The 70,639-nt window shown below is 46.9% G+C and overlaps 1 protein-coding gene across 1 annotated transcript; it reads left to right on the forward strand.

The window, feature by feature from the left end:
- Positions 1–26,141: 26,141 nt before the first annotated feature.
- Positions 26,142–58,922, forward strand: PYROXD1 (pyridine nucleotide-disulphide oxidoreductase domain 1). Its single transcript, XM_038765414.1, has 12 exons — positions 26,142–26,234; positions 31,242–31,322; positions 32,119–32,238; positions 37,593–37,721; positions 38,109–38,182; positions 39,080–39,240; positions 44,013–44,113; positions 48,655–48,784; positions 52,491–52,603; positions 53,997–54,119; positions 57,144–57,281; positions 58,327–58,922. Exons 1-12 carry the CDS (start codon positions 26,142–26,144, stop codon positions 58,573–58,575), a joined length of 1,512 nt encoding a protein of 503 aa, XP_038621342.1. The 3' UTR covers positions 58,576–58,922.
- Positions 58,923–70,639: the final 11,717 nt, after the last annotated feature.

Consider the following 70,639-nt stretch of genomic DNA (forward strand, 5'->3'; position numbering starts at 1 on the left):
ACTGTACTAAGCACTTGGGAGAGTACACTATAACAATAAACAGATACATTCATTGCCCACAACAAGCTTACAGTCTAGACTGACCCTTCTCCTCATCCCCCTCAAGACTGTAAGCTCATTATGGGCAGGGAACATGTCCGCTAATGCTGTTGAATTGTACTCTCCCAAGTGCTTAGTACAGTGCTCTGCATGTAGTAAGTGATCAATAAATAATGATCATTGATTGACTCTCTCCTCACTCTGCTATCAAGAGGAATTTTTTAAACCAATTTGGAGAAACTTCCTGTATCCTAAACAAGTGTTCACTGGAGAAATGTTCTCTTTCTCTCACTCTGTCTCACTCACTCTTCCTCCTCTCTCCCTCATGCTATCTCTCCCACCCTGTCTCTCTCTTACTCTTCCTCTCTGTCTCTCCCTCTGTCTCTGCTTCCCTTACACTTCATCCTCTCTTTCTCTCCATCTCTATCCCTCTCACTTTCAGTCTTTCTGTCTCTCATATACTTAGACACTATTATCTCTGGCACAGTGTCTCTCTCTGTCTCACTCTCTCCTTCCCTATCACTCACTGCAGCTTTCACTCTGTTTGACTCACAATTTCTCTATCTTTCTTATTCTCTAATTCTCTCTGTTTTTTCCATTTATCTCTCACTCTTCCTCCTCTCTCACTTCATTTCTCTCTCACTCTGTCTTTCTGCCTCTCATATATCTTGTCTGTCTATTTTTCATTCACTGTCACTTTCTCTCTCATCCTTTATTTCTTTGTCAGCCACTCACTGTATCTCTTTGTCTCTCACTATTTCCTCTCTCTATTTCTCTTACTCTCTCATTCACTTTGTTTCTCCCATTTATTCTCTCTCCTCTCTTCCTCTTCTCTCTCTCACTCGACCTCTTTTTCTCACTTACTCTGACTTTCTATTTCTCACTCTGACTATGACTCTCACTAGGTCTCTATCTCTATCTTATTCACTCTGCTTCTCCCATTTATTCTCTCTCACTGTCTCCCTCACTCTCTTCCTCCTCTTTTACATTCTTCCTCCTCTCTCTCTCATTCCACCTCTGCTTTTCTCATTTACTCTGCCTCACTCTGTCTTTCTGTCTCTCACATATTTTGTCTGTGGCTTTCTCTCACTAACTGCCTCTCACTCTGTCTTTCTCATTCCATCCCTCTCTCTCTCTAGCATTCACTCACTGAATCTCTGACTTTATTTCTCTATCTCTCTTATGATCTTATTCACTCTATTTTTCCCATTTACTCTCTCCCTGTGTCTCTATCTCTCTCTTGCTCCTATCTCACTCTTCCTCCTATCTCACTCTTCCTCCTCTCTCTCTCTCTCACTCCACCTCTGTTTCTCACTCTGTCTCACTGTCTTTCTGTCTCTCACATATTTTGTCTCTCTCTATCTCTCACTCACTGTATCTACTCTATCTCTTTCACTCTGGCCTTCTCTGTTTATGAATCATTTCCTGTAGCTTTCACTCTGTCTTTCTGACTCACTATTTCCCTCTCTATCTCTCTCTAGCTCTCTCTTTTTCACTCTATTTCTCCCATTTACTCTGTCTCTCTCACTCTGTCTCTGTCCAAGCTAATTACCTTGCTTCTAGCCCAGAGTTTAGTACAATATTTGGCACAGAGTAAGCACTTAAATTATGATTCTAATCCCAGCTCTGCCACTTGTCTGCTGTGTGACCTTGGGCAAGTCACTTCACTTCTCTGTGCCTCAGTTACCTTATCTGTAAAATGGGGATGAAGACAATGAGCTCCACATGGGACAGGGACTGTGTCCAATCCAATTTGCTTGTATCCACCTCTGTGTTTAATACAGTGCCTGGCATTTAGTCAGTGCTTAACAAATGTCGTAATTAGTGTTATTATTATTAGATACCACAACTATCATAATAGTAGTGTTGATTGAATTTCCGTTTGGTGGGCCTGGGAAAAAACAACATAAAGACAAGACACTTTTCCCATTCACAAAGAGCTTGCACTTTAATGGGGGAGACATACAAAAAGATATTCACCACTAGAGAGGTCAAAATAAATAACTAATAACTAATAAATAAATAACTAATAAATAACTCGAAAATATATACACCAAGTGCTTAGGTCAGAGTAAATATGTGGAAAAGTGCAATGTCTGACTCTCCCTGTAGACTGTAAGGTCCTTGTGGATAGTGGAGTATTTCTAGCAACTCTACTGTATTGTACTTTCCCAAGCACTTAGTACAATGCTCTGCACACTGTAGGCACTCAATAAATACCACTGATTGATGGCTTGATTGAACAGAGCTTGATAAGGGGGATATAGCTTTATCTACCCCAGCTCTTAGAATGTAATCAGTACTCAATAAATGTCATGATAATTATTATTATTTTCTAATCCCAGCTCTGCCAGCTGTCTTCTGTGTGACCTGGGACAAGTCACTTAACCTCTCTGTGCTTGTTACCTCATCTGTAAAATGGGGATTATTAAAAATAATAATAAGCTCTTACTATGTGCCAGGCACTCTACTAAGCTTTGTGGTAGATACGAGTTTATCAGGTTGGACACAGTCCCTGTCCCACATGGGGCTCCTGGTCTTAATCCCCATTTTACAGATGAGGGAACTGAGGCAAAGAAGAAATGAAGTGACTTCCCCAAGGTCACACAGCAGACAAGTGGCGAAGTCGGAATTAGAAACTAGATCCTTCCTATCCATTAGGCCACACTGCTTCTTTATCAAGACTTAACAAGACTGTGCTGTGCTGGGAAAGAGTCAAAGGAGGATGATCAAGTGATCAAAGTATGGATCAAAGACAACAGCAGCGACTCCAGTTTTTACTGTGTGGAAGAAGGCGATGGTAAACCACTTCCATATCTCTACCAAGAAAATTCTATGAAGACACATATCAGAAAGACTTTATGGCAGAAGATGGGACATTCTGGAGAGGGTGTGTCCATGGAGTCGCTATGGGATGGCATTTGAAGAAGAAGACTTAATAAGATTAAGACTGCCAGCCCTTGAGGACAGAGACTGTGTCCAACCCAATTATCCTGTACCTGCCCTAGTGCTTAGCAAAGTGTCTGGTACATAGTATGTGCTTAACAAATACCATAAGAAAATAATAATAATAATGGTGAGAAACTGTATTTGTGGGCCATCACCTCATTCCCCTACATAGAAACATCTCCTATTCTGATGTTAACATTTTAAGAGATGAAAAGCCAACTTGAAAAGCTATTTCTCTCCAGGGTAAGAATCTGAACTGCAGAACTGAAAGCAATCAGCCAAGGGTGGCATCTCATTGTGACCCAGGGTGCCAAAGTGGGCGGCGGAGGAGAGATCCAAGGGAAACCAAGGCCAGAAGATTGGAAGACACTCGAGGACTATTTGGAGATCTCGGGCGTCAGCAGTTCACTGGCCCTGGGGCCTCCAGCCCAAACCCCTTCTCCTCCACCCCTTCTCCACCAGCCCAACGCTCTCCGTCCAACCGTCCTCCTGGAGACAGGGAAACCAATTGGCATCGGGGTCTGTCAGACCCTGCGACATTCCCCCAGCAGAACTAATTTGGGCTGAGCCAGCCAGGGTTATTAACATGAACTGACACCAGGGTCAGATAATGAGGGAACGAAATCAAACTGTCAGAATGGTACTTGCTGCCATGATGGATGGCGCCAGATGCAGGCAAACCGTAGCTGATGAAAGCGGGGGTGCAGCCTCGTCAATCAGGCTGGATGGAGACAACCGCGGTGGCTTATCCAAGACCAAAACCACCGGCCGATTCCTGCTTCCCTGGGAGTGCCGGTCACCACCGGAGAAGGTGGGCATTCACGTCCTCTCCATCAGTCAGTCAACGGTATTTATTGAGTGCTTACTATGTGCAGAGAACTGTGCTAAGCACTTGGAACTTTGCCGAGCACCTAGTTTCAAGCACTGAGTGGTGGGGAGGGAGGTTCGCCCTCTAGACTGAAGAAAGCTCCTTGAGGGCAGGAATCTACTGTTTCTGTTTTTGTATTATTATTATTATTGTGGTGTTTGTTAAGCACTTACTATGTGCCAAGCACTGTTCTAAGCACTTGGATAGATACAAGGTAATCAGTTTGTCCCACAAGGGGCTCACAGTCCTAATGCCCATTTTACAAATGAGGGAACTGAGGCACAGAGAAGCAAAGTGACTTGCCCAAGGTCACACAGCAGACAAGTGGCAGAGCCAGGATTAGAACCCACAACCTCTGACACCCAGACCCCAGCACTTTCCACTAAGTCACACTGCTTCTCTCCCAGGCTCCTAGTACGGTGCTCTGCACAGAGTAAGTGCTCAATAAACACCACTGATTGATTGTTCAATTGATTCTCAGGTAACACCATTGATTCTTTTTATGGCATTTAAGAGCTTACTATGTGCAGGACTCCCTCTCAGGGTTGCACCTGGTGAGTTTCCGGTCCTCTACCAGTCTCGGCTACAGGAGGGAGAGAGTCAAGCAGAGGCCTATCCGTTCCATTCCTAGCTTGGCCAGTGGCTAGCGAGTGTCAGGCCATCTACTATATGTTTGTACGTATTTATTACTCTATTTATTTATTTTATTTGTACATATTTATTCTATTTATTTTATTTCGTTAATATGTTTTGTTTTGTTCTCTGTCTCTCCCTTCTAGACTGTGAGCCCACTGTTGAGTAGGGACCATCTCTATATGTTGCCAACTTGTACGTCCCAAGTGCTTAGTACAGTGCTCTGCACACAGTAAGCACTCAATAAATACAATTGAATGAATGAATGAATGAACAAATGCTATTGTTATTACTATTATTATTGTTACTCTGTCCAGAGTAAACTGAAAGTACCATGAGGGCAGGTATCATAAATACACAATATAGTGTGCCCTCCCAGGGGTTTGGTACAGCGTCAGTACCCGGTAGACTGGAAACTCCATGAGGGCAGGGTTTGGATCTACAAACTTTATTGCTCTCTCCCAAAGATTTACTAGAGTGCTAGCACTCAATACAAATTATCGAAGGATCGATTATTGGGAGCTGGGGGAGAGAAGTGAACCTTTGTAATAATAATAATTGTAGTATTTGTTAAGTGCTTACTATATGCCAGGCTCTGTACTAAGCGCTGGGGCGGAGACAAGCAGATTGGCCTGGACACAGTCCCTGTCCCTCATGGGGTTCACAGTCTTAATCCATATTTTACAGATGAGGTAACTGACGCAGAGAGAAGTAAAATGACTCACCCAAGGCCACACAGCATGCAAGTGGCAGCACCAGGATTAGAATCCATGACCTTCTGACTCCCGGCCTGTGCTCTATCCATTCACTCATTCAACCATATTTATTCAGTGTTTACTGTATGCAGACCACTGCACTAAGCACTTGGAAAGTACAGTTCGGCAACAGAGACAATCCCTACCCAACAACAGGCTCACAGTCTAGAAGGGGGAGGAAACAGACAGCAAAACAAAACAAGTAGACAGGCATCAATAACATCAATGTAAGTAGATGGAATTATATATATAAACACATCATTAATAAAATTAATGGAATAATAAATATGTACATATATACACAAGTGTTGTGGGGCAGGGAAGGGGTAGAGCAGAGGGAGTTGGGACGATGGGAAATGGAGGAGGAGCAGAGGAAAAGGGGGACTCAGTCTGGGAAGGCCACCTGGAGGAGTTGAGCTTTCAGTAGTATCCACTATGCCATGCTGTTTCTTGGAAGGAATTGAGATTTAATACAATAATAATAATAATAGTATTTGTTAACTGCTTATTATGTGCCAAGCATTGTACTAAATTCTGGGGTAGATACAAGGTGAGGTGCAGTTCCTATCCCACATGGGGCTCATGTTCAAATTAGGCAGGAGAACAAGTATTGAATCCCCATTTTACAGATGAGGAAACTGAGCTCCAGAGAAGTTATGTGACTTGCCCAAGGTCACACAGCAGACAGATGGCAGAACTGGGATTAGAATTATAATGATAATAATAATGGTGATATTTGTTAAGCATTTACTATGTGCCAAGCACTGTTCTAAGCACTGGGATAGTTCCAAACTAATCAGGTTGGACACAGTTCTTGTCCCACATGGGGCTTGCAGTCTTAATCCTCATTTTATATATTTTTATAGATGAGGTAACTGAGGGACAAAGAAGTGAAGTGACTTACCCAAGGTCACACAGCAGACAAGTGGTAGAGGTGGGATTAGAACTCTGGTCCTCTGACTCCCAGACCTGTAATCTTTCCACTAGGCTATGCTGCTTTGGGACTATGTCTGATATATTGTTATATTGAACACTCCCAAGTGCTCAGTACATGCTCCATTCATTCATTCAATCATATTTATTGAGCGCTTACTGTGTGCAGAGCACTGTACTAAGTGCTTGAAAAGTATAAGCAACAGAGATAATCCCTGTCCAAACAACAGGCTCACAGTCTAAAAGAGGGGAGACAGACATCAAAACAAGTAAACAGGCATCAATAGAATCAGTATAAATAAAGAGAATTAGATATATATATACATTATCAATAAAATAAATAGAATAATACATATATATATATATATATGTATTATTCTATTTATTTTATATATATATATACAAGTGCTATGGGGTAGGGAAGGGGGTAGACCAGAGGGAGGGAATTGAGGCGATGGGGAGGGGAGGAGGAGCGGAGGAAAAGGGGGGCTTATTCTGGGAAGGCCTCCTGGAGGCCATTCTTACTTACCTACACACAGTAAGTGCTCAATAAGTACGATTGATTGATTGATTGTGGGTATGGAAGTCAATGACAGAGGAAAAGTAGAGTTTTCGAGCAGAAAACTGAGGTGAGTCATAGCAGGATTTTGAAGCAGTCAATCACCTTGCCCTCTCCTACCTCACCTCCCTGATTTTCCACTCCAACCCAGCTGCACACTTTGCTCTTCTAATGCAACCTACTCACTGTCCCTCCATCTCGTCTATCTCACCGCCGACCTCTCGCCCATATCCTGCCTCTGCCCTGGAACACCGTCCCTGTTCCTATCTGACAGACAATGACTCTCCCCTGCTTCAAAGCCATATTGAAGGCACATCTCCTCCGAGAGGCCTTCCCTGGCTGAGCTCTCCTCTCCTCCTCTCCCAACCCTATCTGTATCTGAAATGCCTTGTACTTGTACTTGGATTTGCTTCCTTTATTCACCTCTCCCTCAGCCCCACAGTGCTTATGTCCATATCCATAAGTCATAATAATAATAATGATGGCATGTATTAAGTGCTTACTATGTGCCAGGCACTTTCATGTATTAACATTAATGTCTGTCTCCCCCGGTAGATTGTAAGCAGCGAACGTATCTGCCAACTCTGCTATATTGTACTTTCCCAAGGTCTTAGTACAGTGTTCTGCATGCAAGAAGTGCTCATTAAATGCAATTGATTGGCTGATTGATTGATAGGACAGAGTGCTGACATGGCAGGGTCGGGGGTGGGGGGGAAGAGGAAGGAAAAGGAAACAAGAAGCAGTAGAATTGAGGCACAGAGGACAGATCTCAACTGCCCCAGGCACCTGGCTTGGAAGGGTCAGCAAAACAAAAGCTCCATCAGAGCTGCACCCTCCTGAAAGCTGGCTGTCAGTTGTCCAGGGTAGACCAGAGAGACCAGCACAGTCCACTGTTATTGAGAAAATAGCAGTGCCCTTTGACCAATCAATTAATGGTATTTATTGAGCACTTATGGTGTACAGAGCACAGTAGTAAGCGTTTGGGAGAGTAATAATAATAATTTGTAGTAATTTGCTAAGCACTTACTACATGCCAGGCACGGTTCTAAGTGCTGGAATGGATATAAGCAAATCGGGTTGGACACAGTCCCTGTCCCACGTGGGGCTCACAGTCTCAATCCCCATTTTACAAATGAGGGAACTGAGGCACAGAGAAGCAAAGTGACTCGCTCAAGGTCACACAGCAGACTAGAGCACAATACAACAGAGTAGGTGGGCAGGATTAATCAATCAGTGGTATTTATGGAGTGCTTACTGTGGGCGGAGCATTCATTCATTCAATCGTATTTATTGAGTGTTTACTGTGTGCAGAGCACTGGACTAAGGACTTGGGAAGTACAAGTTGGCAACATATAGAGATGGTCCCTACCCAACAACAGGCTCACAGTCTAGAAGGGGGGCACAGACAACAAAACAAAACATGTGGACAGGTGTCAAATCATCAGAACAAACAGAATTAAAGCTAGATGGACATCATTAACAAAATAAATAGAATAGTAAATATGTACAAGTAAAATAAATAGAGTAATAAATCTGTACAAACATATATACAGGTGCTGTAGGGAAGGGAAGGAGGTAGGGTGGGGGGATGGGGAGGAGGAAAGGAAAAAGGGGGCTCAGGCTGGGAAGGCCTTCTGGAGGAGGTGAGCTCTTAGTAGGGCTTTGAAGGAAGGAAGAGAGCTAGCTTGGCGGAGGGGCAGAGGGAGGGCGTTCCAGGTCAGGGGAAGGACGTGGGCCAGGGGTCGATGATGGGACAGGCAAGAACGAGGCCCAGTGCTGAGGTTGGCGACAGAGGAGTGGAGGGTGTGGGCTGGGCTGGAGAAGGAAAGGAGGCCTTCCCAGACTGAGCCCCCTCCTTCCTCTCCCCCTCCTTCCCCTCTTCTTCCCCACTGCCTTACCTTTTTCCCTTCCCCACAGCACCTGCATATATGTATATATGTTTGAACACATTTATTACTCTATTCATTTAATTATTCTTATAAATATTATAAATGTATGAATACATACTGTTATATTTATTTGTATATATATTTATAAATAATATAAATTTATTCTATTTATTTTATTTTGTTAATGTGTTTTGTTTTGTTCTCTGTCTCCCCCTTCTAGACTGTGAGCCCACTGTTGGGTAGGGACCATCTCTATATGTTGCCAACTTGTACTTCCCAAGCACTCAGTACAGTGCTCTGCACACAGTAAGCGCTCAATAAATACGATTGAATGAATGAATGAATGAATGAAGGAGAGAAGGGAGGTGAGGTAGGAGGGAGAGAGGTGATGGAGAGCCTTGAAGCCGAGAGAGCCGAGAGTGAGGAGTTCCCGAGGAACCACTTTTTTGTGCATTTTATGTGGCTACAATGTGCATTATACACTAGCCTGTTCAGGCACTCAAACATTTAGAGGCTCATTTTCCCAGTGATTTTGTCTTCTTCAGGTAACATCAGCTCTCACTACATAAAAATCATTTTACTCTCAGTCTCCACCACTAGTCTGTAAACTCCTTATGGGTAGTGGTCACATAAAACCATCAATCAATCAGTTGTATTTATTGAGGGTTTACTATGTGCAAAGCACTGTATTAAGCACTTGGGAGAGTACAGTATAAAAGAGCTGGTAAAGTTAGTAGTTGATATCTACTCATTCTACCTCCCCAGCCCTGACCTTTCTCCTTCTCTGCCATCTCACATTACCTTCTGTCTTCAGGACATCTCTTTCTGGACCTCAAAACAAAACGTCCAAAACAGAACTCCTCATCTTCCCACCTAGTTCCTGTCCTCACCCTAACTTTTCCATCACTGTAGACGGCATCACCGTCTGTTCTCTATCTACACTCACTCCCTTCGTGAACTCATTCGCTCCCACAGCTTCAACTATCATCTCTACGCTGATGACACCCAAATCTACATCTCTGCCCCTGCTCTCTCTCCCTCCCTCCAGGCTCGTATCTTCTCCTGCCTTCAGGACATCTCCATCTGGATGTCTGCCCGCCATCTAAAACTCAACATGTCCAAGACTGAACTCCTTATCTTCCCTCCCAAACCCTGCCCTCTCCCTGACTTTCCCATCACTGTTGATGGCACTACCATCCTTCCCGTCTCACAAGCCCGCAACCTTGGTGTCATCCTCTACTCTGCTCTCTCGTTCACCCCTCACATCCAATCCGTCACCAAAACCTGCCGGTCTCACCTCCATGACATTGCCAAGATCCGCCCCTTCCTCTCCATCCAAACAGCTACCCTGCTTGTTCAATCTCTCATCCTATCCCGACTGGATTACTGCATCAGCCTCCTCTCTGATCTCCTCTCCTTTCTAGACTGTGAGCCCACTGTTGGGTAGGGACTGTCTCTATATGTTGCCAACTTGTACTTCCCAAGCGCTTAGTACAGTGCTCTGCACACAGTACGTGCTTAATAAATACAATTGATTGATTGATTGATTGATCTCCCATCCTCCTGTCTCTCCCCACTTCAATCTATACTTCACGCCGCTGCCCGTATCGTCTTTGTGCAGAAATGCTCTGGGCATGTTTCTCCCCTCCTCAAAATCTTCAGTGGCTATCAATCAACCCACACATCAGGCAAAAACTCCTCACCCTTGGCTTCAAGGCTGTCCATCACCTCGCCCCCTCCTACCTCACCTCCCTTCTTTCCTTCTACATCCCTGCCCGCACCCTCCGCTCCTCTGTTGCCAACCTCCTCACTGTGCCTCATTCTCACCCGTCCCGCCATCAACCCCCGGCACACGTCCTCCCCCTGGCCCGGAACACCCTCCCTCCGCACATCTGCCAAGCTAGCTCTCTTCCTCCCTTCAAAGCCCTACTGAGAGCTCACCTCCTCCAGGAGGCCTTCCCAGACTGAGCCCCGTCCTTCCTCTCCCCCTCCTCCCCATCCCGCCCGCCTTACCTCCTTCCTTTCCCCACAGCACCTCTATATATGTATATATGTTTGTACGCATTTATTACTCTATTTATTTATTTATTTTACTTGTACATATTTATTCTATTTTGTTAATATGTTTTGTTTTGTTGTCTGTCTCCCCCTTCTAGACTGTGAGCCCGCTGTTGGGTAGGGACCGTCTCTATATGTTGCCAACTTGTACCTCCTAAGCGCTTAGTACAGTGATCTGCACACAGTAAGCACTCAATAAATACGATTGAATGAATGAATGAATCACCATCCTCCCTGTCTCAGGAGCCCATAACCTTGGCATTATCCTTGACTACCCTCTCTCATTCAACCCAAGTATTCAATCTGTTGCCAAATCCTGTCGGTTCCACCTTCACGACATCATGAAAATCTTCCCTTTCCTCTCATCCAAACTCTTCCCACCCTGATCCAAGCGCTTACCCTACCTAGTCCAGACTTTGTTCATACTTGCTTCAGTTTCCTCATCTGCAAAATGGGAATTCAGTATTCATTCTCCCTCCCCCTTAGATTCTGAGCCCCATGATTATCTTCTATCTGCCTGGCACAAAGTAAGAGCTTAACAATTACCATAATTATTATCATCTGCTCCAGAGCTTAGTTCAACGCTTGGCATATAGTAAGACTTAAATAAATATCACCATGATTCACTCTGCTGCACAGATCATTTCCCTAAAAAAAGTTCAGTCCATGTTTTCCCCTCCTCAAGAGCTTCTAGGGGTTGCCCATCCACCACTGAATCAAACAGAAACTCCTCCCCATTGGCTTTAAAGCAGTCAATCACCTTGCTCCCTCCTACCTCACCTCCCTGATTTCCTACAACCCAGTCCACCAGCTTTGCTCCTCTAAATCCAACCAACTCACTGTGCCTCAATCTTGTCTATCTCACCACCAGGCCCTGGACCATGACCTGTCCCTGGCCTGAACTGCCCATCCGCTCCACATCTGATAGAAGATCATTCTCCCCACCTTCAAAATCCCACCTCCTATTCATCCTACTCACCCTCACAAGCTAAGAAAGCCAAATTCCCAGCCCCTCACCTCCGCAAGACAGTCTCCAGGCCACTATCTATTTCATTGTGAAACAAAGCTTATCTTTGTTGTTATGATGACAGCCTTCTCAATGTGTCTATTATTTTTGTACATCCTTTATAAATAAAATGTACTAAATTTGGGATCAGTCAACTTTGGTAATAATTTTAAATAAGATTCATGTAGTGGTGTTCCACTGAAACTTGCTTGCTACTTGCAATGCTTGCTGCTTAGAAAATCATTATGACAGCCTGAGAGAATCACTTGATATGTACTGCTCAACTATGTTTTAAACTATTTTAATTCCATTCTGTCAGCCAACATTATAATGTCGCTTGTGTAGCAGGTCAAAAATATAAAGGATGGTGAGGATATAAACAGAGAAATGACTTGCCCTCCACTGATGAGAATGCAGTAATCTGGAATGACAATTAGCCATGCTTTCTTAACAAAGTGCCCTTCCCATTCACCACAGTTCTCTGCATTTTTCCCGTCAGCCTCGATTCTGCCCATTTAGCTGTTGGAAAGACAGCATGTCACATCTGTGATCAGACTAGGAAAAATTAATCTCTCAATCCCCACCTTAAATCCCTAAAGACTGCTACTTCAACAGTTCCTACTCACCTAAGCACTCGAGGCACTTTAAAGCAGTCAATCCCTTTGCCTGCTCCTACCTCAACTCGCTGCTCTCCTACTCCAACCCAGACCGCAAACTTCGCTCCTCTAATGCCAACCTACTCACTGTACTTTGATCTCATCTACCTTGCCACCGACCTCCCACCTGTGTCCTGCTCCCTACTCAAATCGGACAATTATCTCCCCCTATACTGAAGTCTTACTGAAAGCACATCTCCTCCAAGAGGCCTTCCCTGACTAATCCTTCTTTTCCCTTCCTTCAACGCCCTTCTGCTTCACCCTGGGCTTGCTCCCTTTATTCATCCCCTTTCCCAGCCGCACAGTACTTATGTACATATCCATAATTCATTTATTTCTTTTAATGTCTGTCTCCCCCTCTAGCACTGATTATGTGCCAAGCACTGTTCTAAGCACTGGGGTAGGTACAAGGTAATCAGGTTGGACACAGTCCATGTCCCACATGGAGCTCACGGTCTTTATCCCCATTTCACCGATGAGGGAACTGAGGAACAGAGAAGTAAAGTGATTTGCCCAAGGTCACACAGCAGACATCAGTGGAGCCGGGATTAGAACCTTCATCCTCTGATCCTTGTACATATTTACTCTTGTACATAATTACTATTCTATTTATTTTATTTTGTTAATATGTTTTCTTTTGTTGTCTGTTTCCCCCTTCTAGACTGTGAGCCCGCGGTTGGGTAGGGACTGTCTATATGTTGCCAACTTGTACTTCCCAAGCGCTTAGTACAGTGCTCTGCACACAGTAAGTGCTCAATAAATACGATTGAATGAATGAATGAATGAATGAACCCCAGGCCCGGGCTCTTTCCATTAGACAAGTGGCTATTATATTGTTATACTGTACTCTCCCAAGTGCTTAATACAGCACCCTGCACAGAGTAAGCACTCAATAAATACAATTTACCATCTGACTGCCTGACCTAAGCGCTCATACCCCATAGCATTTATGTATCTTATATATTCTTCTGCTTCTTCCTGTCTCCATCAACCTCTCCTGTTCAATTTATATTAATGTCTGTCTCCTCCCATAGACGGCAAGCTCTTTGTGGGAAGGAAATGTGTCAACTCACTTTTCACTGTACTCTCCTGAGGGCTTAGTACAGGGTTCTGCACAAAGTAAGCACTCAATAAATACTATTAATTGATGGGCAAGTTCCTAGAGCATAGAGATCATTCTACTAATTCTACTAATTCTATTGTATTTTTCCAAGTGTTTAGTACGATGTTCTGTACCCAGTAGGCACTCAATAAATATGATTGGTGGCACATACTGAAAAGAGGCTCCTCTCCATTGCCTGGATAAGATTTAGATCCAGAAAAAAATGCTTAAAAACTGGCCAAGATGCTGAGTTGCTGTTCTCGTGCCTCCCCCATTCTTTGGGGTTTTGATGTTTCAATGTTCCAAGCATGTTGCTGAAGGATCAATAACTCCATAGCTGTTACTGGGCAGCTACTATGTGCAAAGCACTGTGCTGAGACCCTCTTTGATTGCAAAAGTGAAGAAGCAGTGTGGTCTAGTACATAGAGCCAGGGTCTCAGAGTCACAGGACCTGAGTTTCATTAATTCATTCATTCATTTGTATTTATTGAGCACTTACTGTTTGCAGAGGACAGTATTAAGTGCTTAGGAGAGTACAGTACAACAATAAACAGACACATTACCTGCCCACAATGAGCTTACAGTCTAGAGGCAGGGGGAGACAGATATAATAATAATAATAGTAATAATAATAATAATAATAATAGCATTTATTAAGTGCTTACTATGTGCAAAGCACTGTTCTAAGCTCTGGGGAGGTTACAAAGTAATCAGGTTGCCCCACGGGGGGCTTACAGTCTTAATCCCCATTTTACAGATGAGGTAACTGAGGTACAGAGAAGTTAAGTGACCTGCCCAAAGTCACACAGCTGACAATTGATGGAGCCGGGGTTTGAACCCATGACCTCTGACTCCAAAGCCCATGCTCTTTCCACTGAGCCACGCTGCTTATAATAATAATAATGATGGCATTTGTTAAGCGCTTACTATGAGCAAAACACTGTTCTAAGTGCTGGGGAGGATACAAGGTGATCAGGTTGTCCCACGTGGGGCTCACAGTCCTAATCCCCATTTTCCAGATGAGGTAACTGAGGACCAGAGAAGTTAAGTGACTTGCCCAAAGTCACACAGCTGACAATTGGCAGAGCCGGGATTTGAACCCATGACCTCTGACTCCAAAGCCCATGCTCTTTCCACAGAGCCACGCTGCTTCTCTATACAAATGATCTGCTTAGCAATACAAATAAATACTGTACATAAGTGCTGTGGGGCTTGGAGGGGGAAAAAGCAAAGGGCAACACATAAGGGAGCGGGAGATGAGGGGGTGTTTAACTTCTCTGTGCCTCAGTTACCTCATCTGTAAAATGGGAATTAAGACTGTGAGCCCCCTGTGGGACAACCTGATCATCTTGTAACCTCCCCAGCACTTAGAATAGTGCTTTGCACATAGTAAGTGCATAATAAATGCCATTATTATTATTATTATTATGAGGAAAGGGTGGGGGGGGGCTTAGTCTGGGAAGGCTTCTTGGAAGAGATGTGCCCTCAGTAAGGCTTTGAAGTCAGGGAGAGTCATTGTTTGGGGGATTTGAGGAGGGAGGGCCAACCAGGCCAGATGCAGGATGTGGGCCAAGGATCAGTGGTGAGACAGGTGAGATGAAGGCACAGTGAGAAGGTTCATTCATTCATTTATTCATTCAATTGTATTTATTGTGTGTGCAGAGCACTGTACTAAGTGCTTGGAAAGTACAATTCAACAACAGAGACAATCCCTATCCGACAACGGCTTCACAGTCTAGAAGGGGGGAGACAGACAAGAAAACAATACAAATCAAGTAAATATCAATATAAATAAATAGAATTATAGATATATACGCATCATTAATAAAATAAATAGAATAATAAACATGAACATATATAAATAAGTGCTGTGGGGCAGGGAGGGGGTTAGAAAAGAGGGATGGAATCAGGGTAATGGAGTAGGGAGGAGGAGCAGAGGAAAAGGGGGGCTGAATCTGGGAAGGCCTCTTGGTGGAGGTGAGCTTTCAGAAGGGCTTTGAAGGGAGAAAGTGTGGTAATTTGGCAGATGTGAGGAGGGAGGACACTCCAGACCAGAGGTGAGACATGGGTCAGGGGTCGATGGCGGGACAGGTGAGAATGAGGCACAGTGAGGAGGTTAGCGGCAGAGGAGCAGAGGGTGTGGGCTGGGATGAAGGAGAGAAGGAAAGTGAGGTAGGAGGGGGCAAGGGGATGGACAGCTTTGAAGCCAATAGTGAGGAGTTTTAGTGAGGGGGTTGATAGGCAACCGCTGGAGATTATTTGAGGGGTGGGGTGACAGGTCCTGAAAGTTTTTGTAGAAAAATGATCCGGGCAGCAGGGTGAAGTAGGGACTGGAGTGGGAAGAGACCTGTATATATGTATATATGTTTGTACATATTTATTACTCTATTTATTTATTTATTTATCTTACTTGTACATATCTATTCTATTTATTTTATTTTGTTAGTATGTTTGGTTTTGTTCTCTGTCTCCCCCTTCTAGACTGTGAGCCCACTGTTGGGTAGGGATTGTCTCTTTGTATTGCCAACTTGTACTTCCCAAGCACTTAGTACAGTGCTCTGCACACAGTAAAAAGCGCTCAATAAATACGATTGATTGATTGATTGATTGATTGACAGGAGCCTAGGAGGTCAGCAAGGAGGCTGATGCAGTAATTCAGAAGGGATAGGATGAGTGACTGTCTAATCCCAGGCCCACTACTTCTCTGCTGTGTGACCTCATGCAAGTCACTTAATTTATCTGGACCTCAGTTACCTCATCTGTAAAATAGGGATTCAGACTGTGAGCTCCATGAGGGTCATCCAACCTGATAACAAGGTTAGCAGGTGGTCCCAGGTGGGGCTCACAATCTGAATCCCCATTTTACAGATGATGTAGCTGAGGCGCACAGAAGTTAGGTGGCTTGTCCAAAGTCACACAGCAGACAAGTGGCTGAGACAGCATTAGAACTCATGTCCTCTGATTTCCAGACCTGGGTTCTTTCCACTAGGCCACACTAATCCTTCAGTTTTACTCTACCCAGCACCAACACACAGCCTTACTCAAACATTTCAGGTGATACCAACATTATCCAGATCATTCAGTATCTGTAAACTTATGTTCAAGTTCGATGTTCGGAAGGGAAGAAAGTTTGGAGTAAAGATGCTATACAATCTGTTTCTGAATGGTGACAGGAACAATTCAGTTTCTGGAGGCTTGGGAAAACCCATTAGGGGAGAAAGGAAAAGAAAAACATTTCATTTCATTCGGCAGGCGGAGAGCACAATAAAAGCGTCAGCTTGTATTTAGACCTAATGACGCGAGCCTGCGGATGCCTGGCTTCCTTCCAGGTCAGGTCACTGATTGAAGTAGTTTCTGGGGGGAGCAGTGGGGAATTATCAATTTAATTATTGGACACAAGTGTCCCGCTTCTGAAATGACATTTAGCTCCCAGTGGCAGGCGAGGGGGCGGGCAGGGTGTCGATGAGGGGAGAGGCAAGGGGTCCCTAAAGACGATGAAACATTTGTTATTGAAAGGGAAAACGCTGACGTTCGGAAATATGATTCATTTTCTGCCACCGCTGGAGACATCTGTAATTGTACCGGTGCACAGAAAGAGGTTCATTGCGGTTGGGGATGGGAAGGACGTGGTGGGGTGGGGGGGGCGGCTGGGGAGGAGCAGAGCAGTATCACACCCTGGAGGCAGGAAAGTGGAAGATGTCTAGTAGTAAAATTTGTAAAATTAGTAAAATCATTAATAAAATTAATTCCATCAGGTCTGAGCTTCCCAAAGTCACTCCTCCCCCTTCTCCAACCCCCCGGCTCTCAACCCTCTCCGCTACTCTCCCATCCTTCCCAGCAGTATCCTCAGATGAGATCTCCTCCCTCCTCTCAAGTGCTACTCCGGCCACCTGTGCTTCCGACCCCATTCCCTCTCATCTTATGAAATCTCTCGCTCCGTCCCTCCTCCCCTCCTTAACTTCCATTTTCAACCGCTCACTCGCCACTGGTTCCTTCCCCTCTGCCTTCAAACATGCCCACGTCTCCCCCATCGTAAAAACCCCTCTCTTGACCCCATCTCCCCTTCTAGTTAACGCCCTATCTCCCTCCTACCATTCCTTTCCAAACTCTTTGAATGAGTCATCTACACCCGCTGCCTCGACTTCCTCAATGCCAACTCTATCCTCAACCCCCTCCAATCTGGCTTCCATCCCCTACATTCCAAGGAAATTGCCCTCTCAAAGGTCACCAATGATTTCCTGCTTGCCAAATCCCAGGGCTCCTACTCTACCCTAATCCTTCTCAACCTCTCAGCTGCCTTCGACACTGTGAACCACCCCCTTCTCCTCAACACGCAATCCAACCTCGGCTTCACAGACTCTGTCCTCTCCTGGTTCTCCTCTTATCTCTCCAGTCGTTCATTCTCAGTCTCTTTTGCGGGCTCTTCCTCCCCCTCCCATCCCCTTACTGTAGGGGTTCCTCAAGGGTCAGTTCTTGGTCCCCTTCTGTTCTCACTCCCTTGGTGAACTTATTTGCTCCCACGGCTTCAACTATCATCTCTACACTGATGACACCCAAATTTACATCTCCGCCCTTGCTCTCTCTCCCTCCCTTCAGGCTCGTGTCTCCACCTGCCTTCAAGACATCTCCATCTGGATGTCTGCCCGCCATCTGAAACTCAATATGTCCAAGACTGAACTCCTTATCTTCCCTCCCAAACCCTGTCTTCTCCCTGACTTTCCCATCACTGTTGACGGCACTACCATTCTTCCCATCTCACAAGCCCTCAACCTTGGTGTCATCCTCGACTCTGCTCTCTTGTTCACCCATCACATCCAATCCATCACCAAAACCTGCCGGTCTCACCTCCGCAACATCGCCAAGATCCGCCCTTTTCTCTCCATCCAAACCGCTACCCTGCTGGTTCAATCTCTCATCCTAGCCAGACTGGATTACTGCATCAGCCTCCTCTCTGATCTCCCATCTGCCTGTCTCTCCCCACTTCAATCTATACTTCACACTGCTGCCCGGATCATCTGAGCCACGTGGCTTCTATTGTTATCATAATAATAATAATATTGGTATTTGTTAAGCGCTTACTACGTGCCAAGCACAAGCGCAGGGGTAGATACAAGGTGATCAGGTTGTCCCACGTGGAGCTCACAGTCTTCATCCCCATTTTACAGATGAAGTAATGGCGTGGGCAGAGAAGCAGCGTGGCTTAGTGGAAAGAGCCCGGGCTTTGGAGTCAGAGGTCATGGGTTCTAATCCCAGCTCCACCACTTGCCACTGTGTGACTTTGGGAAAGTCATTTCACTATCTGTGCCTCAGTTACCTCATCTGTAAAATGGGGATTAAGACTGTGAGCCCCATGTGGGACAACCTGATCATCTTGTAACCTCCCCAGCGCTTAGAACAGTGCTTTGCACATAGTAAGCGCTTAATAAATGCCATTATTACTATTACTATTATTATTATTACTATTACTATTATTTATTTATTTTACTTGTACATATCTATTCTATTTATTTTATTTTGTTAGTATGTTTGGTTTTGTTCTCTGTCTCCCCCTTTTAGACTGTGAGCCCACTGTTGGGTAGGGACTGTCTCTATATGTTGCCAACTTGTACTTCCCAAGAGCTTAGTACAGTGCTCTGCACACAGTAAGCACTCAATAAATACGATTGATCGAATGATTGATTGATTACTGAGGCACAGAGAAGTTAAGTGGCTTCCCCAAGGTCACAAGGCAGACAAGTGGCAGATCCAGGATTAGAACCCACAACCTCTGACTCTCAAGCCCGGGCTCTTTCCACTAAGCCACACTGCTTCTCAATTGATAATAATTGTGGTATTTGTTAAGTGCTTACTATGTGCCAAGCCCTGGGATAGATACAAGGTAATCAGGTTGGACACAGTCCTGGTCCCTCATGGGGCTCACCATCTTGATCCTCACTTTATAGATGAGGGAACTGAGGCCCAGAGAAGCGAAGTGACTTGCCCAAGGTCACACAGCAGACATGTGGTAGAGGGGGGATTAGAACCCAGGACCTTCTGACTCCCAGGCTTGGGCTCTTTCCACTAGGCCATACTGCTTCTATTACCTCTGTCTATTATATTATGGTATTTGTTAAGCAGAGAAGCAGCTTGGCTCAGTGGAAAGAGCACAGGCTTAAGAGTCAGAGGTCATGGGTTCAAATCCCGCTCCACCACTTGTCAGCTGTTGGACTTTGGGCAAGTCACTTTGCTTCTCTGGGCCTCAGTTACTTCATCTGTAAAATGGAGATTGACTGTGAGCCCCACGTGGGACCAGCCCTGATTATCTTGTAACCCCCCTCCCCCAGCACTTAGAACAGTGCTTGACACATAGTAAGTGCTTAACAAATGCCAACATTATTATTATTATTATTAAGCACTTACTATGCCACGCACTGTTCTAATTCATTCATTCATTCATTCATTCATTCAATTGCATTTATTGAGTGCCTACTGTGTGCAGAGCACTGTACGAAGCGCTTGGACAGTACAAATCGGCAACATACGGAGAGGGCCCCTACCCAACAACGGACTCACAGTATAGAAGGGAGACAGACAGCAAAACAAAACAAGTAGGCAGGCATCAATACCATTAGAATAGAATAATAGAATTATAGTTATATCCACATCATTAATAAAATAAATAGAGTAATAAATATGTACAAATAGACACAAGTGTGGTGGAGCGGGGGAGGAGGGAGGGCAGAGGGAGGGAGTGGGGGTGATGGGAAGAGGAGGAGGAGCAGGGGAAAAGAGGGGCTCAGTGTGGGAAGGCCTCCTGGAGGAGAAGTGAGCTCTCAGTAGGGCTTTGAAGGGAGGAAGAGAGCTAAGTGCTGGGGTAGATCCAAGTTCATTCATTCAATCGTATTTATTGAGCGATTACGGTGTGCAGAGCACTGTACTAAGCGCTTGGGAAGTACAAATCGGCAGCATATAGAGATGGTCCCTACCCAACAACAGGCTCACAGTCTAGAAGGGGGAGACAGGCAACAAAACAAGTAAACAGGCGTTAAAACTATCAGAATCAATGGAATTATAGCTATATGCACATTATTAATAAAATATAGTAAGCATGTATAAATAAAACAAATAGAGTAATGAATATGTAGAAATATATCCAAGTGATGTAGGAAAGGGAAGGGGGTAGGGCAGAGGGTGGGAGCAGGAAAAGAGGACGGGGGAGGAAAGGGGGGGCTCAATCTGGGAAGGCCTCCTGGAGGAGGTGAGCTCTCAGTAGGGCTCTCAGTAGGGCTTTGAAGGGAAGTTAGTCCGCTTATCCAACGTGGGGCTCATAGTCTTAATCCCCATTTTACTGATAATAATTATGGTATTTGTTAAGCGCTTGCTATGTGCCAGGCACTATACTAAGCGCAGGGGTGGATACAAGCAAATTAGATTGAGCACAGTCCCTGTCCTCCGTGGGGACTCACAGTCTCCATCCCCATTTGACAGATGAGGTAACTGAGGCCTAGAGAAGTGAAGTGACTTGCCCAAGGTCACACAGCAGACAGGTGGCGGAGCCTGGATGAGAACCAGTGGCGTAGCGGATACAGCTTGGGTCTGGGAGTCTGAAGGTCATTCATTCAATCATATTTATTGAGCGCTTTCAGTGTGCAAGGCACTGTACTAAGTGCCTGGGAGCACACAAGGTCATGGGTCCTAATCCCACCTCTGCCACTTATAATAATAATAATAACAATGGCATCTATTAAGTGCTTACTATGTGCAAAGCACTGTTCTAAGTGCTGGGGAGGTTACAAGATTGTCCTACGCAGGGCTCACAGTCTTAATCCCCATTTTACAGATGAGGGAACTGAGGCACAGAGAAGTGAAGTGACTTTCCCAAAGTCACACAGCTGACAGGTGGCAGAGGCAGGATTGGAAACCATGACCTCTGACTCCAAAGCCCAGGCTCTTTCCACTGAGCCACGCTTGCCTGCTTTGTGACCTTGGGCAAGTCACTTCATTTACCTGCGCCTCAGTTACCCCACCTGTTAAATGGGGATTGAGACTGTTAATATGTTTTGTTTTGTTCTCTGTCTCCCCCTTCTAGACTGTGAGCCCACTGTTGAGTAGGGACCGTCTCTATATGTTGCCAGCTTGTACTTCCCATGCGCTTAGTACAGTGCTCTGCACACAGTAAGCGCTCAATAAATATGATTGAATGAATGAATGAATGCTTTGCACATAGTAAGTGCTTAATAAATGCCATTATTATTATTATTAAGTGGCGGTGTCAGAATTAGAACCCATGACCCTCAACAGTCATCCCAGCTCCATGACACTCATGCCCATATCCTTTCACTCTGCCATTCTCCCTATCTGTCATTTGTTTTAATAACACTCTCCCCATATAGACGGTCAGCTCCTTGTGGGCAGGGATCACATCTACCAATTCTGGTGTATTGTATTTTCCCCAACCCTTAATAAAGTGCTGCGACTATAGTAGGCACTCAATATATACTACTGATTAATTGATTGAAACATTGAGAAGCAGCATGGCCTAGTAGAAAGGCCTGGGAGTCCAAGGATGTGGGTCACAATCCTCTCTCCCTCATTGGTCACCCATCTTCAAAGCCCTCCTATTCATTCATTCAATCGTATTTATTGAGTGCTTGTGAGACGGGAAGGATGGTAGTGCCGTCAACAGTGATGGGAAAGTCAGGGAGAGGGCAGGTTTTGGGAGGGAAGACAAGGAGTTCAGTCTTGGACATGTTGAGTTTTAGGTGGCGGGCAGACATCCAGATGGAGATGTCCTGAAGGCAGGAGGAGATGCGAGCCTGGAGGGACGGGGAGAGAGCGGGGCAGAGATGGAGATCTGGGTGTCATCAGCGTAGAGATGATAGTTGAAGCCGTGGGAGCGAATGAGTTCACCAAGGGAGTGCGTGTAGATCGAGAACAGAAGGGGACCAAGAACTGAACCTTGAGGAACCCCTAAAGTAAGGGGATGGGAGGGGGAGGAGGAGCCCGCAAAAGAGACTGAGAATGAATGACCGGAGAGATAAAAGGAGAACCAGGAGAGGACGGAGTCTGTGAAGCCAAGGTTGGATAGCATGTTGAGGAGAAGGGGGTGGTCCACAGTGTCTAAGGCAGCTGAGAGGTCGAGGAGGATTAGGATAGAGTATGAGCTGTTGGATTTGGCAAGCAGGAGGTCATTGGTGACCTTTGAGAGGGCAGTTTCCGTGGAATGTAGGGGACGGAAGCCAGACTGGAGGGGGTCGAGGAGAGAGTTGGTGTTGAGGAATTCGAGGCACTGCGTGTAGACGACACGTTCAAGGAGTTTGGAAAGGAATGGTAGGAGGGATATGGGGCGATAACTAGAAGGTGAGGTGGGGTCAAGAGAGGGTTTTTTTAGGATGGGCGAGACATGGGCATGTTTGAAGGCAGAGGGGAAGGAACCGGTGGAGAGTGAGCGGTTGAAGATGGAAGTTAAGGAGGGGAGAAGGGACGGAGCGAGAGATTTCATGAGATGAGAGGGAATGGGGTCAGAAGCACAGGTGGCCCGAGTAGCACTTGAGAGGAGGGAGGAGAGCTCCTCTGAGGATACTGCTGGGAAGGATGGGAGAGTAGCAGAGAGTGTTGAGAGCCGGGCGGGTTGGAAAAGGTGGGGAGTGACTTTGGGGAGGTCGGACCTGATGGATTTAATTTTATTAATGAAGTAGTAGGTCAGATCGTTGGGGGTGAGGGAAGGAGGAGGGGGAAGAACGAACCATCTGTAATTCATTTTAGTCTGTCTCTACCTCTTGTCCGTAAACTCCTTGTGGGCAGGGATTATGTCTACTTACTCTATTGTACTGTATAGTCTCTCAAGCACTTTGATTCAATCGTATTTATTGAGTGGTTACTAACAATAATAATTATGGTATTTGTTAAGCACATACTATGCACCAGGTACTGAACTAAGCGCTTGGGGGGAAACAAGCAAATCGGGTTGGACACAGTCCCTGTCCAACGTGGAGCTCACAGTCTCAATTCCCATTTTACAGATGAGGGAACTGAGGCCCAGAGAAGTGAAGTGACTTGGCCAAAGTCACACAGCAGACAAGTGGTGGAGCTGGGAATAGAACCCATGACTTTCTGACTCCAAGGCCCGGGCTCTAGCCATTATGGCACACTACTTCCCAGCCTGGATCTACTCCAGAGCTTAGTATAGTGCCTGGCACACAGTAAGTACATGACAAATACCATTTTTAAAATTCATTCATTCATTCAATCATATTTATTCATTCAATTGTATTTATTGAGCGCTTACTGTGTGCAGAGCACTATACTGAGCGCTTGGGAAGTACAAGTTGGCAACATATATGGACGCTCCCTACCCAACAATGGGCTCACAGTCTAGAAGGGGAGACAGACAACAAAACAAGACGTGGACAGGTGTCAAATCACAATAAATAGAAATAAAGCTAGATTCATTCATTCATTCATTCAATCGTATTTATTGAGCGCTTACTGTGTGCAGAGCACTGTACTAAGCGCTTGGGAAGTACAAATCGGCAACATATAGAGACGGTCCCTACCCAACAACAGGCTCACAGTCTAGAAGGGAGAGACAGACAACAAAACAAAACACGTAGATAGGTGTCAAAATCTGCAGAACAAATGGAATTAAAGCTATGTGCACATCATTAACAAAATAAATAGTAAATATGTACAAGTAATAAACACATTCAATCGTATTTAGGGACCGTAAGCCTGTTGTGGGCAGGGATCGTCTCCCTTTATTGCTGTATTGTACTTTCCAAGTGCTTAGTACAGTGCTGTACACACAGTAAGCGCTCAATAAATATGAATGAATGAATGAAGCGCTTAGTCCAGTGCTCTGCACACAGTAAGTGCTCCATAAATATGATTAAATGAATGAATGAATGAAGCACTTAGTCCAGTGCTCTGCACACAGTAAGCGCTCCATAAATACGAGTGAATGAATGTATAAATGAAGTGCTTAGTGCAGTGCTCTGCACACAGTAAGCGCTTCATAAATAATAATAATAATGATGATGGCATTTGTTAAGCGCTTACTATGTGCAAAGCACTGTTCTAAGCGCTGGGGGGGGATACAAGGTGATCAGGTTGTCCCACATGGGGCTCACCATCTTAATCCCCATTTTACAGATGAGGTCACTGAGGCTCAAGAAGTTAAGTGACTTGCCCAAGGTCACACAGCAGAAATGGGGCGGAGCCGGAATTCGAACCCATGACCTCTGGCTCCAAAGTCCGTGCTCTTTCCACTGAGTCACGCGAATGAATGAATGAATGAATGAATGAACTGCTTAGTCCAGTGCTCTGCACACAGTAAGCGCTCCATAAATACGAATGAATGAATAAATGAAGGAAGGGCTGAGTCCAGTGCTCTGCACACAGTAAGCGCTCCATAAATACGAATGAAGAAATGAATGAATGAATGAGTGAAGTGCTTAGTCCAGTACTCTGCACACAGTAAGTGCTCCATAAATACAAATGAATGGATGAATGAATAAATGAATGAAGGGCTGAGTCCAGTGCTCTGCACACAGTAAGCGCTCCATAAACACGAATGAGTGAATGAATGAGTGAATGAATTAATGAATGAATGAATGAAGCGCTTAGTCCAGTGCTCTGCACACAGTAAGCGCTCCATAAATACGAATGAATGGATGAATGAATGAATGAATAAATGAAGGGCTCAGTCCAGTGCTCCGCACACAGTAAGCGCTCCATAAATACGAATGAACGAATGAATGAAGCGCTTAGTCCAGTGCTCTGCACACAGTAAGCGCTCCATAAATACGAATGAACGAATGAATGAAGCGCTTAGTCCAGTGCTCTGCACACAGTAAGCGCTCCATAAATATGAGTGAATGAATGAATGAATGAATGAATGAATGAAGGGCTTAGTCCAGTGCTCTGCACACAGTAAGCGCTCCATAAATACGAATGAACGAATGAATGAAGCGCTTAGTCCAGTGCTCTGCACACAGTAAGCGCTCCATAAATATGAGTGAATGAATGAATGAATGAATGAATGAATGAATGAAGGGCTTAGTCCAGTGCTCTGCACACAGTAACCACTCCATAAACATGAGTGAGTGAATGAATGAATGAATGAATGAATGAATGAAAGAAAGAAAACTAATCCGCAAGTCTGTCTAGGGTGGGAGTTCAGGAATCCTCCCATTGGCCCATCGCCGCATCGCCCCGCCCATCTCCTCGTCCGGCGCCCACCTCCCCGCCCATTGGTCCGTCTCCCCGCCCGTCTCCCCGCCTATTGGCCCATCGCCGCATCGCCCCGCCCATCTCCTCGTCCGGCGCCCACCTCCCCGCCCATTGGCCCGTCTCCCCGCCCGTCTCCCCGCCCATTGGCCCGTCGTCCCATCGCCCATTGGCCCACCTCCTCGTCCGGCGCCCACCTCTCCCCGCCCATTGGTCCGTCTCCCCCGCCCATCGGCCTTTAGCCCCGCCCACCTCCCCCAGGACCCCTCCCATCGCCCTTTCTGGCGTCCTTCGGGGCCCACCGCCCCGCCCACCGCCTCCCCGCCCATTGGTCGCCGGCCCGCCCGTCTCCCCGCCCATTGGCCCGTCTCCCTCCGGCCCCGCCCACCTGGGGGGCGTGGCCGGGCCCGCGGCGCCGCAGACGGAGGCGCGGGGAGGAGGCGGTTGCGGCCCGGCGGCGGCGGCGGCGGGCATCCCGGCGGCCGGCATGGAGGAGGAGGCGGCGGCGGCGGCGGCGGCGGGGCGGGGGAAGTTCGTGGTGGTCGGCGGCGGCATCGCGGGGGTCACGTGCGCCGAGCAGGCCAGTCACGCTCCATCCGGGGCATCGCCGGGGGGGGGGAGGGGCCATCAGTCAATCAATCAATCAATCAATCAATCAGATTGATTGACCGCTTCCCCCCCGCCTTACCTCCTTCCCTTCCCCACAGCACCTGTATATATGTAGATATGTTTGTACAGATTTGTTACTCTATTCATTTATCTTACTTGTCCATATCTGTTCTATTTATTTTATTTTGTTAATATGTCTTGTTTTGTTGTCCGTCTCCCCCTTCTAGACTGTGAGCCCGCTGTTGGGTAGGGACCGTCTCTATATGTTGCCCAACTAGTACTTCCCAAGCGCTTAGTACACTGCTCTGCACACAGTAAGCGCTCAATAAATACGATGGATTGATTGAGCGCTTCTCCCCCCCCGCCTTACCTCCTTCCCTTCCCCACAGCACCTGTATATATGTATATATGTTTGTACATATTTATTACTGTATTTATTTTACTTGTACATATCTATTCTATTTATTTTATTTTGTTGGTATGTTTGATTTTGTTCTATGTCTCCCCCTTTTAGACTGTGAGCCCACTGTTGGGTAGGGACTGTCTCTAGATGTTGCCAACTTGTATTTCCCGAGCGCTTAGTACAGTGCTCTGCACTCAGTAAGCACTCAATAAATACGATTGATTGAGCGCTTCCCCCCCACCTTACCTCCTTCCCTTCCCCACAGCACCTGTATATATGTATACATGTTTGTACATATTTATTTTACTTGTACATATCTATTCTATTTATTTTATTTTGTTAATATGTTTTGTTCTGTTGTCTGTCTCCCCCTTCTAGACTGTGAGCCCGGTATTGGGTAGGGACCGTCTCTAGATGTTGCCAACTTGTACTTCCCAAGCGCTTAGTACAGTGCTCTGCACACAGTAAGCGCTCAATAAATACGATTGATTGATTGACTGATTGATTGAGTGCTTCCCCTCCGCCTTACCTCCTTCCCTTCCCCACAGCACCTGTATATATGTATATATGTTTGTACGGATTTATTACCCCATTTATTTATTTATTTTACTTGTACATGTCTATTCTATTTATTTTATTTTGTTAATCTGTTTGGTTTTGTTCTCTGTCTCCCCCTTCTAGACTGTGAGCCCGCTGTTGGGTAGGGACCGTCTCTATATGTTGCCAACTTGTACTTCCCAAGCGCTTAGTACAGTGCTCTGCACACAGTAAGCGCTCAATAAATATGATTGATTGTTTGATTGATTCCTCTGCGCAGCGCTCTGTAGTACACAGGCTCGGTTGACCCTATCGTCCCTGCCCAAAGGAGCCTACAGTCCTAGTAATATGTTTATGAATGACATTTATATTCAATTATTATGAATGTTATTATTATGGCTTTTGTTAAGCGTTTACTATGTTCTGAGCACTGGTGGGGGGCTACAAGGTCATCGGATTGTAGTAAGCTCTTAACAAATACCATCATTATTATTATTATCCCCCTGCATCCCCGCCCTCCCCCTCCCCTCCAGTCCCACCCCTTTCTTCCCCCACCCTCATTCTCACCCCTCTTTTATCCCCCTGCCCCTTCCCCAGCCCCCCATCCTCTATATATACCTGCATATATGTTTGTATATATTTATTACTCTACTTATTTTACTTGTACATATTTATTCTATTTTATTTTGTTAATATAAAAATAATAATGGTATTTGTTAAGCGCTTACTTTGTGCAAAGCACTGGTCTAAGCGCTGGGGAGGTTACAAGGTGATCAGGTTGTCCCACGGGGGGCTCACGGTTTTAATCCCCATTTTCCAGACGAGGTAACTGAGGCACAGAGAAGTTAAGTGACTTGCCCATTGTCTGTCTCCCCCTTCTAGACTGTGAACCCACTGTTGGGTAGGGACCGTCTCTATATGTTGCCAACTTGTACTTCCCAAGCGCTTAGTACAGTGCTCTGCGGACAGGAAGTGCTCAATAAATACGATTGAATGAATGAGTGAATAAATCGGATTGAACCACGTGGGGCTCACCAGTCTTCATCCCCCTTTTACAGATGAGGGAACTGAGGCCCGGAGAAGTTAAGTGACTTGCCCAAATTCACACAGCTAAGTACTTAGAACAGTGCTTTGCACATATAATAATAATAATAGTATTTGTTAAGCACTTACTATGTGCCAAGCACTGTTCTAAGCGCTGGGGAGGTTACAAGGTGATCAGGTTACCCCACGGGGGGCTCACAGTTTTAATCCCCATTTTCCAGACGAGGGAATTTAGGCCCAGAGAAGTGAAGTGACTCGCCCAAAGTCACAGCTGACAAGTGGCGGAGCTGGAATTTGAACCCATGACCTCTGACTACAAAGCCCGGGCTCTTTCTAGTTAGCCACACTGCACATAGTAAGCGCTTAATAAATGCCATTATTATTATTATTATTAAGTGGCAGAGCCGGGATTAGAACCCATGACCTCTGACACCCAAGCCTGGACTCTTTCCACTGAGCCATGCTGCTTCTCTATAACACGAATAATATAATTATGTAACTTGTTAATAATGTAATATAATAATAATGGTATTTGTTAAGCACTTACTATGTGCCAAGCACTGTTCTAAGCCCTGGGGTGGGGAGTGGCTACAAGGTGATCAGGTTATCCCATGTGGGGCTCACAGTCTTAATCTCCATTTTACAGATGAGGTCACTGAGGCCCAGAGAGGTGAAGTGACTTGCCTAAAGTCACCCAGCTGACAAGTGGCAGAGCCGGGACTAGACCCCACAACCTCTGACTCCCAAGCCCACATTCTTTCCACTAAGGAGAAGCAGCATGGCTCAGTGGAAAGAGCAAGGGCTTTGGAGTCAGAGGTCATGGGTTCAAATCTCCGCTTGTCCAACTGTCAGCTGTGTGACTTTGGGCGAGTCACTTCACTTCTCTGTGCCTCAGTTACCTCATCCGTAAAACGGGGAATGAAACTGTGAGCCCCCCGTGGGACAACCTGATCACCTTGTAACCTCCCCAGCGCTTAGAACAGTGCTTTGCACATAGTAAGCGCTTAATAAATGCCATCATTATTATCATCATCATCAATCGTATTTATTGAGCACTTACTGTGTGCAGAGCACTGTACTAAGTGCTTGGGAAGTACAAGTTGGTAACATATAGAGACAGTCCCTACCCAGCAGTGGGCTCACAGTCTAAAAGGGGGAGACAGAGAACAAAACCAAACATACTAACAAAATAAAATAAATAGAATAGATATGTACAAGTAAAATAAATAAATAAATAAATAGAGTAATAAATATGTATCATTATTATTAAGCCACAGCCCTTATTTCTTAAGCGCTTACTCTGTGCCAAGCACTGTTCTAAGCACTGGGGGGAGATACAAGATAATCAGGTTATCCCACGTGGGGCTCACAGTCTTCGTCCCCATTTGACAGATGAGGGAACTGAGGCACAGAGAAGTTAAGTGGCTCCCCCAGGGTCACACAGCAGACAAGTGGCGGAGCCGGGATTGGAACCCATGACCTCTGACTCCCAAGCCCGAGCTCTTTCCACTGAGCCATGCTTCTTTTCTAGTATATAAGTGGTGTGGGGCTGGGAGGAGGGAATGAATAAAGGGAGCAAGTCAGGACGACGCTGAAGGGAGTGGAAGAAGAGGAACAGAGGGCTTAGTCAGGGAAGCAGTGTGGCCTAGTGGGAAGACCCCAGGCCTGGGAGTGAGAGGACGTGGGTTCTAGATTTTTCATTCATTCATTCAATCGTATTTATTGAGCGCTTACTGTGTGCAGAGCACTGTACTGAGCGCTTGGGAAGTACAAGTTGTCAACGTATAGAAACGGTCCCTACCCAACAGTGGGCTCACAGTGTAGAAGGGGGAGACAGACAACATCATCATCAATCATCAATCATATTTATTGAGCGCTTACTATGTGCAGAGCACTGTACTAAGCGCTTGGGAAGTACAAATTGGCAACATATAGAGACAGTCCCTACCCAACAGTGGGCTCACAGTCTAAAAGGGGAAGGCAGAGAACAAAACCAAACATACTAACAAAATAAAATAAATAGAATAGATATGTACAAGTAAAATAAATAGAGTAATAAATATGTACAAACATATATACATATATACAGGTGCTGTGGGGAAGGGAAGGAGGTAAGAAGGGGGGGATGGAAAACATATTAACAGAATAAAATAAATAGAATAAATATGTATGCTGTGTGATCCTGAGCAAGTCCCTTCACTTCTCCGGGCCTCAGCGAATGAATGAATACAGACATTATTATAAATAAAGTGCTTTGGTGAGGAGGAAGGGGTGAATAAGGAGTGCAAATCCAAGTGCAAAGGTGACACAGAAAGGGGCGGGAGAAGAGGAAATGAGGGCTTAGTCTGGGAAGGCCTCTTGGAGGAAATGGGCCTTCAATAAGGCTTCGTAGGTTGGGAGAGTGATCGTCTGTCAGATAAAAAGAACGATAATAATAATGGTGTTTGTTAAGCCCTTACTATGTGCCATGCACTGTTCTAAGTGCTGGGATGGAGTTCCAGGTGAGGGGCAGGACGTGGGTGAGAGGTCGACTGCGAAGAGATGGAGTTACAGGGAGGAGGTAGGCATTAGAGGAGCAAAGTGTAGGGGCTGGGTTGTAATAGATCAGGGAGGTGAGATAAGAGGAGGGCAAGGTGACTGACTGCTTTAAAGCCAGAGGTAAGGAGTTTCTGTTTGCAGAGGTGAATGAGCAACCACTGGAGATCCTTGAGGAGTGGGGAAACATGGGCTGAACATTTTTGTAGAAAAACGATCCAGGCAGCAGAATGAAATGTGGACTGCAATGGGGAGAGACCGACTTTAAATGTAGCACAAATTCTGTTTAAAATGCCACTGCTTAAAACCACTTAGAACAGTACTTGGCATATAGTAAGCGCTTAACAAATACCATTATTATTAAAAGCCACGTTCCAGATGCCCAGTTACGATTGAATGAATGAGTGCCTGAATTGCTGCCCGTATTGACTTGTCATAACTTGTTCATTTCTTGGCAAGTTGGCTGTTCAGTTTCCATCAGAAGACATTCTCTTGGTGACCTCTTCTCCGGTTATTAAAGCCGTGACAAACTTTAAGCAGGTAAGGACCTGGGATACGTGTTTCTGGTGGCAGGAAATGGGAATCAGTCAGCCAATCAATCGTATTTATTGAGTGCTTACTGTGTGCAGAGAACTGTACTAAACACTTGGATGAGTACAATATAACAGAGTCAGTAGACATGTTCTCTGCCCACAAAAAGCTTGCAGTTTACAGGGGGAGATGGACATTAATGTAAATAAGTAAATTACAGATGTGGACATAAAGGCTGTGGGACTGAAAGTGAGGTAATAAAGAGTGGCAGTCCAAGTTCTAGGGTGATGCAGAAGGGAGTGAGAGAAGAAGTGGAATTTTTTTGTGAAACGGAGGGACAGCGGGACTTGGGTATGGACTCTGTTCAGAAGCAGCGGGACTCAGTGAATAGATCACCGAAGGACCTGGGTTCTAATCCCACCTCTGCCACTTGTCTGCTGGGCGATCTTAGGCAAGTCTCTTAACTTCTCTGGGCCTCTGTTACCTCGTCTGTAAAATGGGGATTGACGGTGAGCCCCACGTGGGACCCAGACTATGTCCAACCCAATTAGCTCTTATCTACCCCAGTGCTTCGTACAGTGCCTGGCACACAGGATTTAACAAATGATGTAAAACCATAAAAACCTCTGGGTCAGTTGAGGATGGTCCGGTGATTCAGACCAAAGGCAGTGATGCCCGCGGAGATACATTGAACATGCTGTCCTAGGCAAATCCCTGTATCCAGTACGTTCCCTTGCCTTTAGCTTGTGAAAAAAAACTCCCGCTGCCTTCACCATGCGCGACGCTCTCTGTCTGTCCGATGCAGGTGTCCCGAACGCTGGAAGAATTCAATGTTGAGGAGCAGCCAAGCTTCATCTTGGAAAAGCGCCACCCTAACATCAAAGTTATAGAATCAGGAGTGAAGCAGCTGAAAAGTAAAGAGCACGTAAGGAAACTTTTTCTCCTCCTTTTCTTCCTATACCTCCTCTTCCTCCTCCTCCTGCTGCCATGGTAACAGTGAGAATTATCATCATCATCATCATCAGTGGCATTTATTGAGTGCTTACTGTGAGTACTAAGTGCTTGGAAGAGTACAGTACAACAAAGTTAATAGAAACATACCTGTCCACAATGAACTTACAGTCTAGAGGAGACTAGAATACCTGAGTTCTTTTTAGGGCTTTTATTATCAAAGCGCCTTACCTTAAGTAATTTTAATTAAACCCTCACAGAACCCCTGTGAGATAGAGTTCAGATACATTTTTAAGCACTTACTACATCTAAATGATGAGGAGGAGAAGCCGCCTGTGGCCTAGTGGAAAGAACTTGGGGCTTGGAGTCAGAGAACCTAATAATTGCATTTATTAGGAGCTTACTATGTAATAATAAGTCAAGGGGAGGACGGGTTTTGGGTGGGAAGGTGAAGCGTTCCATTTTGAACACGTTACGTTTGAAGCACTAGAGGGACATCCAGTTAGAGTTGTCTTGAAGGCAGAAGGAAATGCGAGACTGCAGAGAAGGAGAGAGATCAGGGCTGGAGAGGTAGATTGAAATAATCCACATAGAGGTGGTAGTTGAAGCCATGGGAGAGAAGAATGAGTTCTCAAAGGGAGTGGGTCTGAATGAAGGATAGAAGGGGACCCAGAATTGTATCAACCTCAGTGTCTAGTGTGCAATAAAGCCATAATACTGCAGTAAGTATCAATCTGAAGATTGATCATTTTTTAAATTTATTGCACTACATACCTTTCAGGGTCGATTTTCCGGCTTGCCATCACCTGTAAGAGGGAAAGGTGATTAGGGCAGATAGAAAAAATAAAAATCAGTTGTTAGCAGTTTCCCAGAAAATTTTGAGAGAAAACTGAAAATATTGACTCAAAGGGCATGAGACAAAAAACTCCTCACCAACAGCGTTAAAAAAAAAAGCAGTCAATCCCCTTTCCCCCTCCTACGTCACCTCGCTACTCTCCTACTACGACCCAGGCCACACACTTCGCATCTCTAATGCCAGCCTTCTCACTGTGCCTCCATCTCTTCTGTCTCCTGGCCAACCCCTGGCCCACGTCCTGCCTCCGTCCTACAATCTCACAATCTCATAATCTCCTCAAATCTCACAATGACTCTCCCCCTTCAAAGCCTTAGTGAAGGCCCATCTCCTCCAAGAGGCCTTCCCAGACTAAGCCTTCCTTACCTCTTCTCCCCCTCCCTCCTGTGTCCCCCCGACTCTCTCCAGGATTCATCTCCCCATCCCAGCCCTACAGCACTTATGCAGATATCTGTAATTGTATTTATTTCTACTAATGTCTGTCTCTCCCTCTAAAGTGTAAGTTCATTGTGGGCAGGGAATGTATGTATTTACTGTATTGTCCTCTCCCAAGCACTTAGTACAGTGCTCTGCACACAGTAAGCGCTCAATAAATACAATTGAATGACTAGATCCCGGGCCTGGGAGTCAGAGGGACCTGAATTCTAATCCTGGCTCTGCCATTTATCTGCTCTGTGACTTTGGGCAAGTTACTTCACTTCTCTGGGCCTCAGTATCCTCATCTGTAAGATGGGGGTTGAGACTGTGAGGCCCATGTGGGTCAGGGACTGTGTCCAAACTAGTTATCTTGTATCTACCCCTTTGCTTAGTACAGTGTGTGGCACCTAGGAAGTTCTTAACAAATGCTTAAAACACCTCTTGAAGTCCGGGGATAGGAAGGTAGATGGAAGCAGGGGAATCTGTGTGGGCAGAGAGGAAGCATCATCCTTCATGGTGAGACCCTCACCCCATCCCACCCTCTTTGACTGCCCTCCTGTTGACGAGTAGTTTTACCCACCAAGATACAAGTGTGTCCCCCTGTCCCCCCCCCTGCTGCCCCAAATCCCATCCCCCTTGTCCTGTCGTCATCCCCCTTCCCCGCTGCTGCACTGGCTTACTTGTTTTGATGTCTGCCTCCTCAATTCTAGACTGTGAGCCCACTGTTGGGTAGGTACCGTCTCTATATGTTGCCAACTTGTACTTCCCAAGCACTTAGTACAGTGCTCTGCACACAGCGCTCAATAAATACGATTGATTCTAGACTGTGAGCCCGTTGTTGGGCAGGGATTGTCTCTGTTGCCAAATTGTACTTTTGAAGCACTTAGTACAGTGCTCTGCACACAGTAAGCACTCAATAAATACGATTGAATGAATGAATTTAAGCGCCTACTATGGGCCAAACACTATACCAAGTGCTGGGGTGGTTACAAGCAAATTTTTTGGACACAGTAGCTGTCCCACATGGGGCTCACAGTCTCAATCCCCATTTTACAGATGAGGTAACTGAGGCCCTTAGAACTGAAGTGACTTGACCAAGGTCACGCAGCTGACAAGTGGTGGACCAGAATTAGAACCCATGACCTTCTGACTTCCGGCCCGTGCTGTAGCCACTACCAAGCACTGTTCTAATCTCTAGGGTAGATACAAGGTAACCTGGTTGGACACAGTCCCTCGTCCCACACAGGGCACCCGATCTAAGTAGAAGGGAGAACAAGGATTGAATCCCCATTTTACAGTTGAGGAAACCGGATTGAATCCCCATTTTACAGTTGAGGAAACCGAGACAGAAGTTAAATGACTTGCCCAAGGTCACCCAGCAGGCAATTAACAGCGCTTAGAACAGTGAGCACTTAACAAATACCATCATTATTATTATTATTATTAACAGAGCTGGGGTTAGACTCTAGGTCATTCATTCATTCAATCATATTGAGCGCTTACTGTGTGTAGAGCACTGTACTAAGCGCTTGGAAAGTACAATTCAGCACCAAATAGGGACAATCCCTGCCCAACAACGGGCTCACAGTCTAGGCAGGAGGAGACAGACATCAAAACTGTGAGCCCACTCTTCTAGACTGTGAGCCCACTGTTGGGTAGGGACCGTCTCTATATGTTGCCAACTTGTACTTCCCAAGTGCTTAGTACAGTGCTCTGCACACAGTAAGTGCTCAATAAATACAATTGAATGAATGAAAAACAAGTAAACAGGGAGTCATCTGACTCCGAGACCCGTGGTTCTTTCCAGTAGGCTATGTTGCTTTCTGATCTGGCTTCTAATACCGATTCTGACACTTACCTGCTGTGTGACCTGGGACATGTCACTTAACTTATTTGTCCCTCAGTTCTCTGATCCATAAAATGGAGATAATAATAATAATAATAATAATAATAATAATAATAATGGCATTTGTTAGTGCTTACTATGTGCTGATCACTGTTCTAAGCACTGGGGTAGATACAAGGTAATCAGGTTTAATCCCTCTCCCTCCCGCTTAGACTGTGAGTCCCATGTGGGACAGGGACTATATTTGACCACATTATCCTGTATAATAATTATAATAATGATGGCATTTATTAAGTGCTTACTATGTGCAAAGCACTGTTCTAAGCGCTGGGGAGGTTACAAAGTGATCCGGTTGTCCCACGGGGGGCTCACAGTCTTAATCCCCATTTTACAGGTGAGGGAACTGAGGCCCAGAGAAGTTAAGTGACTTGCCCAAAGTCACACAGCTGACAATGGGCGGAGCTGGGATTTGAACCCATGACCTCTGACTCCAAAGCCCGCACTCTTTCCACTGAGCCACGCTGCTTCTCATCTCCCCAGAACTAGGTACAGATGTCCAAGACTGAGCTCCTTATCCTCCCTCCCAAACCCTGTCCTCTCCCTGACTTTCCCATCACTGTAGACGGCACTATCATCCTTCCCGTCTCACAAGCCCGCAACCTTGGTGTCATCCACAACTCCGCTCTCTCGTTCACCCCACACATCCAATCCGTCACCAAAACCTGCTGGTCTCACCTGTGCAACATCTCCAAGATCCGCCCTTTCCTCTCCATCCAAACCACTACCTTGCTGGTTCAGTCTCTCATCCTCTCCCTACTGGATTACTGTATCAGCCTCCTCTCTGATCTCCCATCCTCCTGTCTCTCCCTGCTTCGATCTATACTTCACTCTGCTGCCCGGATTATCTTTGTACAGACACGCTCTGGGCATGTCACTCCCCTCCTCAAAAATCTCCATTGGTTGCCTGTCAACCTATGAATCAAGCAAACACTCCTCACTCTCAGCTTCAGGCTTTCCATTCCCTCGCCCCCTCCTACCTCACCTCCCTTCTCTCCTTCTCCAGCCCAGCCCACACCCTCCGCTCCTCTGCCGCTAACCTCCTCACTGGGCCTCGTTCTTGCCTGTCTTGCAGTCAACCCCATCCTTCCCCTGGCCTGGAATGCCCTTCCTCCATACATCCACTAAACTAGCTCTCTTCCTCCCTTCAAAGCCCTACTGAGAGCTCACCTCCTCCAGGAGGCCTTCCCAGACAGAGCCCCCTTTTTCCTCTCCTCTTCCCCTCCCCATCGCCCCCCCCACCCTACCTCCTTCCCCTCCCCATAGTACTTGTATATATTGGTACAGATTTATTACTCTGTTTATTTTACTTGTACACATTTAGTACTCTATTTTATTAATGATGTGCATATAGCTATAATTCTATGTATTCTGACAGTTTTGACACCTGTCTACATGTTTTGTTGTCTGTCTCCTCCTTCTAGACTGTGAGCCCGTTGTTGGGTACGTCTCCATATGTTGCCAACTTGTACTTCCCAAGTGCTTAGTACAGTGCTCTACACACAGTAAGCGCTCAATAAATACGATTGAATGAATGAATGACACATAGTAGGCACTTAACAGACTCCCAGACCTGGACTCTTCCCCCTCAGCTTCCGTATAGATCTGAATTATCATTTGCAGTTGTTTAAGGGTGTAAACACGTAAGCAGTCCATGGGCAAGAAGCAGCTTGCCTTGCCTGGAGTTAATGAACAATCAAACCCTTACATAGCACTGGTATTTACTGGGCACCATGTATTGTACTAAACGTTCAGGAAGTACCACACAGTGATGCGGAACGTTCCCCGCCCACAGAGAGTTTCCAGTCAAACTGGAAGCCTAGTGAAGTGTGAATGCTGCCAAGCAACCAGCCATCTTTTCTCTAGATTGGACGCTTCTCCAGGGCAGGGAACATGACTACCAACTCTGTTTTAGTGTACTGTCATTCATTCACTCAATTGTATTTAGCGCTTACTGTGTGCAGAGCGCTGTACTAAGTGCCAAGTACAGTGTTCTGCACTCAGTAAGCACTCAATAAATGCGATGGATCGATTCTCACTGCTCTCCAGGGCGCTTTCAAATTGATCACCCCAGAGGATCTGTGCTTTTCTGATCGAATGAACTGCTTATGTGGCCCTTAAACCGTCTCTCCTTTTTATGATTCATTCTTTGCAGAGCATCTTAACCGAAGGCGGCCAGGAGTTTGGGTATGAGAAACTCTGTCTGTGTGCTGGAGCCAGACCCAAGTTAATAGCTGAGGGAAATCCATACGTATTGGGAATCCGCGATACAGACAGTGCCAAGGTAATGCAAGCCCAGGGGTTGGAGGGCGAGGAAGGGAAAAGGGAAGGGGGTCCATTGTTCACTTGGAAATTGGGAAAGGACAATGAGGCCTCGAGGAGCAAGCGGACAGAGCTGGAGTCCTTTCAGTCGGTCAAGGCCAAGGGCCAGCCTAATGGCCTCTGCCCCAGCTGGGCTCCGACCCGGGGAGTGGCCCGGCGGAAAAAAGAGTTAGGGGTCTGCAGGTGGCTGGAAAATGGGCCGAGCAGATGGTGCCGAGCCCCGATCTTTTGGAGGGATTTTTTTTTTTAATGGTATTAGTGCCAGATACACTAAGCCCTGGGGTAGATAGAAGCTCGGGAATTGTGCTCTGCCACTGAATGCCGTCTGAGCGGTCTCTCTCGGATACAGGAATTTCAGAAGCAGCTGGCCAGAGCAAAAAGAATCACCGTCGTGGGAAATGGGGGTATCGCCCTGGAGTTAGTGTAAGTCAGCGTTTGTCGCTCCTTAATAATGTCCCTGGGGAGGGGCCAGGGGGCCGGGGGCATGAACTGGAGAGCAGGACCACCTTTGCCCACCGTGGGGCAGGGCCTGGGGGTCTTCAAAGAGGCCTCTGCTCCCAGGGGCCCTGGAAAGCACATAAACAGGTGCTTCCGGACATCAGGGCATCAGAAGTGGTGGGACCAGTGGTCCTCAGCTTCTGGTAGCCAGGGAGCTCCAGAGACAACCTGGTACCAGTTGGCATCCTTCCGGCCGGGGGTTTCAGTGGGCCCATGGGGCTCCAGGGCTGCCACCAGTCCATCGATTGATCCGTCCGGCTGTCGACCCCAAGCTCCAGGGGTCAATGGGGCCGGGGCACTGGGGGCTCAAGCCGCTTGGCTTCCCGACCACTGTAGACTGGGGGCCAGGGACTGATGACCCTTCTACCCTCTCATGTGTCTGCTTATTATTGTATTGGACTCTCCCAAGTGCTTAGTACAGTGCTGTTCACACAGTAAGCACTCAATAAATACAATTGACCGGCCAACTGACTGACTCCTGCCAAAGGGCCTGCGACAGCTGCGAGGGGCGAGCGACTCTCTCTGCCCCACTAAATGGTGGGAATCTCCTGCCTACTAATTCAGTTGTTGCACCCCGATTACTAAGCACAGCCCTCTGCACATAGTAAACGTTCAGTAAGTACCACCGATCAGTGGGCTGGTCCGTTAAGAGCTGGACTCCTTTCCAGTGGCGGATGGCTCCTGAGTGCTCAGCACAGCGCTCTGCATAAAGTAGACATTCAGTAAGTAGCATCGATGGGTGGGTTGGTTGGCTTGCAGCGGGGCTCCTTCTCTGGCCTGTGGACCCAGAGCCCTTGGGGATGAGCTGACGCTGCTTTTCAGGTATGAGATCGAAGGCTGCGAAGTGGTTTGGGCCATCAAAGACAAGGCCATCGGAAATACTTTCTTCGACGCAGGGGCGGCTGAATTCCTGGTGTCCAAGCTCAGCTCGGAGAAGCCCGAAGCCAAGATGACTTGTAAGAGAACGAAATACACCACAGAGGGTAAGAGGAGTCGAATACCTTTGCTTGTGCCTCCCGACTAATTAAAAGTTTAATTGATTGTCTTGATGAGTTAATATATTTTAAATAAGCACTTAACGAATACCCAGACCTGTGCTCTTTCCCCTCAGCCTCCTGATAGAGCTGAGTTATCATTTGCAGTTGTTTAAGGGTAGAAATGTAATACGTCAATAAGCTCTTTTGTACTGAGCTTGTAATAATAATGAAGATGATGGTTTTTATGGTATTTGTTAAGTACTTACTATGTACCAGGATCGCTTCTAAGCACCAGAGTTACTATAAAATTATCGGGTTGGACACAGTCCATGTCCCACGTGGAGTTCACCGTCTTAATCCCCATTTTACAGATGAAGTAACTGAGGCACAGAGAAGTAAAGTGTCTTTGTTAAGCACTCAGCAGGCTAGGGCTGGAGGCAGGATTAGAACCCAGGCCAGGCTGTGCTTCTTAGTGCTAGGCACCGAGCTAAGCTCTGAGATACATACCTAGGTAACCTGATCCAGACTCAATCCATGGCCCACCCGGGCCTCACCAGTGAAAAGGTGGAGAAAGCAGGTATCTTATCCCTATTTTATAGACGAGGGAACAGGCCCAGAGAGGTCAAGTGACTTGTCCAAGGTCACACTGCAGGCCGGCTGGGCTTTTGACTCCCAGTCCCGTGCTGTATCTGCTAACTTCCAAACGGCTACCACGTTAATCCAAGCATTTATCTTGCCCCACCTGGATTACTGTATCAGCCTCCTTGCTGACCTCCCTGCCTCTTGTCTCTCCCCACTCCAGTCATTCATTCATTCAGTCGTATTTATTAAGCGTTTACTGTGTGCAGAGCACCATACTAAGCACTTGGGAAGTACAAGTCGGCAACATGTAGAGATGGTCCCCACCCAACAACGGGCTACTTCACTCTGTTTCCTGGATCGCTTTTCTCCAGAAACGTTCAGTCCATGTTCCCCACTCCTCAAGAACCTCCAGTGGTGTCCATCCATCCCTGCATCAGGCAGAAATTCCTCACCATTGGCTTTCAATCCCCTTGTGCCCTCCTATCTCACCTCGCGGCTCTCCTACTCCAACCCAGCCCACACACTTCACTCCTTTAAAGCCAACCTACTCACTGTACCTCCATCTCATCTATTTCGCTACCTGCCTCTCGCCCATATTCTGCCTCCAACAGACGATGAGTCCCCCGCCTTCAAAGCCTTATTCAAGGCCAGCCTCCTCCAAGACAGCTTCCCTAAGTCCTCCTTTCCTCTTCTCCCACTCCTTTCTGCGTTGCCTCAGCCTGCTTCATTTATTCATCACCGCTCCCAGCCCCACGGCACTTATATCCACGTCTGTCATTTATTTATTTCTATTCATGTCTGTCTCTGTCTCTAGACTGTAAGTTCATTGTGGGCAGGGAATGTGTCTGTTATATTGTTACCTTGTACTCTCCCAAGCGCTTAGTACAATGCTATTCGCACAGCGCTCAATAAATGCAATTGACTGGCTGACAGACTAGACTAAACTGCCTCTGTAAACATTTGGAATCTCTTTCCCCAAAAATACATGGTAAAATCAATCCACAGCATGGCCTAGTAGAGCACAGGCCAGGAAGTGAGAAGGACCTGGGCTCTAGTCCTGGCTCTTCCACTTGTCTGCTGTGTGACCTTGGGCAAGTCTCTTCACTTCTCTGGGCCTCAGTTACCTCATCTGTAAAATGGGGATTGACCATGAGCCCCATGTGGAACAGGGACTCTGCCCAACCTGATTTGCTTGTCACACAGCAGACAAGTGGTGGAGGTGGAATTAGAACTCAGGTCCTCTCACCCCCAGGCCCGTTTTCTTGCCACTAGGCCACATTGCCTCATGCTTGATGAAGAGAGGAATGGGAGTCCTTTGGGGCCATTCGAGGAGTGGAAAGATGAGTGTATAACAATGCTTCAGAAAAATAAGTGAAGTTTGGACTGGAGAGGAGAGAGGCTGGAAGCAAGGGAGGTCAGCAAAGAGGCTGATGCAGTGTAAGTGAGCCAAGATATGACGAGTGCTTGGTCCAGCAGGCTGCCCATTTGGATGGAGAGGAAGGAGCGGATTCCATAAGTGTAAAGAAAGAACTGACACCATCTGGTGACAGGCCGAAGTTGGGGATTGAATGGGAAAGAAGCCGCATGGCCCAGTGGAAAAAGCACAGGCTGGGAGTCAGAGGACCTGGATTCCCGTCTCAGCTCTGCCACTCACTTGTTGGGGGTTGTTGGGCAACTCACTTAACTTCTCTGTGCCACGGTTTCCTCAGTTATTCAAGGGGGTAGTCAATACCTGTTCTCTCTCCTAGACTGTGAGCCCCATAGGGACTGTGTCTAACCTGATTAACTTGTACTACCCCAGTGCTTAGAACAGGGCTGGACACACAGTAAGTGCTCAACAAATACCACCGTCATTATTATTATTACAGAAGAGTTGTTGATGATGTCGACAATGATGGGAAATTTGAGAAGGGGAGATAAGTAGAGTTTCGGACCTGTTGAGTTTGGAGTGTCGGCGGGACATCCAAGTAGAGGTGCCTGGAAGGCAGGAGGAGGTGGGAGACTGCAGAGAAGGGGAGAGGTCAGGGCCAGAGGGATCGATGGGAGAGGAATTGGCCTGAGGTCTGAGCTGAAGCCGTGAGAGCAGACAAACTCACTGAGGAGTACGAGAGCCGTCTGTGCGCCACACGCACGCTTTGCACACTTTCAGAACCCCAGTGCTGTAAACCGCTTAAGGGAGCAGATTAGAAGCTTTCAAACAGATTAAGTTACCAAAAGCCACTTTGCCTCTGAACGTCTAAATTTGACCCCATCTCTCTGTTACCAAGATCTTAAACAATCGGAGACTGCAGAATACAGGGAAGGACATTTTCCCACCAAAAACACCTCCTGCACGTTCCCGCAGTCGAGTAATCCAATAATGATGGTCGTGATGGATGGGAATTAAAGATAGTGCGCTGAGCACTGGGCGAAATGCATAATAATCAGTTGGGACGCAGTGTCTGTCTCAGGTGGAGTGCACAGTTTAAGAGGTAGGAAGAGTGGGTCTCTTTTCCCCATTTTTCAGATGAAGACATTGAGACCCAAAGAGGTGAAGTGACTTGCCCAAGGTCACTCAGCAGGCCAGTGGAAAAGCTGGGACAGGAACTCGGATCTTGTGACTTCCAGCCCCAGGGTCCTTCCATTAGGCCATACTGCCTCCCTACAAATGTGGGATCGCATGTATGGCTGCATTTCCTGTTGCATTTTTTTAATGCCAGTCCACCCCGGGGCCCCAGTTTCTGAGGCCGGTCCAGGAGTGGGGGTTATTTTGTTGGGTTTAGGGGTTTTTTTTAGCATCTTTGTTAAGTACTTACTATGTTCCAGGCACTGTCCTAAGCGCTGGGGATGGTTTCAAGCTAATCAGGTTGGACCCAGTCCCTGTCCTACATATGGCTCACAATCTTAATCCCCATTTTACAGATGAGGGAACTGAGGCCCAGAGACGTGAAGGGATTTGCCCACAATCACACAGCAGACAAATGGAGCCAGAATTAGAACCCAGGTCCTCTAACTCCCAGGCCTGAGCTCTGTCTCACCCTCAAGATCTGCAGAGGTGGATGGAGCCAGGGTGCACTGCCAGTGTCCTGATATCGCCACCTCTCTATTGAGAAGTTCTGCTTTTTCTCAGCAAGGGGAGGGAATTTATTTAACCTGGGTCTCATCAGGTGTGAAGAAAACTTCCCGCTGTTGGCTTCAGTTGGGGAGTTTTGGTGGGTTTGCCCTTCGGATCAGCGAATAGGCAGGCTTCAGAGGTGGGGAACTTAAGTGGGAGAAAGCAGCATGGCCTAGTAGATAGAGTGTGGTCCTGGGCCTGGGAACCAGAAGGACTGGGTTCATTCATTCATTCAATCCATTGAGCGCTTACTGTGTATAAAAGCACTGTACTAAGCATTTGGGAGAGTACAGTACAACAGTAACAGACACGTTCCCTGCCCACAACGAACTCACAGTGTAGAGGGAGAGATGGTTCTAATCCCACCCCTGTCACTTGTCTGCTGGGTGACTTTGAGCAAGTCATTTAGCTTCTCTGGGTCTCAGCTCCCTCATCTGTAAAATGGGGATTGAGACTGTGAGCCCCATTTGGGATATGGACTGTTTTCAACCTGATTAGCTTGTAAAATGGGGATTGAGACTGTGAGCCCCATTTGGGATATGGACTGTTTTCAACCTGATTAGCTTGTATCTACCCCAGTGCTTAGTACAGTGCCTGGCGCAGAGTAAGCGCTCAATAAATACCATACCCGCCCCCCCCCAAAAAAAAAAGAAAGCCATAGAACATTCTGTGGGGTCAGATGGCCCACACCTTAACATGCCCCTTTTGAAGCAGACAATAATAGTAGTAATAATAATAATAATGCTGGTATTTGTGAAGCGCTTACTCTGTGTGCCAGGCGCTCTACTAAGCGCCAGGGTAGATACAAGCAAATCAATCTGGACACAGTCCCTGTCCCATGTGGCACTCACAGTCTCTATCCCTATTTTATGGATGAGGTAACTGAGGCCTAGAGAAAAGAAGTGACTTGTCCAAAGTCACACAGCAAAGTGGCAGAGCGGGGATTAGAACGCATGACCTCCAGGCTCCCAGGCCAGTGCTATATTCACTATGCCTTGCTTTCTAACTCCCTTGTTTCAGGAACTGGAAGAAAAGAAAAGGTCAGGGATGAGACTTCAACATGCCCCTTTTGAATTGAATTTTTCTAACTCCTTCGTTTCAGAAAGTGCAAGAGAAGAGAAGGTCAGGGATGAGACTGATGCCGTAGGAAGTGCTCTAGGACCCGACTGGCACGAAGGCCTAAATCTCAAAGGGACAAAGCAGGTGAGCTTTCATCTCTGACTAGGTAGACCTGGATCTGATCCCCGTTCTGCCACTTGTTCATTCATTGTCCTATTTATTGAGCGCTAACTATGTGCAGAGGACTGTACTAAGAAGCACTTGGAAAGTACAATTCAGCAACAAGTAGAGACAATCCCTGCCCACAACGAGCTCAAGGTCTAGAAGGGGGGGAGACAAACATCAAAACAAGTAAACAGGCATCAATAGCATCAATATAAATAAATAAAATTAGAGATATATGCATATCATTCATAAAATAAATAGAATTATAAATATGTACATATATGCACACAAGTGCTGTGGGGCAGGGAAGGGGTAGAGCAGAAGGAGGGAGTCTGGGCAATGGGGCGGGGGGAGCAAAGGAAAAGGGGGCTTAGTCTGGGAAGGCCTCCTGGAGGAGGTGAGCCTTTAGTAGGGCTTTGAAGGGAGGAAGAGAGCTAGTTTGGCAGATGCGAGGAGGGAGGGCATTCCAGGCCAGGGGAAGGACGTGGGCTGGGGTTCAATGGCAGGACAGGTCAGAACGAGGCCCAGTGAGGAGGTTAGCAGCAGCAGAGGAGCGGAGGGTGCAGGCTGGGCTGGAGAAGGAGAGAAGAGAGGTGAGGTAGGAGAGGGCAAGGTGATGGAGAGCTTTGAAGCCAATAGTGAGGAGTTTTTCCTTGATTCACAGGTTGATAGGCAACTGCGTGTGACCTTGGCCAAGTCACATCACTTCTCCATTCCTCAGTTCCCTCATCTGTAAAATGGGAATTAAGACTGTGATCCCCATGTGGGACTTGGACTGTGTCCAACCTGATTAGTTTGTGTCTACCCCAGTACCTAGTGTAGTGCCTGGCACATAGTAAGCACTACCTCTAGACGGTAAGCTCTTTGTGGGCAGGAAATGTGTCTGTTTATTGTTATAGTGTACTCTCCCAAGCGCTCAGTACAGTGTTCTGCTCACAGTAAGCGCTCGATAAATTCAATTGACTGACTTAACAAGTACCATTAAAAAAGAATGGGGTTGGAAATCGTGTCTACCAACTCTATCATACTGTTCTTTCCCCAGTGTTTAGTACAGTGGTCTGTACACAGTAAGCTCTCAATAATAATTATGGTATTTGTTAAGCACTTACTTTGTTCCAGGCACTGTACTAAGCACTGGGGTGGATAGCAGCAAATCAGGTTGGACACAGTCCCTGTTCCACGTGGGGCTCACAGTTTCAATCCCCATTTTACAGATAAGGTAACAGGCCCAGAGGAAGTGAAATGATTTGCCCAAGGTCACCCAGAAGGCAAGTGGCAAAACCAGGCCCGGGCTCTATCCATTACGCCGTGATTAAGAAAATGTGTGTGTGTGTGTGTGTGTGTGTGTGATAATGAATGAATGAATGAATGAATGGTAGTAATGGTAGTAAGCAGCTTCTATTTTAACAGGTTAAGCCCAAGGGCTCTTACAGGGTCATCCTTTGAGAGTGAGTTGTTTTCACCCTAAATTCGACATTTAACCTTTGTGCTCCAACATCAGACCATTAGTGAGTCAGTCTGTCATTTATGGAGCATCTGCTCTGGGACAAGAACTGGGAAGAGTGCAAAAGAGATGGAACACAATACCCCTGCCCTCAAGGGACTAACAGTCTAGGCAGTGTGGGCAGCAGCATGCCCTGAGAGGGTAAAGCCTAGGCCTGAGAGCCAGAGGTCCTGGGTTCTAATCCCACCTCCGCCACTCCCCTGCTGGTTGACTTGGAGCAAATCACTTCACTTGTCTGTGCCGCAGTTTTCCTCAGCTACAAAACAGGGGTTCAGTATCTGTTCTCTCTCCTATTTTGTCTGTGAGCCCCTTGTGGGAAAGAGTCCGTATTTGGCTCTAATAATAATAATAATGGCATTTATTAAGCACTTGCTATGTACAAAGCACTGTTCCAAGCACTGGGGAGGTTACAAGGTGATCAGGTTGTCCCACGTGGGGCTCACAGTCTTAATTCCTATTTTACAGATGAGGCATCTGAGGCACAGAGAAGTTAAGTGACTTGCCCAAAGTCACACAGCTGACAAGTGGCAGAGCCAGGATTTGAACCCATGACCTCTGACTCTAAAGCTCGTGCTCTTTCCACTGAGCCACGCTGCTTCCCTGAGCAGCGTACCCCAGCACTTAGAATGTGCTTTACACATAGTAAGCCCCTAACAATAAACCTAAATAGATATATTTGCCCTGTGTGTTCAAAGACACTGCTAACAGTGAAATTTAGTTTTGTTTTGGGGGTTTCTTTTTTATAGCTTTTAAGTGCTTACACTGTTCCAGGCACTGTACTAACACTGGAGTAGATACAAGCTAATCAAATTGGACACAGTCCATGTCCCACAAGTGGAGCACACAAGTCTTAATCCTCATTTTACAAATGAGATAATAATAATAATGAAGGCATTTATTAAGCGCTCACTATGTGCAAAGCACTGTTCTAAGCGCTGAGGAGGTAACAAGGTGATCAGGTTGTCCCACAGGGGGCTCACAGTCTTAATCCCCGTTCTACAGATGAGGTAACTGAGGCATAGAGAAGTGAAGCGACTTGCCCAAGGTCACACAGCATACAAGTGGTGGAGTGGGGATTAGAACCCAGGTCCTCTGAGTCCCGGGCCCGGGTTCTATCCACACTGCTTCCCATGAAAGTTCCCATGAAACTTCCCATGAAAGTTCACCAGTCCCCCTCGTCCCCCTCTCCATCCCCCCATCTTACCTCCTTCCCTTCCCCACAGCATCTGTATATGTGGATATATGTTTGTACATATTTATTTCTCTATTTTACTTGCACATATCTATTCTATTTATTTTATTTTCTTGGTATGTTTGGTTTTGCTCTCTGTCTCCCCCTTTTAGACTGTGAGCCCACTATTGGGTAGGGACTGTCTCTATATGTTGCCAACTTGTACTTCCCAAGCGCTTAGTACAGTGCTCTGCACACAGTAAGCGCTCAATAAATACGATTGATGATTGATGACCAGTGAGTGTGTGTGTGTGTGTGTGTCTGAAAAGACCAATCCAGGACCCACATTCCCAGCCACATTGGGCACACCAAAAGTCCCTTGTTGTGTTGTGCTAAATGTTGACGCCACCTGCCACTGTTTTCTCTTTTGCCTCCTTGTCGTTTTCCATGTGAGCAATCAAAATACAGATAGGCTTAAATGAAATGCAAATAGAGGAAAAGAATGTGAGTATTAATAGAATCTGTAATCAATCAATCCATCAGTGGTATTTATTGAGTGCTTACTTTGTGAAGAGCACTATACTAAGCACTCAGGAGACTGACTACAGTACAACAGAGTTGGCAGTTACCTGCCCACTAGCAGCTTACATTCTAGAGAGGGAGACAGACACTAATATAAATAAATATAAAACAGGAACATAAATGCTAAGGAGGGTTGTAGGAATTTAACTTCCGAGTTGCTTGTAATCGCACCATATTTTATAAGAATAGAATGAAGAAAGTGAAAATGTGTTTTATGTTTGGTGTTTTGATATATGGTTGTACATATTTATTACTCTGTTTATTGATTGATTTATTTTACTTGTACATATCTATTCTATTTATTTTATTTTGTTGGTATGTTTGGTTTTGTTCTCTGTCTCCCCCTTCTAGACTGTGAGCCCACTGTTGGGTAGGGACTGCCTCTATATGTTGCCAACTTGGACTTCCCAGGCGCTTAGTACAGTGTTCTGCACACAGTAAGCGCTCAATAAATGCGATTGATTGATTGATTGATGGGTTAATAATAATAATTATAATGATACTTGGTCAAACTCTTACTAAGTGGCAAGCACTGTTCTAAAAGGTTAGATAGATACAAGTTGATGAGGTTAGACACAGTCCCTGTCCCATGTGGGGCTCACAGTATTAGTCCCCATCTTACAGATGTGCTAACCAAGGCATAGAGAAGTTAATTGACATGCTCAAGGTCACAGAGCAGACAAATGGTAGAGCAGAGATTAGAACCCAGCTCCTTCTGACTCCCAGGCCTGTGCTCTATCTACTGAGCCATGCTATCATTTTTTATATTCCCACCTCACAGAACATCTACATGTTAACATGGTGTGGATTTTTTTTTTTAATTCTTCATAAACTGCCTGTAGTTCGTGCCACTGCTTCCACTCTGCTCCAGAAATTCAACTATGTTTCAAGGCCAATAAAAAGAAAATCAGACAAGGGGTAAACATCTATTTACATAATGACAATGAAGAACCCAAATGGCTCCTGAAATTTGTTTGAGTTTTACCACTTTACATAACCTGGCATTCAGAAAAGTGTGCGGAACTCAGTCCATTTTGAACAGCTCTCCGAAGTGCTTCGTATCAGGATCGAAAGCAGTTACCCCTTTCCTGCTTCAACTCACAAAGATATTTCATTCACTTTATCACTTGTAATGCTCATAGCGAGGACAATTTGATTTTCTTTAAGCAAGCATTTCAGTCAATAATCTTGAGTTTTACAAGTAAAAAGGCAGATGTTCATTCCTGTAAGTGAATGTTACATTAATTAACAATTCCCTTTTAGTTTTCTCGTAAGGTTCACATCGAAACAAACTGTGAAATCCAAAAAGTCTACCTTCAGGAAGAATTTCAGCAGTCGAAAAAAGAAATCTCAGCTTCCCTGTGGGACAACGAAGCTGAAGAAACTGATAAAGGTAAATATCAGAACAAGGAAAATTTTGAGAAATAATGAAAGATCTGTTGTAGGCTAAAGGAAAAAGGGATTCTTATTTGAAGCAAAAATATTTTGAAAGGAAATCATGTAGTAATGGTAATAATCATTGTGGCATTTTGTATACTTAGTACTCGTTTAGAGAGAGACTCACATGGGCTAATCAAGTAGCAGGAGCCTGGAAGTCCAAGGACCTTGGTTCTAGTCCCGGCTCCGCCACACGTCAACAGTGTGACCTTGGGGAAGTCACTTCACTTCTCTGTGCCTCACTTCCCTGCAAAATTCATTCAATCGTATTTATTGAGCACTTACTGTATGCAGAGCACTGTACTAAGCGCTTGGAAGTACAAGTTGGCAACATATAGAGGCGGTCCCTACCCAACAGTGGGTTCACAGTCTAGAAGGGGGAGACAGACAACGAAACAAAACGTATTAACAAAATAAAATAAATAGAATAAATATGTACAAATAAAATAGAGTAATAAATACGTACCTCCCGGTCCGAACAGATCTCCGAGTTCCTGAGCAATAATTCCCAACTGGACTTGGTGGGAGCCCTTGTCCCCTCCCTCTGTAGTCATTCATTCAATCACATTTATTTATTGAGCGCTTACTATGTGCTGAGCACTGCACTAAGCGCTGCCCAGGACAGAGGATAAGACAGTATTTACCCCGACTCTTAGGAAATAGGATTTGAGCCACAGTGATAATCCCTCTCTTTTCCCTTGAGCATTCCTTTTCACCTAGGCTCTCAAAGAGTTTTGCAAAATGGGGATTAAGAGTGTGAATCCCACATGGGACGTGGATTGGGTCCAACCTGATTAGCTTGCGTCGACCCCAGTGCATAGTACAGTGCTTGCCACATAGTAACTGCTTAACAAATACCATAACATATTCATTATAAAGAAATAAATTACAGATATGGACATATCTATCCCTCGGTCCGCCCCTTCCAGAGCAGAGGGGAGGGTCATGGAGTTTTCCGAGAAGTTTCCCATTCTTCACAAGGAAGCAGGAGAGGAGGGGCAGGCAGTGTCAAGGGTGGTGGGGTGGCTATCCCGCCGCCCCCGCCGCCTGTCTTGATCCGTGAGAAAACAGCATGACCTAAGGGGAAAAGCCCAGGCCTAGGAGTCAAAGGACCTGGGTTCTAAACCCAACTCTGCCACATACCGCTGTGTGACCTTGGGCAAGTCACTTCACTTGTGTGGGCCTCAGTTCCTTCATCTGCAGAATGGGGATTCAATCCCTGTTCTCCCTTCTGTTTAGTCTGTGAGTCCCATGTGGGACCTGATGATCTTGTATCTAGCCCAGTGCTTAGTACAGTGCCTGGCACATAGTAAGATGCTTAACAAATACCACAATCATTATTATTATGATGGTTATTATTATCCCGGCGACCTGTATCTGGTCACAACAGTTGACCTTTCAGGTACATTGTGAGCCTGAACTTTCCTCTTGCAAAGAGCTATTGCATCTTGCCTCAACTTTCAGCTCTACATCTTACCTACAGTCCCGCTTTTTATCTTAAATCCGTCTTTTCCACCTGGCCTTCTGCCTTACATTCTCGACCTCGATTGGGGTCATAAGGGATCCGACACCTGTAGCCCCTTCCCCCATCACCTTTTCGACTGAAGTCGTTGTCTCCAGAGACACGGAGCGCTGTGCTGAACGCTGGAGTATATACGATAGAAGCTGACCAGACTCAGTCCCTGTCCCATTGATCACAGATTGTGCACTTAGAAATGATCTTTGTAGAGAAGCAGCATGGCCTAGTGGATAGAGCCCGGGAGTCAGAAGGACCTGGGTTCGAATCCCGACTCCACCACTTGTCTGCTCTGTCACCTTGGGCAAGTCACTTCACTTCTCTGTCCCTCTTATCTGTAAAATGGGGATTAAGACTGTGAACCTTACGTGGGACAGGGACTGTGTCCAACCCAAATATCCGTTATCTACTCCAGAGCTTAAAACAGTTTTCTAGACTTTTGTGCACAGGGATTGTCTCTGTTTGTTGCTGAATTGTACTCCCCAAGCGCGTAGTACAGTGCCCTGCACACAGTAAGCACTCATTGAATATGATTGAGTGAATGAACAGTGCCTGGCACATAGCACTAAACCAGTACCACAGTTATTACTGCTACTACTACTGATTGGGAAACAGCCTGGCCTAGTGGATAGAGCAAGGGCCAGAGATTCAGAAGGATCTGGGTTTTAATCCTATCTCCTCCACTTGTCAGCTGTGTGACCTCAGGCAAACCACTTCACTTCTCTGTGCCTCAGTTATCTCATCTGTCAAATGGGGATTAAGGCTGTGAGCCCCATGTGGGACAGGGACGGTGTCCGACCCGATTCACTTATATTCCCCCCCAGCGCTTAGTACAGTGCCTGGCACATAGTAAGCCCTTAACAAATACCATCGTCACCACTACCACGGATGCTACTGATACTGCTACTACTGCTAAATCTGCTACTACTACTCCTGCTAATGCTACTACAACTGTTAATACTGTCACTACTGCTAATCCTGCTGCTACTGCTACTTCTACAACTACTACTACTAAAATAACGATCCCTCAGAGCACCCAGATCGTTCAGAGCAGTGCCTGTGGTTCAGCGGAGAAGAGTTGGGTTGGGGGTTGACAGGGGCCTGGGCCAGGAGTGTCATCATAGTGGTCCCCCCTAATAAATAATAATTATGGTACGTGTTAAGTACTTATTATGTGCCAGGCACTGTACTAAGTGCTGGGGTGTGAACAAGCAAATTGGGTTGGACACAGTCCCTGTCCCATGTGGGGCTCTCAGTCTCACAGAAGCAGCGTGGCTCAGTGGAAAGAGCCCGGGCTTTGGAGTCAGAGGTCATGGGTTCAAATCCCAGCTCCTGCCAATTGTCAGCTGTGTGACTTTGGGAAAGTCACTTAACTTCTCTGGGCCTCAGTTACCTCATCTGTAAAACGGGGGTTAAGAATGTGAGCCCCCTGTGGGACAACCTGATTGCCTTGTAACCTCCCCAGCGCTTAGAACAGTGCTCTGCACATAGTAAGTGCTTAATAAATGCCATCAAAAAAAAAAATTAAAGCTCAGTTCCTGTATATATGTATATATGTTTGTACATATTTATTACTCTATTTATTTATTTTACTTGTACATATCTATTCTATTTATTTTATTTTGTTAGTATGTTTGGTTTGGTTCTCTGTCTCCCCCTTTTAGACTGTGAGCCCACTGTTGGGTAGGGACTGTCTCTATATGTTGCCAACTTGTACTTCCCAAGTGCTTAGTACAGTGCTGTGCACACAGTAAGCGCTCAATAAATACGATTGATGATGATGATGATCAATCCCCATTTTGCAAATGAGGTAACTGAGGCCCAGTGAAGTGACTTGCCCAGGGTCACACAGTAGACGGGGGTAGATCTGGGATTAGGGCCCAAGACCTTCTGACACCCAAGCCCAGGCTCTAGCCATGCGGCCATGCTCCTTCTCACCAGCGGTCCCAAGGAAGGTGCCCGCTTCACCCCAGGGTGGAATGGGGCTTGTGAAAGTGCGAAATTGGGGTGCCCAATTTCAGCTGCAGACCAGTCTATCAGAGTAACTAAAGCCCCGATTCCCCGCGTTCCTGGAGGTCCTCACGGCCTGCAGGAACCCAAACCGCCCACCTCCGCCCCCGTGCAGCCTCCATTTTCCCATTTTCAGATGCGTGGCCTGTGTTCGTGGAATTAACCAACGGGAAGGTGTTTGGCTGCGACTTCATCGTCAGCGCGACAGGGGTGGTGCCCAACACCAAACCTTTCCTCGATGGCAATGACGTAAGGGGGAGTTGGGTTCGAATCCATTCTTCCAACCCAGGGGAGGGCATTTTACCTGCCAGATTTCTGTGCGTTCAGGCTGGCTGGGGAGGAATGATAATAATAATAATAATAATAATGGCATTTATTAAGCTCTTACTATTTGCAAAGCACTGTTCTAAACACTGATAATAATGATGCTGGCATTTGTTAAGCGCTCACTATGTGCCAAGCACTGTTCTAAGCACTGGGATGAATACAGGGTAATCAGGTTGTCCCACGTGGGGCTCACACTTTTAATCCCCATCTTACAGATGAGGTAACTGAGGCACAGAGAAGTTAAGTGACTTCCCTAAGGTCACACAGCAGACATGTGGCGGAACCGGTATTAGAACCCACTTCCTCTGATGCCCAAGCCTGTGCTCTTGCCCCTTGGCTGAATGATCTGTGCAGGTGGGCAAGCCCTCCCTCGACTCCCTCATTCGTTCATTTATTCTGTCATATTTATTGAGCGCTTACTGTGTGCAGAGCACTGTACTAAGTGCTTGGAAAGTACAATTCGGCAACAGATAGAGACAATCCCTACCCAGTGGGCTCACAGTTTAGAAGTGGAGAGACAGACATCAAAACAAGTTAACAGGCAACAATAGCATCAATATAAATATATACACATCATTAATAAAAAGAATAATTATGTACATATATACACAAGTGCGGTGGGGGGTGGGGGCGTAGAGCAGAGGGAGGGAGTAAGGGCGATTGGGAGGGGAGGAGCAACAGAGGAAAAGGGCTCAGTCTGGGAAGGCCTTTTGGAGGAAAGTTTTCAGTCGGGCTTTGAAGTGGGGAAGAGTGATTGTTTGGATTTGAGGAGGGAGGGCGTTTCAGGCCAGAGGTAGGATGTGGGCCAGGGATCAAAAGTGGTACAGCCCCACATGAGCCCCATGTGGGACATGGACTGTCGCCAACCCGATTAGCTTGGATCAACTCCACCCCTTAGTACAGTGCCTGGCACATCGTAAGCGCTCAACAAATGCCATTTAAGAAAAAAGAGAGAGGAGGCAGCAGGAGACAAGCCTTGAAGAGACTTTTCCTGAAAAGTGTAATTTGTTCTTATTTACCAAGTGCTTTTCCCTTTCCACCCGTGAGTGGAAGTTGAGTGGATAAATTGGGTTCGATTCCCCCAACTTGACCATGCCTCCGGTTCTGCCAGAAGGCCTGTTTTGGCCCCCTGTTTTGGCTCGAGTTCGCTGCCGGAGTCGGGGCACTTTCTTCTGACTATGGGCATCTGTGTGGGCCCGGGGGCGGTGGAAAAAAACGGTCGGCTGCGGGTGCTAGGTGGCCCGGCCTTGGGTCCCTCCGGGAGCCAGCCCCAGAGGGGATCCCTCCCTCAGCAGCCTCTGGGGCCGGGGTTCAGTTTGCCCTAGGAGCGGACGGAGGGCTGACGGTGGATGACCACATGCACACGTCACTGCCCGACATCTACGCGGCGGGGGACATCTGCACGGCGACGTGGCCGCCCAGCCCGTTCTGGCAGCAGGTAGGTCAAGGGGCCGGCCGGCTACCCCCTCGATCGGTCCATCGGTCCTCCCAGCTCTGAGCCGCTTACCAGGGAGTCACCGGCATCATCATCATCATCAATCGTATTTATTGAGCGCTTACTATGTGCAGAGCACTGTACTAAGCGCTTGGGAAGTACAAATTGGCAACATATAGAGAGAGTCCCTACCCAACAGTGGGCTCACAGTCTAAAAGGGGAAGACAGAGAACAACACCAAACATACTAACAAAATAAAATAAATAGAGTAGATATGTACAAGTAAAATAAATAAATAAATAAATAAATAGAGTAATAAATATGTAGAAACATATATACATATATACAGGTGCTGTGGGGAAGGGAAGGAGGTAAGAGGGGGGGATGGAGAGGGGGAGAGGGGGAGAGGGATCCCACTAGAAGTTAGGAGCTCTGGGATGGCCTCCGGCATCCATCGGGTCTCTCCTGCTCCCCCTCCCCCCGGGCACCCACAGTGCCTGGTGTGTGGCCACCTGAGCCAGGGCAGTGGCTACCCCCATCTGAGGGGCTGGGGGGATGCTGCTACCCCGGGCCCTCCAGAGTGATGGATTGTGGCAGTTTTCCCCCAGTTGTGGGCCTGGAAATAACCCAACTCCTGTCCCAGATTTCCAGCCGGGCCTTTGCCACCTCTCCTCAAGGGGTCGGGACCCTTTCCTCAGTTCATAGTAATAATGATAATAATAATTGGGTATTTGTTCAGCGCTTACTATGTGCCAGGCACTGTATGAAGCAGTGGGGTAGATACAAGCCAAGCGGGTTGGACAAAGTCCCTGCCTCACACGGGGCTCACTGCCTTAACCCCCGTTTTACGAGGAGGGAACTGAGGCACAGAGAAGTGAAGTGACTTGCCCAAGGCCACGCAGCAGATAAGTGGCAGAGCCAGGATTAGAACCCATGATCTTCTAACTCCCAGGACCCTTCTCTATCCACTACACCGTGCTGCTTCCCCTGATGATTCCCCGTGATTTACTAGTGTTACTCATTGCTTAAGTTAGGTGTTCACTTGGTATAAAGTGTGCCTGGAGGAAGTAGGTACTGAATGATAGTCTGCGGGAGGGAGGGAAGGAGGAAGGGAGGGAGAGATGGGGACCTGGTGAGGGAGAACAGACCCAATGGGGAAAGAAACACCACCACAAGAAACTCCCTGAGAGCAGGGACCATAATAATAATAATAATCATTATTGTTATGGTATTGTTAAGAGCTTGCTATGTGCCAGGCACTGTTCTAAGCGCTGTGGTAGATACAAGGTAATCAGGTTGTTCCAAGTGGAGTTCACAGTCTTAATCCCCATTTTATAGATGAGGTAATTGAGGCACAGAGAAGCAAAAGTGACTTGCCCAAGGTCACACAGCAGACATGTGGCGGAGCAGGATTAGAATACCCATCCTCTGACTCCCAAGCCAGTGCTCTTACCACTAGGCCATGCTGCTTTGAGCACTTACTCTATATGTAGAGCACTGTACTAAGCACTTGAGGGAGAACATGACTTCTTCACTTTTGTTTTTCTACCCTGAAGGTTTAGGGAATCAATCAATGTATTTATTGAGCACCTGCTGGATGCCAAGCATTATACTAAGACTTTGGGAGAGGAACTCTAAGCTCTAGACTGTAAGCTAATTGTGGGAAGGGAACATGTCTACCAATTCCGACACACTCTACTCTCCCAAGTGCTTAGTACAGCACTCTGCACACAGTAAGCTATCAATAAATACAATTGATTACTTAAATATGATTGTTTGACCTTAGTAGGTGTGGGTATGAATCTTGCCCTCAAGGAGATTATAATCAAGCAAGGGAGACAGACAGTAAAATAAATTAGGTAGGTGCAAAATCAATGAAGGATCATGATAATGATGAGAAACATCGTAGCTTAGTGTCAGGAGCACAGGCTTGGGAGTTAGAGGTCGTAGGTTCTAATCCCGGCTCCACCACTTATCAGCTGTGTGACTTTGGGCAAGTCATTTAACCTCTCTGCCTCAGTTACCTCATCTGTAAAATGGGGATTATGACCGGGTGCCCACGTGGGACAACTGATTACAGTTGTATTTACACCAGCGCTTAAAACAGTGCTTGGCACATAGTAAGTGCTTAACAAATACCATCATTATCATTATTATTATTCTCTGGGCCTCTGTTACCTCATCTGTCAAATGGGGATTAAGACTGGGAGCCCCAAGACTTGGAATCTAATCCCAGCTCTTCCACTTATCTACTGCATGACCCTGGGCAAGTCACTTCACTTCTCTGGGCCTCAGTTACCTCATCTGTAAAATGGGTATTAAGACTGTGAGCCCCAAGCGGGACAGGGACTGGGTCCAACCTGATTATCTTGAATCCACCCTAATGCTTAGAATAGTGCTTGGCACATAGAAAGTGCTTAACAAATACCGTGATGATCATTATTATTATCATTATTATTATTATTAGCAGGCCCTGGCAGCAGGAGACCACTGGAGCATTTGCGGAATAAGAATAATAATAATAATAATGGCATTTACTAAGCACTTACTTTGTGCAAAGCACTATTCCAAGTGCTAGAGAGGTTACAAGGTGATCAGGTTGTCCCATGGGGGGCTCACAATCTTAATCCCCATTTTACAGATGAGGTAACTGAGGCCCAGAAAATAATAATAATAATAATGATGGTATTTGTTAAGCGCTTACTATATGCCAAGCATTGTTCTAAGCACTGGGGTAGATACAAGGAGATCAGGTTGTCCCATGTGGGGCCAACAGTCTTAATCCCCATTTTACAGATGAGGTAACTGAGGCCCAGAAAAGTTAAGTGACTTGCCCAAAGTCACACAGCTGACAATTGGCGGAGCCGGGATTTGAACCCATGACCTCTGACTCCAAAGCCTGGGATTTTTCCACTGAACCACACTGCAGAACCGTGGGGGAGGAGTAGGCCCCAGCAGCGGGAATGAGCCGGTGATGGGGGGGGGCCACGGGAGGAGGGTCCTGAGTGGGTGGCGGGGATCTTTCAGATGCGGCTGTGGAGCCAGGCCCGGCAGATGGGAGGCTACGCCGCCCGGTGCATGGTAGCCGACAGCTGCGGCCAGGCCATCGACGTGGACTTCGGCTTCGAGCTCTTCGCTCACTTGACCAAGTTTTTTAACTCTAAGGTGAGAGGCGCGTTGTCCCCTGCCACGGGTTCCACGGCCCGGTCAGGGTGGTGAGACTCTTGGAGGGCAAGGGGCCGGCAGGGCCCGGCTCAGGCTCCGCTGTGTCCACAACAAAAATTGGGGCAGCGGGCGTGAATGCCCGGAGGGAGCTTGTCGCCAACAACCAGCTGCCTCCCTCTGCCCCGGAATGGCTGCCCTGAGCCTGGGGGGAGAAGACCACTGGGCAGCTCCCCTGGACCTCCGGACCCCGGGCCCCTCAGTCCAGGGGTTCCTTTGGGACTGGACAGGTGGGTAATCTCTCAGTTCCTTCCAGTCCTGGGCTTCCTCCCCACCCTCCACCCACCCCGCTTTCCTCTTCCCGCCTCCACTGAGCCGGAAGCAACAGCAAATGGAAAGGAATGAAGGGGCGGTCTCAGGCTGGGCTCCTCTTTCTCCTCTTCCCTCCCAACCTGCTTCCCTGCCATCCTCGCTTCTCCCCCGCCATCGCCACTTCTCCTTCTCGCTCCTCCTCCTCCTCCTCTGCTCCTTCACCAATTCCTCCCCCTGCCCTTCCCTCCTCCTCCCATGCCAACCCCATTTCTCCTTCCCCTTTCCCCCTTGAACCCCACAGGAAGCAGGTGAGAGGGAGATGAGGGGAAAGAGAGCTGATGGCACTGGCCAGGACAAGGGAGAGGCAGGACTGTGCTTCACAGTGAGGTGAAAAGCGACTGTAGCCAGTTGTTGGAGTCTTGCCTGCCCATGGGGAACCCCGGGTGCGTATTCGGGGCCCGGGCGGGCCGTCGGCGATCAGCCACAAAGCCCGGGGTTCCCACCGGCCCCCGCCCCCGAGGCCTCCGGGTGGAATGAAGCAGCCTCGGCCCTGGGCGCGCCGTTCCCTGCCTTCTGGTCTCCTCGAGCCTGAGACCGGCTGGAGACATCGGATTCACCTCCACCGTGGGGAGTCCGGGCAGGGGGGCGGCCCGACGGGTCCGCGAGGAAGCCGGAGAGAGAGTTGCGGAGGTTCCCGGTCCCCTCAGGCCCAGATGGTGGCCGCTTCTCCCCACAGGTGGTGTTGCTGGGCAAGTTCAACGCCCAGGGCCTGGGCGCCGACCACGAACTGATGCTCAGGTGCACCAGGGGACACGAATACGTCAAGGTGGTGATGCAGAGGGGCCGCATGGTGGGGGCCCTGCTGATCGGGGAAACGGACTTGGAGGAGACCTTTGAAAACCTCATTCTAAACCAGATGAACCTGTCGGCCTACGGGGAGGATCTGCTCGATCCGAATATTGACATCGAAGATTATTTCGATTAACTACGGAGTCACGAGCGATGGGAACTGAAGCGGAAAAGCACGGGAATGATAATTAGGTGGGACGTGTTCCTCGCAGTTCCGATCAACGGAAGGCATGTCTTTAAAGAGAGGAATGTGGAAATAAAACTGGACATGCCTCAAGAAAATGAACTACCTGTTAATGTGTGCCATGCCCACCGCGGGCCTGTGGCCTGACCAGTCTTGTCCCACGCTGACCTTACTACGTTCGGCTGAAGCTTCTCAGCGCTGGCAAAGCCCTAGAGGAGGGTGGCTGGGCGGGCTCGGGGATCCCCAGTTTAATGACTGAGGGGATGCCATCGGAGAATGGGGGCAAAGGGAGAGCAGCACCCTTCCTCCCACTGCCCGGGGTTCCCCAAGCCGCAGCCACCACCACCTCCTCCTCCTCCTTTTTCCTCCTCCTTCTGTTTCTTCCTCCTTCTCTTCCTCATCCTATTTCCTCCTCCTCCTCCTCCTCCTCCTCTTTGCCTTTCCAGGTCAGGCACACTGTGCCATTGGGCATGAGGGCGAAGGGGCCTCTGGGGCGTGTTCTGGGTCTTTTCCTCCTCGGCCTCTGGTCCTGTCCAATAAGTGGGAGTTGTCCAACTAATTCCAGCTCCTCCACTTGTGTGCTGTGTGACTTTAGGCAAGTCACTTTACTTCTCTGTGCCTCAGTAACCTCATCTGTGAAATGGGGATTAAGAACATGAGCCCCACATGGGGCAGGGACTGTGTCCAACCTGAACCTGATTACCTTGTATCTACCCAGCGCTTAGAACAGTGCTTGGCACATAGTAGGCCTTAAATACCATTATTATTATTATTATTATTATCATTATTATTATTATTATTATTAGCTGATGCTACTGAAAACTTAACCTTTTGTTCCCTGCAGGCTCTGTGGCCATCTTGTCTGTAACATGCCTTTTCTGGAGACCTGCAATCCCCAATCCCTCTCTTGGACAGTTCAGTCAGTGAAAATGCAGTCGCTCTGACTGCCGTCCCTCTTGTTCTAATTTGCCACGGGGTTCTCAGCCAATTGGCCACAGCCTCCTGACGGTTGCTTGGATCCGAGCACTTACTGTGTGCAGAGCACTGTACTAAGCACTTGGGAGAGTAAAATATAACAATATAATAGACGCGCTCCCAGCCCACAATGAAATTTCGTGTAGAGGGGGAGGTAGGCATTAATAGAAATAAATAAATGATGGATATGGACAGAAGTGCTCTGGGGCTGGGAGGGGGAATGAATAAAGGGAGCAAGTCAGGGTGATGCAGAAGGGAGTGGGAGAAGAGGAAAGAAGGACAGTCAGGGAAGGCTTCTTGGAGGAGGTGGGCCTTCAGTAAGGCTTTGAAGAAGGGAGAGTCAAAGAACAAATCAAGCATAAAGATGGGATTAGCTTGCCTTGCTAAACATGGGTTCTAATCCTGGCTCCGCCACTTGTCTGCTGTGTGACCTTGGCCAAGTCGCTTCACTTCTCTGTGCCTCAGTTCCCTCATCTGTAAAACGGGGATTGAGACTGTGAGCCCCACGTGGGACAGGGACTCTATCCAACCCTATTTGCTTGTATCCATCGTAGTGCTTAGTATAGTACCTGGCACATAGTAAGCACGTAATAAATACCATGGTTATTATTAATCTGCTGCCTAGATCTGGGTAAGCAAATCAGGAGAAGCAGATGGGCAGTCTACACCCATCGTACGACCTTGAGCAAGTTACTTCACTTCTCTGTGCCTCAGTTCCCTCATCTGTAAAATGGGGATTGACTGAACCCCATGGGGGTACATGTTGCCAACTTGTACTTCCCAAGCGCTTAGTACAGTGCTCTGCACACTGTAAGTGCTCAATAAATACGATTGATTGATTTTTTGATTGACATGGATTGTGTCCAATCTGATTGGCTTGTATCTGCCCCAGCACTTAGTACAGTGCCTGGCACATAGTAAGCACTTAATACCTTCAAAAAAATTTTAAAAAAATAGACTGTTCCAGGGGGCACCCCAGGACCGAGTTTGATGAGCTCGTTGTGGGCAGAGAATGTGTCCATTTATGGTTATATTGTACTCTCCCAAGCGTTTAGTAGAGTTATTTGCATACAGTAAACACTCAATAAATTTTGTTGTCTGTCTCTCCCTTCTAGACTGTGAGCCCGTTGTTGGGTAGGAACCGTCTCTATATTTTTCCGACTTCTACTTCCCAAGCGTTTGGTACACACAGTAAGCGCTCAATAAATACGATTGAATGAATGAATAAATGGTGAGAGCAGACTGTTTAAGCTATAATAATAATAATAATAATGGCATTTATTAAGCGCTTACTATGTACAAAGCACTGTTCTAAGCGCTGGGGAGGTTACAAGGTGATCAGGTTGTCCCACAGGGGGCTCACAGTCTTAATCCCCATTTTACAGATGAGGTAACTGAGGCCCAGAGAAGTTAAGTGACTTGCCCAAAGTCACACAGCTGACAATTGGCGGAGCCAGGATTCAAACCCATAAACTCTGACTCCAAAGCCCGGGCTCTTTCCACTGAGCCACGCTGCCGGGGGGCTGGGGCCCCTCCTTCCCCTCTCCATCCCACCCCGCCTTGCCTCCTTCCCTTCCCCGCAGCACCTGTATATATGTATATATGTTTTTACGGATTTATTACTCTATTTATTTATTTATTTTACTTGTACATATCTATTCTATTTATTTTATTTTGTTAATACGTTTTGTTTTGCTCTCTGTCTCCGCCTTCTAGACTGTGAGCCCGCTGTCGGGTAGGGACCGTCTCTATCTGTTGCCAACCTGTAACGTGGCCTCAAATCCACCAGGTGGCGGCAGAGATCAATCAATGATATTTACTGAGTGCTTACTAATAATAATGATGATGATTGGCATTTATTAAGCGCTTACTATGTGCAAAGCACTGTTCTAAGCGCTGGGGAGGTTACAAGGTGATCAGCTTGTCCCACGGGGGACTCACATTCTTAATCTCCATTTTACAGATGTGGTAACTGAGGCACAGAGAAGTTAAGTGAATTGCCCAAAGTCACACAGCTGACAATTGGAGAAGCCAGGATTTGAACCCACGTTCCCTGACTCCCAAGCCCGGGCTCTTGCCACTATTAATTCATTCAATCGTAGTTATTGAGCACTTACTGTGTGCAGAGCACTGTACTAAGCTCTTGGGAAGTACAAGTTGACGACATATAGAGATGGTCCCTACCCAACAACGGGCTCACGGTCTAGAAGGCCATTAGGCCATGCTGCTTCTACTATGTGCAGATCACTGTAATAATAATAATGAAGGTATTTGTTAAGCACTTACTATGTGCCAAGCACCATCCTAAGCACTGAGGGGGATACAAGGTAATCCTGGCTCCGCTACTTGTCAGTCGTGTGACTTTGGGCAAGTCACTTAACTTCCCTGGGCCTAGGTTATTTCATCTGTAAAATGGGGATTAAGAATGTGAGCCCCACGAGGGACAACCTGATAATCTTGTATCTACCCAAGCGCTTAAAACAGTGCTTGACACATATTAAGCACTTAACAAATACCATCATGACTATTACTAATCAGGTTGTCCCACATGGGGCTCACAGTCTTAATCCCCATTTTATAGATGAGGGAACTGAGGCCCAGAAAAGTAAAGTGACTTGCCCAAAATCGAACAGCTGACAAGTAGTGGAGCCGGGATTAGAACCCATGACCTCTGACTCCCAAGCCTGGGCTCTTTCCACTGAACCACACTGCATCACTGTACTAAGAGCTTGGGAGGGTATGCTACAATGGAATTAGCAGACACATTCCCTTCCCATAATGAGCTTACAGTCTAGAGGGAGAGACAAATTGTGAGCTGCTTGTGAGCAGGGAATTCATTGTCATATTTATTGAGCGCTTACTGGGTGCAGAGCACTGTACTAAGCGCTTGGGAGGTCACTGTTCATTGTTGTACTTTACCAAGGGCTTAGTACAGTGCTCTGCACACAGTAAGTGCTTAATAAATGCGATTGAATACATGACAATCAATCACAGTGCTTTGCACATAGCAAGTGCTTAATAAATGCCGTCATTATTATTCATCATCAATCGTATTTATTGAGCGCTTACTATGTGCAGAGCACTGTACTAAGCGCTTGGGAAGTACAAATTGGCAACATATAGAGACAGTCCCTACCCAACAGTGGGCTCACAGTCTAAAAGAAGGAGACAGAGAACAAAACCAAACATACTAACAAAATAAAATGAATAGAATAGATATGTACAAATAAAATAAATAAATAGAGTAATAAATACGTACAAACATATATACATATATACAGGTGCTGTGGGGAAGGGAAGGAGGTAAGACGGGGGGGGATGGAGAGGGGGACGAGGGGGAGAGGAAGGAAGGGGCTCAGTCTGGGAAGGCCTCCTGGAGGAGATGAGCTCTCAGCAGGGACTTGAAGGGAGGAAGAGAGCTAGCTTGGCGGATGGGCAAGAGGGAGGGCATTCCAGGCCCGGGGGATGACGTGGGCCGGGGGTTGTTGGCGGGACAGGCGAGAGCGAGGTACGGTGAGGAGATTAGCGGAGGAGGAGCGGAGGGTGCGGGCTGGGCTGGAGAAGGAGAGAAGGGAGGTGAGGTAAGAGGGGGCGAGGGGATGGACAGCCTTGAAGCCCAGGGTGAGGAGTTTCTGCCTGATGTGCAGATTGATTGGTAGCCACTGGAGATTTTTGAGGAGGGGAGTGATATGCCCAGAGCGTTTCTGGACACAGATAATCCGGGCAGCAGCATGAAGTATGGATTGAAGTGGAGAGAGACACGAGGACGGGAGATCAGAGAGAAGGCTGATGCAGTAGTCCAGACGGGATAGGATGAGAGCTTGAATGAGCAGGGTAGCGGTATGGATGGAGAGGAAAGGGCGGATCTTGGCAATGTTGTGGAGCTGAGACCGGCAGGTTTTGGTCACGACTTGGATGTGAGGGGTGAATGAGAGAGCGGAGTCGAGGATGACACCAAGGTTGCGGGCTTGTGAGACGGAAAGGATGGTAGTGCCGTCAACAGAGATGGGAAAGTCAGGGAGAGGGCAAGGTTTGGGAGGGAAGACAAGGAGTTCAGTCTTCGACATGTTGAGCTTTAGGTGGTGGGCAGACATCCAGATGGAGATGTCCTGAAGGCAGGAGGAGATGCGAGCCTGGAGAGAGGGGGGGAGAGCAGGGGCAGAGATGTAGATCTGGGTGTCATCAGCGTAGAGATGATAGTTATTATTAATAATAGATATTATTATTAATCAGTCAATTAGTGTTAATTGTTAACTGCTCTGTGATGTCATCTGCTTATTTTATTGGCATCGCATGTTAATTCTTAACTGCTCTCAGTGATGTCATCATCTGCTTATTTTATTATTGCTACTGCATGTTAATTGTTAAACTACTCACTATGCTGTCATTTACCTTGCTGACCTCACCATGAACTATCAATTCCCCTACTCCCATCTGCCCTTCCCAATCTTCACCTGCCCCTTCGCCTCTTCCACTCTTTCCCTCCCTTTCCCCCGCCCCTACCCGGCCTGCCCACCCCCTCATTTATTCACTCATTCAATCGTATTTATTGAGCGCTTACTGTGTGCAGAGCACTGCACTAAGCACTTGGGAAGTGCAAGTTGGCAACATATAGAGACGGTCCCTACCCAACAACGGTCTCGCAATCTAGAAGGGGGAGACAGACAACAAAACAAAACGTGGACAGGTGTCAGGTCATCAGAATAAATAGAAATAAAGCTAGATGCACATCATTAACAAAATATATAAAATAATGAATATGTATAAGTAAAATAGAGTAATAAATCTGTACAAACATGTATACGGGTGCTGTGGGGAGGGGAAGGAGGTAGGGCGGGGGGGGATGGAGAGGAGGAGAGAAAAAAGGGGGCTCAGTCATCCACATGCCCATGTCTCCCCCGTCCTAAAAAAACCCTCTCTTGACCCCACCTCCACTTCTAGTTATCGCCCTATCATCTCCCTCCTACCCTTCCTTTCCAAACTCCTAGAACGAGTCATCTACACTCGCTGCCTCAAATTCCTCAGTGCCAACTCTCTCCTTGACTCCCTCCAATCTGGCTTCCGTCTCCTACACTGCACCGAAACTGCCCCCTCAGAGGTCACCAATGACCTCCTCCTTGCCAAATCTAATGGCTCCTACTGTGTCCTGATCCTCCTCGACCTCTCAGCTGCCTTCGACACTGTGGATCTCCCTCTTCTCCTCAACATGCTATCCAACCTTGGCTTCACAGACTCTGTCCTCTCCTGGTTCTCCTCTTATCTCTCTGGCTGTTCATTCCCAGTCTCCTTCATGAGCTCCTCTTCCCCCCTCCCATTCCTCACTGTAGGGGTTCCTCAAGTTCTTGGTCCACTTCTGTTCTCCATCCACACTCATTCCCTTGGTGAACTCATTCACTCCCACGGCTTCAACTACCATCTCTATGCTGATGACACCCAAATCTACATCTCCACAGGCTCGTATCTCCTCCTGCCTTCAGGACATCTCCATCTGGATGTCTGCCCGCCATCTAAAACTCAACATGTCCAAGACTTAGCTCATCTTCCCTCCCAAACCCTGCCCTCTCCCTGACTTTCCTGTCACTGTGGATGGCACTACCATCCTTCCCGGCTCACAGCCTGCAAACTTGATGTCATCCTTGACTCCGCTCTCTCATTCACCCCACACATCCAATCTGTCACCAAAACCTGCCAGTCTCACCTACACCACATGGCCAAGATCTGCCCTTTCCTCTCCATCCAAACCGCTACCTCGCTGGTTCAATCTCTCATCCTCTCCCGACTGGATTACTGCATCAGCCTCCTCTCTGATCTCCCATCTTCCTGTCTCTCTCCGTTTCATTCTATACTTCACTCTGCTGCCCGGATCATCTTTGTACAGAAATGCTCTGGGCATGTCACTCCCCTCAAAAATCTCCAGTGGCTGCCTGTCAACCTGTGAATCAAGCAAAAACTCCTCACTCTCGGCTTCAAGCCTCTCTATCACCTCGCCCCCTCCTACCTCACCTCCCTTCTCTCCTTCGCCAGCCCAGCCCGCACCCTCCGTCCCTCTGCCGCTAACCTCCTCACTGTGCCTCGTTCTTGCCTGTCCCACCGTCGATCCCCAGCCCACGTCCTCCCCCTGGCCCGGAATGCCCTCCCTCCACACATCCCCCAAACTAGCTCTCTTCCTCCCTTCAAAGCCCTACTGAGAGCTCACCTCCTCCAGAAGGCCTTCCCAGACTGAGCCACCTTTTTCCTCTCCTCCCCACCCCCCCCGCCCTACCTCCCAGCACCTGTATATATGTTTGTACAGATTTATTACTCTATTTATTTTACTTGTACATATTTACTACTCTATTTTGTTAATGATGTGCATATAGCTATAATTCTATTTGTTCTGACGGTTTTGACACCTGTTTATATATTTTGTTTTGTTGTCTGTCTCCCGCTTCTAGACTGTGAACCCATTGTTGGGTAGGGACCGTCTCTGTATGTTGCCGACTTGTACTTCCCAAGCGCTTAGTACAGTGCTCTGGACACAGTAAGCTCTCAATAAATATGATTGATTGAGTGAATGATTGGATTTATGAATATGTAGGTCATTCAAGGTCATTCAAGATGCTGCAACTGGTCCAGTCCACCTGCGGTTGTCGCACTGTCACAACTGCGCTTGTCTACTGGGTGGCAATAGAATTAAGTAGTTATATCAATAATAATAATAATGATAATAATTATGACATTTGTTAAGCGCTTACTATGTGCCAAGCAGTGTTCTAAGCACTGGGGTCGATACAGAGTATTCAGGTGTTCCCCGTGGGGCTCACAGACCTAATCCCCATTTTCGGATGAGGTAACTGAGGCACAGAGAAGTGAAGTGACTTGCCCAAGGTCACACAGTTGATAAGTGGCAGAGCCGAGTTTAGAACCCACGATCTCTGACTCCCAAGTCCGTGCTCTTTCCACTTAATTGTTAAGTGCTTACTATGTGCCAGACACTTTACTAAAAACTGGGGTGGACACAAACAAATGGGGTTGGCCACAGTCCCTGTCCCACATGGGGCTCACAGTTATTCATTCAGTTGTATTTATTGAGCGCTTACTGTGTGCAGAGCACTGTATCAAGTGCTTGGAAAGTACAATTTGGCCACAGAGACAGTCTCTACCCAACAATGGACTCACAGTCTAGAAGCAGGGAGACAGGCAACAAAACAAAACAAGTAGATCGAAATCAATAGTGTCAATATAAATAAATAGAATTATAGATATACACGTTAATAAAATAAATAGAATAATATGTACATATGCATGCAAGTGCTGTGGGGCGAGGAAGGGGGTAGAGCAGAGGGAAGGAGTAGGGGTGACAGGGAGGGGAGGAGCAGAGGTAAAGGGGGGCTCAGTCTGGGAAGGCTTCTTGGAGGAGGTGAGCTCTCAGTCACAGTCCCCATTTCACAGATGAAGTAACTGAGGCCCAGAGAAATGAGGTGACTTGCCCAAGGTCACACAGCAGACAAGTGGCGGAGCCCGGATTAGAATCCATTACCTTATTCATTCATTCATTCATTCAATCATATTTATTGAGCGCCTACTGTTTGCAGAGCACTGTACTAAGTGCTTGGGAAGTACAAAGCGGCAACATACAGAGACGGTCCCTACCCAACAACGGGCTCACAGTCTAGAAGGGGTCCAGACCTTATGAATTCCAGGCCCGTGCTCCAACCACTACGCCAGTTAATTAGGGAAGCAGTGTGGGCTAATGGAAAGACCACAGGTCTGGGGGTCAGGACCTGGGTTCTAATCCCGGCCCCGCCACTTGCCTACTTCCCTAATTAGACCCTCCTTTCCTCTTTTCCCACTCCCATCTGCATCACCCTGACTCACTCCCTTTATTCATCCCCCTGCCCAGCCCCATGGTACTTATGTACATACCTGTCATTTATTTATTTGTATTAATGTCTTTCTCCCCCTCTAGACCGTGAGCTTGTTGTGGGCAGGGAATGTGTCTGATTGTTGTTACATTGTACTCTCCCAAACTTCCTTCCTCTCCCCCTCGTCCCCCTCTCCATCCCCCCATCTTACCTCCTTCCCTTCCCCACAGCACCCGTATATATGTATATATGTTTGTACATATTTATTACTCTATTTATTTATTTCTTTCTTTTACTTGTACATATCTATTCTATTTATTTTGTTAGTATGTTTGGTTTTGTTCTCTGTCTCCCCCTTTTAGACTGTGAGCCCACTGTTGGGTAGGGACTGTCTCTAGATGTTGCCAATTTGTACTTCCCAAGCGCTTAGTACAGTGCTCTGCACATAGTAAGCGCTCAATAAATACGATTGATGATGATGATGCTCTGCGCGCAGTAAGCGCTCGGTAAATACGACTGCGTAAACGCTGCGGTCCACCAGGTGGCGGCAGAGCTCACGCTGTCATGTTGTCCCCAGTCCACCAGGTGGCAGCAGAGACCAGCCCCCCCCCCCGCCACGTCAATCAATCAATCAATCGTATTTATTGAGCGCTTACTGTGTGCAGAGCACTGTACTAAGCGCTTGGGAAGTACAAGTTGGCAACATATACTCATTCATTCATTCGATTGTGTTTATTGAGCGCTTACTGTGTGCTAAGCACTGCACTAATAATAATGGTAATGATAATAATAATGATATTTGTTAAGCACTTACCATGTGCCAAGCACTGTTCTAAGCACTAGGGGAGATACAAAGCAATCAGGTTGTCCCACATGGGACTCGCAGTCTTAATCCCCATTTTACAGATGAGGTAACTGAGGCACAGAAAAGTCATTCATTTATTCATTCAATCGTATTTATTGAGTGCTTACTGTGTGCAGAGCACTGTACTAAGCACTTGGGAAGTACGAGTTGGCAACATATCTAGACTGTGAGCCCACTTTCTAAACTGTGAGCCCACTGTTGGGTAGGGACTGTCCCTATATGTTGCCAACTTGTACTTCCCAAGCACTTAATACAGTGCTCTACACACAGTAAGTGCTCAATAAATACGATTGAATGAATGAATAGAGACGGTCCCTACCCAACAGCGGGCTCACAGTCTAGAAGGGGGAGACAGACAACAAAACAAAACATATTAACAAAATAAAATAAAATAAATTTGATCGTATTGATTGAGCGCTCACTGCATGCAGAGCACTATACTAAGCGCTTGGGAAGTGCAAATTGGCAACAAGTAGAGACGGTCCCGACCCAACGATGGGCTCACAGTCCAGAAGACGGGCTCACAGTCTAGAAGTGATGTGACTTGCCCAAGGTCACACAGCTGCCAAGTGGCAGGGCCGGAATTAGCACCCACAACCTCTGACTCCCAAGCTCATGCTGTTTCCACTAAGCCACGCTGCTTCTCTAAGCGCTTGGGAGAGTACAGTATAACTGTACGAAGAAATGGGTAGGTACAAGCAAATCAGGTTGAACGCAGTCCCTGTCCCATGTGGACTTTTAGAGAAGTAGCGTGGCTCAGTGGGAAGAGCACGGGCTTTGGAGTCAGAGGTCATGGGTTCGAATCCCGGCTCCGCCACATGTCTGCTGTGTGACCTTGGGCAAGTCACTTAACTTCTCTGAGCCTCAGTTACCTCATCTGTAAAATGGGGATTAAGACTGTGAACCCCTCATGGGACAACCTGATCACTTTGTATCCCCGCCAGCGCTTAGAACAGTGCTTTGCACATAGTAAGCGCTTAACAAATGCCAACATTATTATTATTATTATTATTATTATTATTATTATTATTATTATTATTATGTGGGGCTCTCAGTCTCCATCCCCATGTTACGGATGAGGTACGGAGAAGTGAAGTGACCTGCGCAAGGTCACACAGCAGAGTAGTGGCAGAGTCGGGATTAGAACCCATGACCTTCGGACTCCCAGGACTGCGCTCTGTCCACAACACCAGTACATAGTTGGCGCACACATTCCCTGCCCACAGTGAGCTTACAGTCTAGAGGGGGAGACAGACATTAATATAAATAAACAATGCTGTAGGGTTGAGGTTTGGGGTGAATATTAATAATAATAATAATAATAATAATGGCATTTATTAAGCGCTTACTATGTGCAAAGCACTATTAAGTGCCCAGAGGTCACAGATCCAAGTGTGTAGACGATGCAGAAGGGAGAGGGAGCCGGAGGAAAGAGAGCTGCAAGTCCAAATTGTTACAAATTCATTTATTCATTCAGGCATATTTATTGAGCGCTCACTGTGTGCACTGTGTCCCAAGTACTGAGTGCTTGGGAAAGTGTAACGTAACCATTGTTAACAATATATATAACAATAAATACAATTGAGTGAATGGAAGAATGAACAATCAACAGGCATATTCTCTGCCCACAAGGGGCTTATAGTCTAGAGCAGGAGACAGACATAAATAGAAAGAAATAAATGACAGATACGGACATAAGTGGTGTGGGACTTTTAGACTGTGAGCCCACTGTTGGGTAGGGACTGTCTCTGTATGTTGCCAACTTGTACTTCCCAAGCGCTTAGTACAGTGCTCTGCACACAGTAAGCGCTCAGTAAATAAAATTGATGATGATGATGATGATGGGTCTGGGAGTAGGGGGAAGAGCAAAGGGAGCAAATCAGGGCGATGCAGAAGGGAGGGGAAAAATAGGAAAAAAGGACCTGGTCAGGGGAGGATTCTTGGAGACCCAAGACCAGCAGGTGATGGCAGAAGGATTGTTTCTACTGTCACCGAATTCAAAATCCACTAGGTCATAGCAGTACTCGTCTACCACAGTCCTAAATCTACTGGGAAGCAGTGCTGCCCAGTGAAAGGAGCACAAACTTGGGAGTCAGAAGACCTGGATTCTAATCACAGCACTGCCACTTGTCTGCTGTGTGATCTTTGGCAAGTCACTTGATTTCTCTGTGCCTCAGTTCCCTTATCTGCCAAATGGGAATTCAGTACCTGCTCACCTTCCAAGTTATTCTGTGAGCCCTCTGGAGGACCTCATTATCCTGTATCTACCCAAGGGCTTAGTGCCTCGATCTCGCCCGTCTCGCCGCCGACCCCCGGCCCATGTCCTGCCTCT

The sequence above is a fragment of the Tachyglossus aculeatus genome, chromosome 2 (assembly GCF_015852505.1).
Source record: "Tachyglossus aculeatus isolate mTacAcu1 chromosome 2, mTacAcu1.pri, whole genome shotgun sequence".
Taxonomy (NCBI): Eukaryota; Metazoa; Chordata; class Mammalia; order Monotremata; family Tachyglossidae; genus Tachyglossus; species Tachyglossus aculeatus.

Excerpts from the sequence above, each read along its gene's own strand:
- PYROXD1 (XM_038765414.1), top strand. The coding sequence starts at position 26,142 with ATGGAGGAGGAGGCGGCGGCGGCGGCGGCGGCGGGGCGGGGGAAGTTC. Across the intron at positions 48,785-52,490 it reads AGCTGAAGAAACTGATAAAG|ATGCGTGGCCTGTGTTCGTG; the intron begins GTAAATATCAGA and ends TCCCATTTTCAG. Across the intron at positions 52,604-53,996 it reads CTTTCCTCGATGGCAATGAC|TTTGCCCTAGGAGCGGACGG; the intron begins GTAAGGGGGAGT and ends GCCGGGGTTCAG.